We start from the raw sequence: 72,089 nt of genomic DNA, 5'->3' as shown, positions 1-72,089 counted from the left end.
TTACAATAGACAACACATGTAATTTGCGCTCTGTAGGTGTATATGGTAAAGCAAATATGTCATTCCTTGCAAGACTTAAGGTCTATAAAACCACTTCAAATGAGATAATTGGAAAAATTGATCGCCGCATTGTATGCCAGAGCAATGTCGTATTTCTTATGTTTAAAGCTCCTCTATTGTTGTTAGCCGGAACATGCTATACATTGCAACTTTTTATGGAAGGGAAAGAATGCGTACAAGGTAGTGTAGGAGCAGCAATTAGACAATGCAGCAATGTAGATGGGGATCAGAATGTAATTACATTCAAGGAACCTGTTAGTGGTAACACAACTGTGAATGGTGGTCAGTTTCCTGTACTTGTATTTTCTAAGAATTAGATTTTCAATAGTGAATTATTAAAGGTATAGAACCACTAATTCAGGCCCGGTCGGAAAGGGGGTATATTTGTATTTGTGGTTTCAAAACTTTAAAGAAAGCTTTGGGATCACTGTAGAACCCTTGTTGAAAGATTTATTTAAATTATAAAGAAGTATATGTAATTTTGATAGAAGGGCACATTTGACCTGTTGTTCAAATCAGAAGTTCCTGTTTTTGTACTATCAAACTTCAGGGAAGCAGTACACTCCAATATGCAATTAAAGGTATTTTGATTTTTGCAGGATAAGGTACAGTTTTGACATGAAATAACTGCCACTTTATTTGAATTTAAGACAAAGAAGCCATTAAAATGCTTGAAATTGAAGAATTTAACATAGAAAGCAATGGGGCTATGAATTAGTGGTTTTATACCTTAAGGCAGTATAGATTTTTTGCCACCATATTTTAATTAAAACAGGCAAAATAAGATATTTCTGTAGAACTATTATGTTTCCATTTATCTAACCGTTTGTGTATGCTATTTTTTCATTGATAGACTTGTTCATACGCAATGGTTAGTAATTGCGGGATAACGATCATACAAATAATAAATCTTTCGACTGGTGTGGGTTCTTTTCATAAAAAGATCCCCAGATTTTTTTACTCTTCTAAAATGAAAAGGAATTGTGTATTTAAATATACAATTCCTTGTAAAAAGATAAATAATTTGTTTGTGAATAAAAAAGATTATCATTATAATCAAAATATTATTGATATAACTGGAGACGGTTCTTGCATTGATTAACATCCAAAAAGTTTCTATAATTATGTATTTGCTTATAATCGGGGACTATAATCACAGGCACTTGTCTCAAAAAAATATTCCTATATACCTATAACAGTCCCAGTTGTACGTAGTTGAGTGTTTGTGCAGAGAGAACATATTTTAATACATATGCTTCTTCCATAAGCTGAATGGTGCAAGTAAGCCGGACATTACATCTAAAGTTTTGTAAATACATGTACATAGTTTAATATTCTACAGGTAAAATATAAATGTAAAATGACACGATTCGCTGTACGTTTGATTACAGATATGTTTACAGTCATGGAACTGGTAATCAGACATTAAGTTCATATCTTTTGCCCATAAACTTTAATGCATGAGTAGACGTCTATGCGTGAATGTATTGCTTATTAAAAGACCAAACACTTTATTGGACGTTTTTGTATCTATTTGTTTTAGAAATCAAATGTTAACTAAAAAAGTAAAGAATCTTCCTTAATAGTCATGTTAGTATGGATGGAATATTTGCGAAAGAACGTTGACAACAATAAATCGGATATGCACTGAAACTTACAACATTTTTAAAATGTAATAGCTTCACATCAATTTTGAGCACGCATTATGTTAAACTTTTTGAATAAAAATTGAATGTGAGGATGAAGTGTTTATTGAAGTTATAATTTTAAAAGAAACTAAAACACACCCGTGATATCGCAGGTCTGTGAATTAATTAAAGTATATAACTATGCGCAAGCCTTATTTTAGTATTAGTATTGTCATGATATCTGATATTATCATGCCGATTATAAGATCAGGCCACAGTTTTCTCTGCTTTCAAATCTTTCTGTTTGAACCCGTCGAACTGGAACTTATCAATTATTGGTAATATTAATTATTTGGGAAAAAAAGGTCCTGGAATGAAGTATTTTTTAATCAACAGCATTGTAATATATTAGTTATGAATAAAGATGAATTCTTTGATTCGCTATTTTATGTCATGCATGCCCACAAACAAATTGAAAACTGTACCTATACGCCTTATTTTTAGTCCAGATTTGTTATCTTAGAAAGTTTTACTGATTAAAATACTACAAAAAGTAACAATTTGACAATTTAGAAGTGTCAACCTTGTGATTATGACCCGTATATATAGCATATTAGTACTGAATACACCGTTTGGTGGTGCGCCTGTCAGATGCGGAACGTACAGATAAGGTAATAGGTAACAGGTGAATATACTATTGGGATCGGTATCGGACTCGACCCGGAACTTCTTTTAATTATTGGCAATATTAATTACGTGGAAAACAAAAGGGCCTGGAGTGGTGTAATTTTTAATCTTCACCTTTGTACTATATTAGTTAAATATAAAGTTGAATTCTTTGATTCGTCGTTTTTACGTGATGACTGCTGACAACTTGGACCTCGTAATTTTAGTATTATAGATGTTTTACATGACATACACATTTGGAATGTCACAACAGAGACATATAATGTATGTCTCTGGTCACAAGTATGTTTTGTTTTGCCATTTGACAGTCAATAAAATGGAAAATCAATCGTTTGAAATGAAAAAGGCAATAACTTTGTACGTAAAACTGAAAGAAAAATGAGCTCATAGAAATAATTTCAACAAATTTCATGAGAATTGATTAAATATTCCCTTTTTGTTGTAAATTTCAGTGATGTAGAATTATGGTGTAACATTGAAATATATGAATCTAGCACATCAGTTATTCCTGTTAATATTGGCTATGTATATAATATTGGCTATGTATTTAATTGTGTCAATTCAATTTTTAGATTTTCCCTACTTTGACCAGGGTTTTAAAGGATTCATTAATGTTCAAAAATACCAAGGTGGTACAATGTTCAAATATATCAAGGTTATCAAAATATTCACAGATACCGGTGACCTTAACAAACTGGAATAGCTGCTGCAATCTATTTGAAAGTTGTATGAATTGATAAATGTGTACCCCAAACATGGCTAAAGTTGGAGAAATATTGAGTACACATTTATCAATTCATACAACATTCAGAAAGATTGCAGCAGCTATTTCAATTTGTTAAGGTACCGGTGTCCGAGAAAAAAAATGACGAGATTAAAGTTGGTTAAAGAATGTCCCTTATATCTCACAAAGATTAATTGAATAATAACACATACTTTAAACAGTTATAAGCCAAAAAACTGCATTTTACCCCTATGTTCTATTTGTAGCCATGGTGGCCATCTTGGTTGGTTTGGCGGGTCACGCCACACATTTTTTGGGATACGATTGCTGTCAAGCAATCTGTAGACTTTTACCGTTGACCCTATGATACACTCCCTCACGTCATTCGTTTTATTCTAAACATTCAGCAACATCTCAGATTCTTATGATTGTCTTGCTTTAAAAGGTAAAAACAAGCAAAACAATTGAACATAAACAACTTTCCTGTTAATGTTTTACTCATAATCTTCATGTGTGATATTTTCCGTGACTTATATGCGTGTTTGTAACAATACGGAAAATCAGAATTAAACAGTATTTATATTTTATTAAATAAGTGTTTTTATAAATTTAGAAACACGTCAGAGGGAATTCCTAAATTTTGATAACTTGCGAGAGTTCTCTGAAAGCCGATCGATAATTCTATTTCTGTCACAAGAACTGAAGAGGAGTATTTCTATATTTTACCGTTATGAAACTGATATTTCATACTGTACTCTCATAAAGAAATGCAGAACCATTCATCATATCATTTAATAAACGTTCTTGTTCCAAATCGCAAGTCGCGGATTGTGTATGTATTAATGCCCATGCGTGGTCTCACCAGAGACATATCTAATACACATATATATATATATAATGTATATATGTCTCTAGTCTCACTAATTAGAGACAAAAAGAATTGTAGAGACAAAAAGCGTCAAGAAGCGACAAGAAGAATAATATTAGCAACAAGAAACTATTTGGCGACAAGAAAACATTTTTTTATTTATATTACTTATTCGAAATAAATATTAAAAAAATATGCAAAAGAAAACAATTTCAACGACAGGAAATAAAATTGAGAATGGAAATGGGGAATGTGTCAAAGAGACAACAACCCGACCAAAATAAAAAAAAACACAACAGCAGAAGGTCACCAACAGGTCTTCAATGTAGCGAGAAATTCCCGCACCCGGAGGCGTCCTTCAGCTGGCCCCTAAACAAATATATACTAGTTCAGTGATAATGAACGCCATACTAATTTCCAAATTGTACACAAGAAACTAAAATTTAAATAATACAAGACTAACAAAGGCCAGAGGCTCCTGACTTGGGACAGGCGCAAAAATGCGGCGGGGTTAAACATGTTTGTGAGATCTCAACCCTCCCCCTATACCTCTAACCAGTGTAGAAAAGTAAAAGCATAACAATACGCACATTAAAATTCAGTTCAAGAGAAGTCCGAGTCTGATGTCAGAAGATGTAACCAAAGAAAATAAACAAAATGACAATAATACATAAATAACAACAGACTACTAGCAGTTAACTGACATGCCAGCTCCAGACTTCAATTAAACTGACTGAAAGATTATGATTTCATCATATGAACATCAGGCACAATCCTTCCCGTAAGGGGTTTAGTATCATACCATCATAACATATATGAGAAGAACATAACCCGTGTCATGCCAACAACTGTTTTTAGAATAAATGTGTTTAGTTCCGACGCAAAGACCTTATCAGTGACTCAATATTAACGCCAAAATATGCAATCTTTAATGACTTGACAACAGTATCGTAATTATATCCCTTCTTAATAAGTCTATTCAAAGGTTTTGTAAGTTTATGAGGTGAATACTGACACCTTTGTGCTTTATAAAGAATATTTCCATAAAAAATTGGATGTGAAATACCTGAACGTATAAAAAGTCTGCATGTTGAGCTATATTTACGAATGATGTCTTTATACCGATGATAAAATTTAGTAAATGTTTTGACTAGTTTGTGATATCGAAAACCCTGGTGTAATAATTTTTCAGTAATACATAAATTTCTCTCGTTAAAATCTAAAACATTGTTACATACACGAGCGAATCGTACAAGTTGAGATATATAAACACCGTAAGATGGTGACAAGGGAACGTCACCATCTAAAAACGGATAATTAACGATAGGAAATGAAAAATCATCCCTTTTATCATAAATTTTAGTATTCAGCTTTCCGTTAGTGATATAGATATCAAGATCGAGGAAAGGGCAGTGGTCATTGTTAGTATTAGCTTTATTTAAAGTGAGTTCACCAGGATAAATTTCATTAATATACATACTGAAGTCGTCATTATTGAGAGCCAAGTTAATTTTGATAGGGGAAAAAATGAAATTCAGTTGCTACATTTATTTACATGATATTTTATAAGGTATCACAGGAAGTATTACCTTTACCCTGTCGTTTTATGGTATAACTTTTACTTGTGTTTTAGAACAATAATATATTTTGTCTTTTTTTTTTGTTTTTAAAACTATTTTTGTACAATATATACTTAACTTGCAAAATGCATTATTTGTGCATAATTTTCCAGAAAATACATACACAAATTGTGAAATACAAATTAAGAACTGAAATCAAACAAGAGGAAAACATAATTAAAATGTGAATATTTTTCATCATTTTTATAGTGTATTGTCTCATTTATCATGTTTATGCATATAGATTGAAGATTAAAGGAAACTGATGACAATCTTGAGTTTTCAACAGGTGTTCACTATTCGGTACAATAATTGTATATTCTGGTAATTGATGAAGGTGTTAATGGATGTTATTGTAGCAATAAAACAAAGGACACGCACCTAGTGAATCTCATTTGTTGCTCTTAATTGTGTATTACCTTAGAGTGAAGCCACAGCTAATGTTGGTCCTATCAGGAAAAAATAATTGTACAGTTAGGAAGGAAATAATATGTCATGTTTTTGTTTTATTAAATCCTTCAAAAGGAAGGTGACAAATCTTTGTTTTTATTTTCATTTTATAGCGTTTACATTTCCTTTGCTCTTACACATGTTTAATTTCTTCATCTATCAATATGATAATAAAAAGTACACAATCTCTTCCTCGATTTTTTTTTTATTTCTTCATCTTTCAATGTAATCCTAAAAAAATATTTTGATGTATGTGATGACAAAATGTATTCTTGTCGGTAAATAGCTTCTTGTTGCTTTTTGTCACTTATATTATTTTTCTTTTTGTCGCTTCTTGACGCTTTTTGTCGCTAATTAGTGAGACCCCACATGCGTGTAGTTTTCCTGATTTCAAGGGGTATCAGATTGAGTGTTTCCCCGCTTCATTGATTAATTTGAAACTCATGAGATTCTTTCTATGTCCTTCTGCGTATGGAGGGCTATTGTTGTTGCATAATTTTAAATCATATGCATAATTTAAATTAAAATAAATGTTTCATCGTAAAAATTACCTATAACACCCCTTCAGCAGAAATGGAAGCTTCCATATTATCGTTTGGAGTTGTCTCCCTTTTCGAAGTATTCGTCAAGAAGAATTAACTCGTAAATGCCGTATTATATTAAGAACGATCTCAATGTAAACAGAGGAGTGTGTACGGAAGGGAGTCATGCCCTCTGACCCAAAGGAACTTCAATAATTAAAGAGTAAGAAATGGGGTTCCTCCTAAACTGGTCCGCCGTTCTATATATAGCTTCGCACCGAAGGTCACTGTAGCGATAAGTGAACACAACAGGGGTCCAGTTTAGGGTTCCTCCTAGAATTACGGTGATAAGATATGGAAGCAAGTTAACTCGTACCACGGCATTGGAACCAAAAAAGTTAACTTGTTCTACTGGGAAGTCGTACCATTCAGAAAAATATATTAAAAAATATGATGTTTTATGGGTTTCTGTTTGTAAACTTAATAGAAATAAAGTTGAATTACTTGAATTTTACACAGGAGTTAAATGAAAACTTAGACAAAAATAAAGAATGTTTTAAAGCATTAATGTTTTAACTGATCTTTCAAAATAGAACATAGGCGGATCCAGCCCCCCCCCCCTTTTCGTGGAAAAAATTTGGTTGATTATAAAGGGAATCATTGAAGCATGACTGGAGCGGGCCCCCTCTTAGGTTAGTCAGCAGGCTCCCTCTTAGGAAAAGTTCTGGATCTGCCACTGTAGAACTTAATCCAGAGGAAAGTTAAAACATTGCTTTAACTGTACCTTATTAAAATTGAACATGTTGAATATATATATATCCAGTTTAAGTTAATTAAAGCTGTAATCCATGATCACAAATTGAATGCTATGTTTACAATTGTTGAAAGCCATGTGCTTTTTTTGCGGGGGAAAATGCGGACCCCCTTAACAGGAATCACTTACATTTCATTGTTACATTTATTTATAGACAGTAAAAATAATTTTGGCAATCATTTGGACTAACTGCTAAGACTGAATCATTCATGAAAAATTTTCTTCGGGTGAAACTGTTTATACTTTAATTATCTACATCTGCCACAATATTTTCTATCCAATATACAAGGAACATTAGCTACAAATTGGTCATTGTACTTTCAAGTTATACACATTTTACAGACTTAAGAGGTATTGGGTGAAAGTAACATCATGTATATTCATCATTTAACATCATTTGAATGCATTTAAATAAGTTGGTACGAGTGAGCAATGGTACGAGTTTGCATTGGTACAAGGTTTTTTTAGTGGTACGAGTTTACAATGGTACAGGATAACTATAATTTGATAAAACACAATAAGTACATGGCTCATACACTTGTAACGGGGATTCGCTATTCTTTAAGTTGAATGACTATTTAGATTGTTACATTTTGCATGTGCAGTTGAATTAGTTTAGAGAATAATACTATCCAGCTGTACCAGGGTTACCAGCCAAAAATGCTTGAAACTCACGCATGTTCATGCTTTTTTGCGGCAGTATTCTTGGATCTATTTTTTTCCTCTAGGATCTATTTTTTTTCCTCTTTGATCTTTTCAATTTTGGCCAAATCTCCTGCATTTGTTTAATGAAAATTTGGCAGAACTGCTATACATGTGTCAATGAAAACTATGGCAATCGTAATCCTCAGAGCATTCTGCTCTTTGATTAAACTAGATACCCCAATGATGATTGTGGCAAAGTTTGGTTTAATTTGGCCCTGTAGTTACAGAGGAGAAGATTTTTGTAAAAGTTAACGACGACAGACGCCAAGTGATGAGAATTGCTTACGTATATAGTGTAAGCGGGTTAGGGGAATCTGACAAAACAGTAAGCAAGATCCAGGATTGGAACCCACCGATGAGACCCCCTTCAACAGTCTATAACCAACTTAACTAGAGCCTCTAAAGAGCCTATGTCGCTCAACTTGGTATATGTGAATATTAAACAAAGGACGCAGATGGATTCACAACAAATTGTTAAAAATTGACTCTAAAGGACAATAACTTAGACCATTTTGGTCATGTTGACTTATTCTTAGGTCTTATTTTGCTGACTATTATTGCTGTTTACAGTTTACCTCTATCTATAATAATATTTAAGATAATAACCAAAAACAGCAAAATTTCCCTAAAATTATCAATTCAGGGGCAGCAACGTGAACCCAACAATGGGTTGTTGGATTCACCTGAAAATTTCAGGACAGATAGATCTTGACCTGATAAACAATTTAACACCTTGTCAGACTCCCTCTAAATGCTTTGGTTTTTGAGTTATAAGCCAAAAACTGCCTTTTACCCGGGTCCCCTATGTTATATTTTTGGCAATGGCGGCCATCTTGGTTGGTTGGCCGGGTCACGCCACACTTTTTAAATTAGATATCCCAATGATGATTATAGCAAAGTTTGGTTTAATTTGGCCCCGTAGTTTCAGAGGAATTTAAAAGATTTTTGTAAAAGTTAACGACGAAGGATGCCGGACGCCAAGTGATGAGAAAAGCTCACTTGGACTTTTAGGCCAGGTGAGCTAAAAACAGGTATGAAATATACTCATTTTTGGTGGATTTGAAAAAATGTCTGTATACAAATGATATAGGCCCATATCATTTCAAAGATGATTCATTTCACATTTTGCACATGCTTAACAAGACAGTCTAGCACACTTCATCATAAGTCTACAAACCTGACGATAATTCGGTTGACATTAAGCTTTCACATTCTGCAAGAAAAACATTTAAATAAATATTAAGTTAAGTGAGTGGTCCTAAACAGTCCAGTAAATTTGCCAACCTAATTACTGTATTTGATCATATGAACATTTAAATAATACAAATTTATTTACACAATAACTATGATACAGTTAGGCCACACAAATTAAATTTCTTATTGTAAAGATTTTTGAAATTCAAAAATTGGGGCGAGCCATTTGAAATTTTTTATAAAAAAATATTTAATTTGCTAATTTTTAAGGCAAAGCTGGAACCCATTGGTGGCCTTTGGCTGTCATGCTGTTGTCTATTCTGTGGTAGGGTTGTTGTCTCTTTGCCACATACATTCCTCATTTCCATTCTCAATTTTATATGGTAATATTTAAATTTTATTTATCACTTGTATTTTGATTTTTTTTTTAATTTATGAAGTACTTTTTCCCTGTTCACCAAGAAATAATTGAATAATAAGATGTGGTATATGTATGTGTGCCATTGAGAAAATTACCCATCCAAGTCATAGTCAAGTAAGGAACAACCCCTTATTTTTTATTGTTATAAATAGCCTTTGAAGAGGGGTCAATTTAAGTTTTGGTAAAAAAACGCTTTTAAGTACTAACATGACTGAAGGGATCATCAGATACTATATATATCTGGTATCAAATGGTCTACTTTTCAAAGAATTTTATAATATTCCTGGACTTTAACATGTATAATTTTCTTTTATATTATTCAAAATAAGTGGACTCCTCTTTTAAAAAGTTATCCCCCTTATAAGTTTTTCTATTATCTTTTCTACAACAGTAAAATGGCCCTTTCATGATGAAGGGTTGTTCCAAACCTGATAATAACAAATACAGGTGATAGACATATTACATGTATGGCATGTTTTACAAGGCTTTGACCAAGACCAGACAGCAAGCTATAAGGGACTCCAAAATTACTAGTGTAAACAATTCAGAAAGAAATTGTATATAGTACATATGCAGCAGGTATGGATAATTTTTTTCAGCCACATATATAGAGGATCCAAGGACCCTGTCTCACTCAGCTGATGTTGTTATTTACAATTGATGCATAAAATAATGGATAGTTTTGCAAAATAGTGTCAGAGATATAAATTGAAACTGCATTTTCCCCTTAAGTTCTGTTGTAAGCCATGTCTGCCATGTTGTTTAACATTATTTAAATTTAAAAAGCTTTGGCTGAATGGTTCATGAGTACATGCAACAAAATCAATGGAAATACAATTTTTCACTATCACAAGAACCATAACTCCTGATCAGAAAAAGTGAAAATCACAATTATGAAGATTGACCTCAATTTTGTCATCAGTAACAAGATATTTAAATTGGAAAAGCTTTGGTTGAACGGTTCATGAGTGATTACACAGACACGACTGGAAACACCATTTAACCATTTTTCAAGAACCATAACTCCTGAACAGGAAAAGTCAAAATTGCCATTATTGATCTTGACCCCATTTTGTTGTCAGTGACAACATATTATAATTTTTAAAAAAATACACAGACAACATTTGGCTGTCGTTTACCAGACCCACTGCCTGCCATTCCTCTCCAGTAAACAATTACAAAAAAATGTAAAATTTGACAATAACTCCTTATTACATGTATTAGGTCAATTGAACATATTTGTCATGTAGATCTTATTTTGCTGAACATTATTGCTGTTTACAGTGTTTCTCTATCTATGTCATAATGATGTCTATATTCAAGATAAATTTCCTTAAACATGATAAAATTATTAATTCATGGTCAGCAAACAAGAAACAAATTGTTTGATTCGTATCAAAATTTTAAGATAGAGAGTTTCATTTTCACCTACTGTCAAATTTGCTCAAAATGCTGAACTTTCAGAGATATAAGCCAAAAAACTACTTCGTTGAGTACAGGTCGATACACCTGCATTGCTGCAATATTGCTGAAAAGAACTTTAAAGGTATGTCTGAAAACTGGAAAATCCCATTTTTTTTAATGTCTATGGTAATTAATTTACATACAAATGTCGTTTTCATGTGTTCAAATAAACCTATTAAAGCCAGGTGAGCAATTCAGGTTCTTCAGAACATTTAGTTTTGTTTTGTAATGAAAGATTTCAGAAACGCTGAATGTTTTGTTCATGTAATATGTTAACATGTACATATTCGTGATATTCTATCTGTCCAATTAAAAAAAAACCAATTTCATCATGTGATTTTAACATGTATACAGGAATAATAAATGTTGAATTATGACTTTGTGAATCGACATGCACTTATTAAACACATGTGTATACATGGTATATATCTCTTACCTGATGATGTGGGGGCCGATGATGTGACAGACTTGCCACAATTTGTGCAAAAGTGTGCACTTTTGGCAAGATTTTCCCCGCAGTGTTGGCAGTACATTGTAACTGAAACATAAATTAAAACATACAATCTGATGTACAGTAGTTGTCGTTTGTTTATGTAATATATACGTGTTTCTCGTTTTGTTTATATAGATTAGACCGTTGGTTTTCCCGTTTGAATGGTTTTACACTAGTAATGTTGGGGCCCTTTATAGCTTGTTGTTCGGTGTGAGTCAATGCTCCATGTTGAAGGCCGTACTTTAACCTATAATGGTTTACTTTTTAAATTGTTACTTGGATGGAGAGTTGTCTCATCGGCACTCACACCACATCTTCCTCTATCTATACAATTGTATGACAATGTCATGGTTAAATTAATTTTTTTAAGTTGTAACATGTAATTGTTAAATGTGTTACCTTCGTTAAATAAAGAATTTTATTAATTATTATTAAAGTCAAGGAACATATGCGCATATTAAAATCTTTAGACCAGAACAAAATTCTAATCATAACTTGATCTGTAACTTGTCCCATTCCAATCAAAGGCATGGACATTTGAAAGGGGCTAAGTGATTTCATTGTAAAAACTCAGGCCCCCCTTTTGAGAAAAAAATTAGTTTATCATATAGGGAATCACTGAAGCATTACGCATGCCGGCAACCTTGATGAAAATTTCTAGATTTGCCCCTGGGGACATAGAGTTGGTGACCCCCCTTTTGAGAATGGCTGGATCCGCCCGGGAAAATGCTGTGGCCATGAAACTTAATTATGTTTACAAAATTGTAAGAGATAGCCGGACAAACAAAATTATGCATCTTAATTAGATCATCTTACCACAGGAGTTTGAAATCCTATCAATAAGGGGGTAACATATACCCTTATTGAAAGGATTTCTTACGGACGAACAGACGAACGGACAGTATATATACACCCAACCTCTATTTTGTTACGGGGGCTTAAAAATATCAATTCGCTTACGCACACACTTACAAAATATGTACATGCATACTTACGATCACTTACTATATAGTCTGCACGTGCTTGCGTGTGTAAGTTTTCCAGTTGTAAAAAAACACCTACATATCTCAAAGTTTCTTGATATAATGAGCCAAAATATGCAAATCTAGAGAGCTTCGAATGTATTTCTCTGTTCCGCGCACGTTCCGCGTCTGCATTTTATGATAATAATCGTCGGTGAATTTTAAAAGCCGAAGATTATAAAAAGCCGTAGATTTTTAAAGAGCCGAAGATTTTGAAAAGCCGAAGATTTTGAAAAGCCGAATATATTGAAAAGCCGAAGATTTTGAAAAGCCGAAGATATTGAAGAGCCGAAGATTTTGAAAAGCCGAAGATATTGAAAAGCCGAAGATTTTGAAAAGCCGAAGATATTGAAAAGCCGAAGATTTTGAAAAGCCGAAGATATTGAAAAGCCGAAGATTTTGAAAAGCCGAAGATTTTGAAATGCCGAATATATTGAAAAGCCGAAAATTTTGAAAAGCCGAAGATATTGAAAAGCCGAAGATTTTGAAAAGCCGAAGATATTGAAAAGCCGAAGATTTTGAAAAGCCGAAAATATTGAAAAGCCGTAGATTTTGAAAAGCCGACGATTTTAAAAGCCGACGATTTTGAAAAGCCGTAGATTTTGAAAAGCCGAAAATTTTGAAAAGCCGTAGATTTTGAAAAGCCGAAGATTTTGAAAAGCCGAAGATTTTGAATAGCCGAAGATTGTAAAATTTATAATAATCGGCGGGATTGTCAAAGACGAAGATTTATTTGTATCAGGCCATGTATTTCTAAGGGGGAAAAAAAATAATAATAATAATAATCGGAGGGTTCACTGGGGCTTTCCATATTAAAGTAATAAAATAATTTACTTATATTTTTTTTAATTTCTTTCATATTTATTTTGTTAAAAAAAAACAGAATTCATACAGATGCAAAAATAACTTATTACCTGTTCTAATAGAAAAAAAAACCACTGGTAAATTAACAGTTGATTGAAAAATGTTTGTACAATCTAATCCTTTGTTTGCACAAGTTTTCCTCCTATTCCCACATGAAATTTTACCTTGTCTTACCAGATTAATAAAAGTGGGAATAGAGGGAATGAACCTTGTTACATAACTTGCTTCATTGAACTATAAGACTTTTTGTTGCATTACATTTGTGACTTTCTGTCAGCTAAAAATAATAATTCTCATTCAAAAAATAATCCAGGCAAGTAAGACACTTTTAGTTAGGACGTGTTTTATAATTCATTGATGATTGCCCAACGTCCACTCGCAAGTATTTCATAGATATAAGAAGATGTGGTATGAGTGCCAATGAGACAACTCTCTATGCAAGTTACAATTTGTAAAAGTAAACTATTATAGGTAAAAGTTTAGGACAAGAAACGTCTTGTGATACTTTAATTTATTTTATTTCACAGAAGTTTTTACGTTAATGTTATTTGATGGAATGAAAGAATATAAAGGTTTTAAACTTAGTTCGAATATGAAGATCGATTTTAATCGGGAATCTTCACTGTGTATGTTATCAGATGAAAACATTTTTTGTCTATGGTCGGGTTGTTGTCTCTTTGATACATTCCCCATTTCCATTCTCAGTTTTATTTATAATTCGGATTTCAACTAAAATATTACTGATACCATGCAAAAGAAATTAAAAAAAAATCTCTAATAATAAACCAATGCTTTTTACATTTCAACAGTATATTAAATTGGATTATGAAGTTGGCAGGTATATAATCAAAACAGTCCGTTTCATTAAACCTCTAATTCTATATCTACTCTCGACATCAGATTTTAGCACCTGTACGTGAATACATACGCAAGTAAAGGTGACTTAATTGCAATAAAAACATATTCTTAAATAAACTGCAGGTACATGTATTCATTTCATTGAGACATAGAAATGACAATTAACGATATTAGTCTGTAATGTGTTGACAGCAATAGATATCTTAATTGACAAATTAAAGGACAAATGAAGCCACGCCCTATTTAATCTCCCAGGGTATAGCGGTGGCAATACTCATGGTCAGGTATATTTATACACCATTTATCAGATAGAAACCATAAAGCACAAGACAGTAGTCGGCACGCGTCTGACAAAAGTACAAGAGTCAATTGGTTTCATTTTCTGTCTTTATATAGTTTAAAATATTGAACGAGGGTTTCATTTTCAAATTTTAACTTCATAAAAACAGCTGACAGAATAAAGCAAGACACAATGAATAGCAAAGAATTACAGGCCCTAAAAAGAAAGGTAAAATACTATTTATGATTATCAATATTAACGTTTTTATCATAAAAACAATTAAATTCATATACTTCACATTTTATTTTTTTATTTTATTCATAAATTTTGATTTCATTTTTTTTTATTATATAAAACTTATCTGTATTATATAAAATTTATTTACTATATAGAATATTAATTATTTATTATATTTTGATGTATCGAATTCTAGTATCTTCTTTTTATTTCTTTTGGAGAGGTTGGTAGAGCGAAGAAGTTGATCTCATTATAAAAAGATATGTTCAACTGTCAGACGAATGTGAAAAAAATCCATATTTTGTAATATCCATTGGACAGCAAATGATATGTTAATGTATATAGTTTAATCAGTTATAAATCTAGAATATGAAAAATTTGAAATAACTTATATATAAAATATTTATTTATGTTACTTTTATATATTTATTTCAGGCCAGCAAACCTTTGACAGAGAAACGTCGGCGTGAGAGAATTAATAACAGACTTTCCGACCTGAAGACATTAGTATTACGTGGTACTAACAAGGAGGTAAGGAACTCAGTAATAGCAACAATCTATTAAAATAGTCGATTTCTACCAAGGATTACTATACATATCATTCATGATTGGTTATGACATTCATAGTTTTGGTAAAAAATATGTAATTAAATGTCAAAATTATTCATCGTAGTTTATTTAAACCTATTATTTAAGTTCATTAAAAATGTTTTTTGTATACCTGTTACATATCATATAGTAGTAAATATACTCTCTGATTCTCGCATAAGTTTTTATTTAATATATTGTAAGTGTCTTTCTTTTCGAAACTATCATTACTAGTTTACTAAAATTAAAAAAAAACAAAAAAAAAACACTTTTTTTTTGTTTCTGCGAGTTTTGAAAATGCGAATAAATAATATTTTGATACATTTCAATTGGTTGTCAAAGATAATTAATCTGTTTGTACATCATTATCGGTGACACGAGCTGTCGTCTGCCTGAGGATTATTTCGAGTATATCACAAGTAAATAATACGGTATATGATATACAGTGCCATGTTTACCTGTAAGATATTGACTTAGCCGACTGACACTCACACTTTCGCCAGACTTAAGTCTGATTTCATTGATAAAGTCATTAATACTTATGTGATTTAATTTTATTTTGTAATTGAGATGTCTGTGACGGTTATAAATACGCTTTACCACAAATCTGTACAAAAAGTGAAATTTTCTTCAGAAAGTCCTGGTTAAATATAAAAAGAAAATGTGGTATGATTGCCAATAAGACAACTATCCACAAAAGACCAAAATGACACACACATTAACAGCTATAGGTCACCATATGGCCTTCAACAATGATCAAAGCCCATACCGCATAGTTATAAAAGGCCCCAATAAGTCAATGTAAAACAATTCAAACGAGAAAAAAACGGCCTTATTTATGTAAAAACATGAAAAAAGATTTTTGACCTGTAAACTTATATAAGTGCATGCTGACAGAATATGCTGTACATCAAGTAAGGAACATATATAAATATACTGTTTCCAGATCAAATATGCAACTACTTCCAAGCTCTGAAGACAGCCCCTCCCCCTAAAAAGTGTTTTTTTAAATGATAATGGATCATTCAATTTTACAGCAATTCAGCTTTTTTCACTTGTAAGAAATATGCTAACATATTTGAATCAAAAACAAGAAAAAAGATAGGACTTCAGTTTTAAAAATATGACTTTAATCAATTGTATGAAGACTTAATACTAAATATTATTATTTTTATTATTTCAGGACAATGTCAAGTTAGAGAAAGCCGATATAATGGAAATGACTGTTAGGTACATTGAAGATATTCAGCAAAAACAAACATCAGAAGGTATGTAGATTGATTATATATTCATTTGTCTGAGTATGCAATTGAACAAAATAATGATGGATATAAATTTTATAGTTTATCAGACTTTAATAATTGATTGAGATATAGATGCTTCAAATCCAAAGTCAAAATATTTCATAAAATTGAGAATGGAAATGGGGAATGTGTCAAAGAGATAACAACCCGACCATAGAAAAAACAACAGCAGAAGGTCACCAACAGGTCTTCAATGTAGCGAGAAATTCCCGCACCCGGAGGCATCCTTCAGCTGGCCCCTAAACAAATATATACTAATTCAGTGATAATGAACGCCATACTAATTTCCAAATTCTACACAAGAAACAAAAATTAAAATAATACAAGACTAACAAAGGCCAGAGGCTTCTGACTTGGGAAAGGCGAAAAATGCGGCAGGGTTAAACATGTTTGTGAGATCTCAACCCTCCCCCTATATACCTCTAGCCTATGTAGAAAAGTAAACGCATAACAATACGCACATAAAAATTCAGTTCAAAAGAAGTCCGAGTCTGTATATTCAAGAACCTTTGTAATAAGGGTGCAGTGTTTTTCAGAATTCTCTATCTTGTGTCAAAGTTAACAAAACCATAAGTTTCAGTATAAACACAAATATCAAATAATCCGAATAGGAAATTTGTGAAACAATTCAATGCTGCTCCGTATTGAAAACCTTACTTTGACCTACTAGTATAATGGTTTACTTATAATAAATTGTAGTTGTCTCATTGGCACTCCTTCCACATCTTCTTATATCTTTTGCAAGCTATCAAGACAAATATACCACTAACATCTTTTATCACTCAAATGGAAAAATACACAATTACAAGACTTTGCAAATATTAAACCACTATTCTGCTATACATGTAATTATAATTGGCAATGTTCTTTTTTATAGGTCGTAACAGAACACAGCTGGTAATGAACAGCTTTATAAGGGGTTATGCCACTTGTATCAACGATGTATCTACTAGTCTGTCTGCCAATCACATCACCAATGACGTCAGATCTTCAGTAACCAATCACCTAGCAACAAGTTATAGCACCATGACAACAGGACTACAGACACACGAGCCACATGCCTCCATTTATAGTTCTGACCGATTAGCCACAAGCACACCTTACAGTAATTCACCATCCAAAGAAATCCACCCATACCAGTTATCACCAATAATTGACACAAATTCACAGTACTCCTCATCATGTGACACCTTAAGCTGCAATGATTGGTCCTCTACATATTCAGCCTCACCTTCAGTTTCACCAACCTTGCATTCACCTTCAGATTCAGGAGTTGATGGTTCAACTGGTGACAACTCTGTTTGGCGACCATGGTAACAACAGCCATTTTGTACAAGACATATTTGTAATTAGACTTTTTTTTAAACAAATTGGTGCATGATGATTTATTTGTATAGTGCTATATTATAAATGTTAAACATAATAAACTAATAATAATGTATGTTAACTTATCTGCCTTTTCATTCATTATGAAAAAATAAAATAGTAAGTTAAGAATCATGATAGTTATTAGTTATTTCTTGTCAGTCAAAATCAGTACCTCAACAAGGTCATACTTCTATGGTGCACAGAGAGTAACTTGAATAACCAGTCCTAGACACAATAGCCTAGCTAGCTTAAACAGTAACAAATGTAACCTTGAATACCTGATTGTTTGCATAAAAAGGCACATGTAACATGTATATTTATAACAACACACACTCCATAACCGTAGCCGAACCCCCCTTGGAAACAAATAAGCACTGTTAAAGTCAATGTTCTGTTCGAATTGTGACTTTAAAAGTCGAGTTTGTGAGTCCAAAGAACCCCCCCCCCCCACCCCCACCCCTTGGAAATTCCTTGCTGTGGGCCTGCACTCTTCTACTTTGTGGACCATTTAGTTTCTGTTGATAGTTCAAGAAATAAAGCTTTACTTCATGTTTCACATAAACTTAAATGATCCAAGGAAATGAGGTCAAGGTAAAATATACTAAACCAGAAATACATGTACACCTTACAATCATTTCATACACCAATATAGTTGAGCTATTGGTTATAGTTTCTAAGAATGAACTTAGCCAGGTAAATATAACATTGGGCAATGAACCATGAAAATGAGGTCAGGGCCATTTGAACTATGTCAGTCAGACATGTACACCTTGTAGTCAATCTATGCATTAAATATCGTTGACCTATAGCTTATAGTATATAAGAAACACACTAAACCATGAAAACATAACATTGACTGATGAACCATAAAATGAGACAAAGGTGAGATGAAAAATGCCAGGCTGACATACACATACCTGCCAGCTTTTCAAAATGCCCATGGGGGTTTTGCATACAAGATGGCTGTCATAGTCTTAAAAAACCTCCAAGGGGGCCTTAAAATACATTTTAATGTTGTTTTTTTGCTTCTTCGTTCGTTTATAAATCTACTGTCATTGTAAATTTAATTGTTTTGTTTAAATTGTGGACAAAATTGCTCTTTCAAAATTTCAATTTGGGAGCGTCCATGGGGGAAATCCCCGCAAATAGTGACAGTTTGCAGGTATGCATACATATATATTCAGTGGTCTCAATTTGTTTGTGTGGTGTTTCTCATGGTTAATGTATATCAGACTCTTGGTTTTTCTGATTAATTGGTTTTACACTAGTAATATTTGGGGCCCTTTATTATAGCTTGCTGTTTGGTGTGGGCCAATTTCTGTGTTGAAGACCTTTCTTTGACCTATAATTGTTAGCTTTTTACACATTGTGACTGGGAGGTTGAGTCTTTGTATTGGCACTCATACCACATCTTCTAACTTGAATGGATAGCATCTTTGAGTACTAGTAGGTCTATTTACACAAACTGCTGCATTCTACAAACTTTGTCAACAGGGTTTGATATATGTACATTTAGGGAGCTACCATTTGATTTTTATGGGGGGGGCTAGGATGAAATTTGAAAAAAATAGGTAGGACAGGAGTTTTGAGTTAAAAAAAAGGCAGGATGAGACACTTGCAAAAAAAAAAGTCAGGACGACAATTTATGTAAAAAAAAGTCAGGATAAACTAAAAAAAAAAAGGCAGGACTGAACTGAGTGAAAAATAAAAAGGCAGGACAGAGATTACAACTAAAAAAAAAGGCAGGACAAAATTTTTCATCCTAGCCTCCCCATAAAAATCAAATGGTAGCTCCCTAAATGACCTCTGTTTTGTGGTGTAATCTCAGTTTGTTCAACATCATCAACCAGAACTACTGTATATTTGTGTGCAGTAATAACTTAAGTCAATTATAAACTTTCAAACAGGTTTTTAATGTAAAAGTCTATTGCTTGAAAGCAATAATGTAAGTTACAATTTACAAAATAAAATCATTAAAACTGACGTTTAAAATAAATCAGTGTTGTTACTGAAATTCCATTGGTTACAAAATTGACATGTGACATCTTAGTGATGAAAATATAAACTACATTGTAGTATTATTTACACATATATTCATGCACAAACCAATAAGTTATACACATGATGTCTTTATCTAAGCATGGAAGTTGTTTAAATCTACTTTAAAAAAGCATTTTAACACAACTGTATTTAAGAAGTAAAACTTAAAACTTCAATATTGTTAGAAAAACATGAAGTGGTAAAAAAACAAGTCAAAGAATGACTTTGAAAGAAATCTTAACTGAGATTTAAAAGCCCAAGTTAAGGTGGTACCTAACACTACAGGGATAACTCTGTAAAGTCAGCTAAACATTTTAATTGCGTTGTGTTGTAAAATGAATATTAAGCTTCTCTATGATCAAAATTGGTGTTTGTCAAACTGCTATGTAACCAGTGTAATTGTTCTGACAAAACGGTTGGTTCAAAATTTTTATATTTTTGTAATAGGGTCAAAGTAAGTACTTTGACAAAATTTTATGAAAATTAAAAGAGCCAAATTCATTTTAGTGCAAGTGTTGGGTACCACCTTCAGTTATGTAAATGGGTCACTTCAATAAAAGACAGAAGTAACTCTGCATGTGGTTACTGACAGGTTAACTCAGTGTAAGTAATCAATTTGTATGTGTTGCAATACATATAGATTGTATTGAGAAGATGATTTTACTGACTTCATTAAATTGCCATTTCCACCTGGTTTTAATTCTAAATATGAAAAAAAAGGAATAAAAGGTGCAATAATCAAATCATAAAGGTGTTACTCACCAAAATTAAAAAAATAAATATGAAGTTTGAATTAGCAGGTCTCGTTCTCTTTTAATATACAGTAGAGGGATTTTATAATTATCAAAATCACTTTGTCTTCACAAAATATACAAGAAACTAAAAGATACTCAGAGACATGTGAGGGAAAGATGAGGGTCATTATTTTATTTCATATACGTAAGAATTCTTTCAATTTCAATAAGAATTCTGGTTTTTATCATCAAATCATGCTGTCTAAAATTACATAACTAGTCATCAATTTTATGGAGAGGAACACAGTGCTCTTTTATATCTCAGCAATTTCTCCTCATTTTGTATCATTAATAGTATTAGTTAGTTGTAAAATTCAAAATAGGACATAGCTGACTTCGTCCATTTGTTTTAAATGATTTAATGAAGGAATCAGTGGTCTATAATCGTGTTAATATTAACAGAACTTCAGCAGTGGATGAATTTTATTCATCAATGTTTACAACAAGGACATGTTGACAATATAGAATTAACTAAAGTAAGTGTTGTCAAGTACTGGGGCTCTTTTAACAACACTCTTAGGACATTAAATTATCGTTAGTAATACAGAAGTGTTCATAATTACATTATTTTTACATAAAGATTTTTTTGTGAAATTAGTCACAGAATTATTAATTCTAACTGCAATCGTTGCATTTAGTTTTCCTCTGTACATAATGTTAGTACATGCTATTAAAAAATTAGCACTTCTTGAAATACATAACTAATTATATGTTTTATTGTAAAATTTAAATTGTTTCTGGTGTTATTTTGACATCTAAACCATTTTCAACACTAAAAAACTGTTAAAATCAATGTATCTTTTGTGAAACTTTTGCAGAAAAAAAAATGGTATTCAATATCTTAATTACATTTTTACAAAAATCCAAAAAAAATTGTAGATTAAGAGGATTTTGAAACTTTAAAGTATCTTATAATTTTTACTTTAAATTTCAACCTTATTGAAAGTCAATTTTAGAGAATGTATTTTACTTGACCTTTTGAAGGTTGCTCACAACAAGATTGCTTGATGTTATTTTTTTTCAATACCATTATAATTCTGTTTTCAGCTATATACAATGTAGATAAAATTACACAAATATCATACACAAAAATAAAACCTGCGTAAATTTTATACAAATTTATATATAGAAAGATTTGAAGGAAAACTTTGAATACACTATGTACATTAAAATGCCTTCAATAAAACTGATATGAAAAATGTCTTCTGCTGAAAAACATACCAAAGATTAGACAAATAAAGAGAACTTGGTTCTCTAGCAAAATGTTGTTTGGAAAATAGTTGAAAAGGGAGAGAAAAAACAGACAGAAAAGTTTGTAAAAGATTTAAAAACATTCCATTCATCTGACGATAATTTAATCTCTTTCTATTACATTCCACTAAAATTAGCTGCTAATCTAGATTTTCGTTTATTTGGTGTCTGTTGTTTTGGCGGAGTCTTCTTTGATCTACTTCCACTTTCATGTACAGTTTTCTGTTCACTGCTTTCAGGTATATGTGATTGCTTTTCTCCTTTAGAAATCTGAGGTGGACTTGTTTCCGGTACAGATTTTGGGGGTGTTGACATATTGTTATTAACATTGTCATCTTTATGTTTTTTCTTCTGTGGAGTCTTCTGTTGTTTTGTTACCTAAAAATAACAAGAAACAAACAAATTTTATTAACCATTCATTTTCTGTAATCAACAAATCAAGTTACAATTGAAGACAACAAGGAGATAACTGTATCAGACGTCATCAATTGATAATTTGATGGTCAAAAATTAAGTTTACTGGTGACACATAAGCAGAGCCAGTAAACGGGTATTTGTGACCATCAAATAACCAATTGATGCCCATGGAGTTTTAAATACTTTTCAAAACATCAATTTACATCAATTGTAAATTGATGCCATGAAAACTGGAGACGTTATCCAATCAAAAAAATAAACTTTACAAATACTGTAAACCAACTTATTTCGCAGAATACTTTGTTTCGCATTTAGCTTTTTCTATTCCACCTTGCAGCAATTTAATTTCTCAATATTCATAATTATTTTATGTAATTCAATTAGAAATTATCCAAGTTATACAAATTGGCAATGATTTATTTTTGCGTTATTTTTTTGTACTTGTGAAAGACGCCAAAATTAGTTGGTTTACAGAAGTGTTGCATTAGAATTAAACCTTTAACTTGCTGTTGCTTTTTCATAATGGAAAAATACATTGATTGAAAAACATTAAACACTGTATATAACCAAATAGAAATCCAGACTTTTCTGTTGGTTAAATGTGTAGGCATCAGTAACAATATCAAACTGTGGATTCATTATCATTCATGGTGTTTAAATTTTTCTGGTTTTAATAGGATATGATTGAACCATGTATTCAAGTATCTAACAGAGTACAAATTTCCTATGAAATTTCATTGTCCACAGTATGTGTGAGGGAAAATAATAAATCATATAAAACAGTTCAAGAATTTTTTATGTCATGTTGCAATGTAAGAGTAGGGGTAAGAGTTCTACCTGTAGTGGTATAAATGGGTTAGCTTGAGACGATTGTTTGTTCGGTGACTGTTCCTCACTTGGCTGACATACAACTGAAGACGGTAGAGAATCACTATGTTGTCTTGTTCTACCATGTTCCTGTTGCTGCTGCCAACTATAAATCCCCTGGTTACCTCCCCTACCACCATGGTAATTCTGGTGTTGCCCCTGACCCCTGACATTCATCTGACCTACAGAATAAATTATCTTATCATGACAAAGTTCTATGGTATCAAAAAAAACATATATAATTCGCCATTTCTGAATCTAAAGTATTCTGGTAATACTTGAAGAAATTCAACCAATTGGAGAACATTATTTTCATTTTGGTGTACCAACAATTAGATTACCCATAGTCCTTAAGATTCTGAAAGGTGAATTACCTACATATGGTTCATCATTTTAATATCTCTTAAAATGAAGGTCCTTGTGTCCCTTTTTCAATCCTATACAAGATTTTAACAATGACAAAATTTATTTCATCATACCTGCCAACGTCACTATTTATGGGGATTTCCCCCATGGAGGCTCCCAAATTAAAAAAATTTAAAAGCAATTATGTCCAAAATTTCAACAAAACAATTAATTTTACAATGAATTGAGGCTTATAACAGTATGAAGAAGCCAATAAACAACAATACACTGTATTTGAAGCCCTCCTTGGAGGTTTTTTTATGAGCATGGCAACCATCTTGCACGCAAAACCCCCATGGGCATTTTGAAAACTTGGCAGGTATGTTTCATCCATTTCTTAAAGTAATTGTAGACATACATTAATAATTTCAATGTCTATACAACAGCTCAGAGAGAAGATTAATTTGATCATTTCTTGGTCAATGACCTTAGTCAATACCAAGTCAGGCATTAGTACATTATCATCATAGCTGTAGGCAATACTTATCAATCCAAGGGGAGGTAAGAAGGGGAAGATTAATTTGATCATGTCTTGGTCAATGACCTTAGTCAATACCAAGTCAGGCATTAGTACATAATCATCATAGCTGTAGGCAATACTTATCAAGGGGAGGTAATAAGGGGAAAAAATGCAATAACCTTTGTTTAAATTAAATCAATTTTCAGCAGCTTTCAACTATACATGTTGACCAGGAGATTTTAAGGACTCTTCCCTTTACCTTTATTTTATCTACTGTGAAAGTACTTTAATTCGTGGGTATCAATTTTAATGGTTTGAGCAATATTTACATGTTCGTGGGTTTTTAAATTCGTGAATTTTAGATTACTAAAACAAAATAAAAAAAATTAAAGGCTTAAGAAACAAGGGTTAGAAATAGTCTGGATTAAAGGAAATTGCAAAGTAAACATGGACCCGTGTAAATCGTAGTGACAACACTAATTAACCCAAAATAAAGTGATCAACAGATTAAGTAAAATTGAGAATGGAAATGGGGAATGTGTCAAAGAGACAACAACCCGACCAAATAAGGACCATCAAGGTGTTAATTAGGCCATAAACATGTTACCTAAAGAAATCAAACAAATGCTATATACATATCTTGAATTGTCAAATAATTCTTTTCAAAATCAAGCCCAGCATGAAACTATGAGGATATAAAATGAACACTTTATCATACTAGCATATCAACATGATCAATGCCGGAAATCTGACTTTCATAGAAAAAAATATTTTTATGAGAATTAAAAGATTAAAAGTTGTACAGTTTAGGTTATTAAAGATTAAATGGGTATAATCATGCATGCAGTTGAAGTTCTGTGACTGTTATTAAAGTATTCTCAGATTCGAGATTATGCAATATATTCTCTAGATCATATGAGTAGTCAAACCGACTGATGGGGATCTTTCCATGTCTTCATTTGGACAATGGTTGTTTTATTTTGTTAGACACTAAAATTCATGGATAAAGTCATCCACGAAAACCATGAAAATTGGTACCCCACGAATAAAAGTACTTTCACAGTATACAATTTTCATTTTAAAAAAAAACGTGACAATTTTATTTTTTTTAATTCTCAAATAGAAACGGTGACAATCATGGCATGAACTTTTATCTTCAAAATTAAGTTCATTTTCACCAATCAAGGAGAACTGAAGCTTCCATACAGAAAGTATTTGTTTCATAAATTTGAAAGTTAGACTAAAATGGAAAATGATGAAAGGATGCAAAATAAAGGCAATGATTCAGGCTGTTGCCTTTAATGCAATGTCTACAGCTCAGAGAGAAGATTAATTTGATCATGTCTTGGTCAATGATCTTAGTCAATACCAAGTCAGGCATTATTACATTATCATCATAGCTGTAGGCAATACTTATCAAGGGGAGGTTATAAGGTTCAGTTTTTGTTAGGTTGAATTGGTCATCTACATGAAATGTATTCTAGAATACAAACCAGCAGGCTGGACAGGTCTGAATGCTGATGGGAACGGCTGTTGTGGTTGATGAGATCTAGGAGATTGTGGCATCCTATGTGGCATCATCCCAGGTGGTGGTATTCTCTGATGCATCATCATTAGTGGGTGGCATTGAGTGGACGGTTGGAAAGTTGCTCCCTTGAGAAAGATAAATGAATAAGAATCATAATATTTTCTGCTTAATTTTTTTCTATAAAGATAAAATACTGTGGACTCTTTATTATTCATGGATTTCTTAGGTAAAGATGAACCATGAATTTAAATGTTGAACAAAGTACAAATTTTCTCTAGGCTAATGTAAATTGTCTGTAAAATCAAATATCACCAAGTTTTCCACAATCCACATGAAATCAATACCCACTGTACACTTCACATTATCATACAAGTATACCCCTCCCCCTCTGTATCTGAAGGTCATACTTACTAACTGATGTAGAGCTATACTAGCAGCACTCTCAGCAGCAGCCTCCTGGGTTGGGGTGGTAGCTCCCTGGAACCGGGCACCATTACTTAAATTAATCACACAAGTATACCCTCCACTCTGTATCTGTAAAAAGTAAAATTATAGACATGGTCAATGTACATATCACTTGCTTTATAGAAAAGATAATTAGATGTGCAATTAGCCAATGAGAACTTTAATGTAGAAGATGTCAAATTATCAAGCACCTTATCTCAGCTGACCATTAATTTGTCTCTTTTTGTCATTATGTTAATTCTATAAACATTAGTAATGGGTAATGTATTTGAAGTTAATTTGAACATCAACAAGAATGTGTCCTCAGTACATTGATGCCCCACTTGCACTATCATTTTTTATGTTCAGTGGACCGTGAAATTGGGGTCATTGGCAATCATACCAGATCTTCTTTTTTTGTTCCAGTGTTTATCAATGGTTGACAACTGCCATGATGGTTTTCCATTTACTAAATATTAGCAGGCTGTTAGTTTTGTTTCTCTATTTGTTTCACATTTTGTTATCACATACTCTTGTTTAACTTACTATACAGTTTGGGTTTTGATCATCTTTGAAGGCTTTAAGGTTAATTGTAGTTATTTGGTTTCTGGTTGATTGTCAATTTATTGACCAACATAACACATAGATACAAGAAGATGTAGTATGAGTGCCAATGAGACAACTCTCTCATCCAAGTCACAATTTGTAAAAGTAAACAATTATAGGTCAAAGTACCATCTTCAACGCTACTTATTATTTATTTATGAATTTTCAACCTTGGTTTCAACTTCAAAACAAAAATTTAATAGTATAGCGGATCATTTCCTTTCACCTTTAATGGTGAATAATTTTTTTCATCAATTATAAAAGAAAATCCTCTCACCGTTCTGTTGAATTCATACTTGGGATCTGATACGCCAATTGATTTACAGAAACCTAAAAGCTGCATTACAGGGTTCCTAAAATACAAATAAAACATAAATTAATAAACATGAAAATTCAAATACACCACTTTTATTATTCTGGTATTTTATTACAATTGTATTACAATTGACATCAATTTTTAGTTCATAAATCACTTTGGATGATTTTATAAATTTTTTCTATGCTGATTTCATTTATATTTTATATCATAACTTGATTGAATGATTAATAGTGTTTAAAAAAGACAACATTCAGTTTTAACTCTTTTGGCCATAAGCACATGTACCTACAATTAAAATCTGTAATATATGAATACGGGGTATTTGTTAATGAGACAAAAACTCAGCACCAAAAAATAAAGGTCACCTTCATTTATATTCAATTTTCTTTATACATGTATGACTATAGAAATCAGTAAAATGGATCTCCCTTCTGAAAATGAGCAACATATGAGAGTAATTTATATGATAGTTGTGTGCACCTATAGAATTTCAAATTCGTACCTAGATACATTCATATTGGGATTACTTTGATGCATTCCACCAGATTTTGGTCGACCTTGATTACCAGACTGCCGCCCTCCATTGTTGTATTGATTCGGTTGATTTTGGTTATGACTGGTTTTAGGTGGATATTGCTGGTCCTGAGCCTGGTGAAACTGGTTAGAACTAGGTGATTGTACTGTTTCACTTGAACTCTTCTGTTTTACACCTAAAAAACATGAAAGAACAAATACATGATTGAAATCATTACACATATCTAATGAGTATAATATTCAGAATTTAAGGACGAATAATCCACAAGTTTTTACTATTAAAATTTGATTGCCAGGTAAGAGTGGGGATCATGCAATATGTAATTTGGCAGTAAAATGTAAAGATTGATATTGAAATGGCAAAACATGTTAACTATGTACAACATCAAAAGTAACTGCAACAAATCAGAAACTTAATCAATTAAATTATACAAATAATCCTGTCAAACTGTAGCAGTGGAGTTGTGTTCATAGGTGTCAATGAGTTAGAATAGTGAAAACAAGTAAACTGTGAGCTACTGCTCACTGATGATACCCCCGCCGCAAGTGGATAATATTAATAGTGTAAAAATATGCAAGTGTTCGGTAAACAGGAAGTTGTCGAGTGATGAATCTGAAAAAGCATCACACGGTATAGCTGACTTATATAAATCCTGAAACCAAATTTCAGAAATTCTTGTATTGTAGTTCCTGAGAAAAATGTGACGAAAATTTTCAACTTGGCTATCATGTGTAAAATCGTACAAGTGTTCGGTAAACAGGAAGTTGTCAAGTGATCAATCTGAAAACGCATCACACGGTATAGCTGACTTAGATAAACCCTGAAACCAAATTTCAGAAATTCTTGTATTGTAGTTCCTGAGAAAAATGTGACGAAAGTTTCATAGGACGGACTGACTGACGGACTGACGGACGGATGGACTGACCGACAGACAGAGGTAAAACAGTATGCCCCCCCTTTTTTAAAGCGGGGGTATAATAAAACCAAAGTCCCATAACTCTGGTAAAATCGGTGGAATCAAAATGACAGTACAACAGGGTCAACAATACATACAGTTGTCTAACAATGCATTAAATACAGGAAATATTTCTATGTGTTGTCAATAAAATCATAATTTATGAAAATCTATGTTTTAATTCTTACCGTCAAACAGTTCTTGTATAGAGACCTGTCTCCCATAGGAGGGAACCTCTTTAGTAGGAGGTAACTTTTCACTCTCCTCTGAGGCAATATTTAACATTTGTTTTAAAGCAGCACTTCCATCCTAAAAACAGATTTCATCTTTTGTCATTCAAATGTCAACTCATTATATAAGAAATTTAAAAACAACAGACAATCTTTATCAGATTTTAGTGAATTAGCTTGTCCTTTCAGCTAGCTTCAATGTTTGTTCAATAATGTTTCAACCACTTTTGTATAATGTTTAAAACATGAAAGTAATAACAAACATGACATATATACCATTGATAGAGCTAGACAGGAACTTGATATTCAGTGGTTATATTGGTAATGTGGCTCATATATGTTTCTTGTTTCTCGTTTTTTTTTAAATAGATTGACTGTTCCCTGTCCCTGTTTTAAACCAATTAACCTTTGGAACCTTTAAAGCTTGCTGTTCAATGTGAGCTCAGGCTCCGTGTTGAAGGCCGTACCTTGACCTAAATTGGTTTACTTTTACAAATTGTGACTTGGATGAAGAGTTGTCTCATTGGCACTCATACCACATCCTCTTATATCTATGACTTAATCATTTGCATTTCATAGTTGTATTTCAGGCATGGATTTAAATTATTCTAATACATTTAAAGTTTCAATTTTATACCTCTTTGTCTTGATCTGATTTCTTTAAAGAACAAACAAGAACTCCATCCTCCATTTTACTATCCTGGAACATACTTAAGTCTTTTAATTTAGATGTTAGTTCTGCAGCGTTGGACTTGCTAGCTTCATCAAATAAACTCTGAACATTGAAGGAAGTGGGTGCTATTTTAGGAGATAATGCTGGGTCATCTGGGAGTTTATTCAAAGCCATAGCTGCCTGGTTCAGTGAAGTATTTTCTGATGGTGAATCTTTCTGTAATTCTTTCCACATATCAGCAAACTCTGAGTTATTGCTGTCTTGAAACATCTAAATATAACAATAAAATAAACAATATAAAATGGAAGCCACTATTCTAAATTTTTTCAAAATAATATACTGGTTTTTATATGATCTGAACAGAAATACAACATGATAGATTTTATAAGATCAAGATAATATAAATAAACAGGTTAAAAATTAGATATCACACAATATGAGCACTTAACATTTTGTTTAAACTGGTTGCAGGTTTTTTTGTGTATATATATAAAACATACAGGGCTTTTGATAGCTGACTGTGCGGTTTGTGCTTTGCTCATTGTTGAAGGCCGTATGATGACCTGTAATTGTTAATCTCTGTGTCATTTGGTCTCTTGTGGAGAGTTGTCTCATTGTCAATCATACCACATCTTCTTTTTTTATATATACATTAGTCTTAAAATATAAAATGTGTTTGTACAAGGCTTAGAAATAGGTAAAATGAAAGGCAAATAAAATACTTTAAGTAAAAACCATAAATTCACAATATGAAGCAGACAAAGTAAAAAATTTCTTAAATATGTTTCTTTATTGACGTCTTATATAAAATTCTACGGAAACACATGGGGACATACAGTCCGTGAATAAATATCATTTATGAATGTATAGTCAATGCAATTTGACTGAACAAACAGAACAGTTATCATTTCTATTTTACCTTAGCTGCCATTGTCCTTGAAGAATCTTGTTGTTGACCTTGTGTGGTCTTCTGTGGTCTTCCTGGTGAAGGAATTTTAGGTGTTACAAACTGTAAAGGAGCATCTTTCTGACTTTCATCAAAGCTTTCTTGTCTAATATCCATTTTAGGTCTATTAGATTCATTAAATGTCACATTGGCACTGTCTGTTGTAGATTTAGCTGGGTGTTGATTCTGCCAGCCATGTCTAGGGTATGAATTATCATTCACATGACCATTATTGAGTTGTCTACCCTGATTTCTATTGTTATAGTCTTGATTTCCTCCAGAGTAGCCTCCCCTGCTATTGTTCCTAGAATTCCCAGAATTATAATCACCGTAGTTACCACTTTTGTAATTATTACTATTGTCATTTCTCCATGCGTTTTTATTGAAGTTTTCTGCTGCTTTCTGTCTGTTAGTGTTACCATGGTATTTTCTATCACCATGTGATATATTTACTACAGCAGTTTTAGGAACTCTATATCCTTTATTACCAGTACATCTGAAATTAAATATAAGTACCAGTAAGTATGAATAATGTCAATGCAACAATAGAACGAAGCTATTGAAATTTTTCCTCTTCCGTTGCCCTTTCCTCCATAGTGACGCCTTTTGACGCCACCCCCTTTACTCCATAATGACGCCTTTTGACGCCTGTGTAGTAACTCAGTTGAAATGCTTTGACTACAAAGCGTCTGGAGAAGACTAACTAAAATTGGTATCCAATATGAAAAGGAATATCATAAGAATATCCGACTTAAATTTATTTGATACAATATTTGTTTTTCATAATGCATTAATACTTGAAAGGATATTATCAGAATTTTATTGAAAAATCCTATGCGAATCAAGTATGCAAAAAAAAAAAATCAATGGAGGAAAGGGTTAAAAACTATGAAAAAATTACATGGATTTCATAGGATTTTGAAGTATGGCTTTTTAAACAATATGTAATAAAAATTTGTAAGGGTTCCGCGGAACCCAGTGTCTCGCCTACTTTTGCTGTAAATCGCAGGCTCAACATAAAGGAGGAAAAAAAATCATTAAAAATATTCCTTTTGATTGTAAGAAGCATCTGTCCAAGTTTGGTAAAAATGTAGGATAGTTAATGAATCTAATTAATGTTTTGAAAACTTAAACTGCAGACTGTATGTTATGTTAACTGGAAGAAAATGTAAGTCCCTTTAAAAGTAAAATACAGAAAAAATGGAAATATCTTTTAACAAAATTTACTTCTGGATACTATCTTATGATCATAAATAAGCTTCTGTCCAAGTTTGGTACAAACCCAGCTAGTTTAAGAAAGTTATTAAATTTTTAAAAACTTTAACCACAGAGTAAATGTGATGTTTCTCTGTAGAAAAACTAAGTCCATTTAAAAGTAAAATACGGAAATAATGGATTTATTTTTTTACAAAATTTACTTCTGGATACTATCTTATGATCATAAACAAGCTTTTGTCCAAGTTTGGTTCAAACAAAGGATAGTTTAAGAAAGTTATTAAAATTCTAAAAACTTTAACCACAGAGTGAATGTAATGTTTCCCCGCAGAAAAAACTAAGTCCATTTATAAGTAAAATACGGAAAAAATGGAATTTTATTTTTACAACTTTTCTTCTGGATACTATCTTATGATCATACACAAGCTTCTGTCCAAGTTTGGTAGAAATCCAGTGTAGTTTAAGAAAGTTATTAAAATTTCAAAAACTTTAACCACAGAGTGAATATTTGTGGACGCCGCCGCCGCCGACGCCGACGGAAAGTAGGATCGCTTAGTCTCGCTTTTTCGACTTAAGTCGAAGGCTCGACAAAAATGTGAAAAGAAAAGTAGGGGTTAGAGGGCAATTTTTTTAATGTTGATACATGGATAAAACCAGAGGATTCCGAAAATCTAAAGAGAAGAGTCCTGAGCAAACATCATTAGGTCTTTCCACTTTTCGTGTGTAACCGAACATTTATTCTTATAGGAGTTATCTCCCCGCGTCCCTTTTTTCTTGTTATCGCTATATCTCTAAAACCGTAAAAGATTTTAACAAACTGTTTTCACCAACTGTTCGTCTACTCTTAAGAATGATTTGTTAAATTTTGACTAGAGTGATCGGAAGACATCTTATGGGAGTTATTTCCCTTTGAAAATTTAAGATAGACAATATGTTGGATAAATCATACGGTATAAGTCCTAGAGGCCTACAGTCTTTTAATATGAAGTCCTTTGTCAATTTAAAGGAAATTGAGGTCAAGGTCAAAGGTCAAGGTCATGTTATAAATTTTGAATTTTGCTTGTTATCGTTATTCAAAAGAAACTGTTACAGTTAATGATATGATATGTTTGCAAAATTACTGTTTACAATAAGGCGCAACTTCAACCTATTTCAGTCGAAGAGTTTTGGTTAACCCTTATAGGAGTTTTCTCCCCTAATGTATTTGAAATCATCATTTCTCCACAACCATACAAGTGATTGACCTTGGGCATTCATATTTGAGTTCACTGACCTATGACCTTGAATTTGAGGTCAAGGTTGAAGGTCAAGGTCATATTCTAAATTTTGGAATTTGCTTGTAATCTATATTCAAAAGTAACTGTTACATTTAATGATATGTGTGCCAAATTACTGTTTACAATAGGGGGCAACTTCAACCCATTAAGGTCGAAGTGTTTTGGTCAACCCTTATAGGAGTTTTCTCCCTTTTTGTATTTGAAATCGGTATTTCTCCACAACCATACAAGTGATTAACCTGGGGTCTTTTGATTTGAGGTCACTGACCTATGACCTTGAAATTGAGGTCAAGGTCAAAGGTCAAGGTCATGTTATACATTTTGACCTTTGCTTTAAATTCTTTCTTTTTCATTAAGAAACAATTGAGTCTTCTGGATATACGTATTAATCTTATTTTTTTTATATCAGTTTGAGGTACCAAATTACATCAACAAGGAGTTTTCTAACATCTTTTTATAAATTTCATTCTTATTATCCAGGTGGAAAGACCAAAGTTAGAGTGACTGACACTTTCACTATCTTTCCATAGAAACTTTATTTGTTCCTCAGCATAGTTCTTTTTACACAAATAACATACTTTGAAGACAAAGTATTGATTTGTATGCAAGTACCTTATAATAATTCCTCCTATAAAAGCTTCATCAAATACAACTTCAAACATCGTGTCTGCTTCCTTCTCTGCCTTGTGGATACCGACGATAGTTCCTCGTAAACCAAAGGGTACTGTATATCCCTGTCTGACACTGACCACTCGGTCAAATAACATAAATGTTACTGTCTGATCTGGTACTATACTACTCTCATTTGGGATCGGCTGAAAAATGGACAAAAACATTGAAATGGATAAGAAATGCATACTATACAAAGTTTTGATCATTTGTTAATTTGAGTATTGCAATGTTAAAGAATAGTTGTTTCATTGGTAATTAAAACACATCTTAGACTGTAAAATAAAACATGCATGAAATCCAAGTTAAGCACTTCTAATTTTGCCTCTATAAATGATGATAACAATTTTCAAATTGCCTTTACATGGATATCTTGTAAACAGCTCTAATTTATGTAGCAAAAGCATATTCCTGTGATCAATGTAGCAAAAAGAATAAAAAAAAATACAATTGTATGTCATGCTCATATCAGTATAACTTAGTATAATTTTTCTTTTGAGCTACTGGGTTACTGTATCATTGACATATATGTCATGTCTTCTTTTTTTACTGCAATTGTGGAAACATTATAAAATTTAGCAATAAACAAACAAATCCATTTCATTTGGTCTCAAGAGGATAGTTGTCTCATTGGCATCTCCTTATTTCTATAAATGTACAGACCCAGTATCCAATAATCTATAAACACAAAGTAAAACTTACTCTAAACAGAAGATGTGGTTTCACTTGCATTTTCACTCTCTTTTGTTTCTTTCTATTCTCCTCCTGTAACCAATAATAATAAAGGGTCTTTAAAAAGCATATATTTTTTTTAACGGTTTACAATTATTGCTGTAAAATTGATGGGTCATCCTTGGGTTAAGGTATTAGTGGTACCTATGTAACAACCATAGATATATTTTAAGGTTGTATAATGTATTTGTATATATTGCCTTTACTTAATAAACTTTATTATTATTAGGTGACAAAATAAAAAAATAACCCGGAAAGCTCGGACAAAACGGAGACATGTCTACTCACCCAGACCCACTGATGACATGTCATGACACCAAGAGACATTGAAGACATGTTAACCTTACCAGACACATTCAAGACATGTACAGTGACTTATAGTTGTTAATTTTGGTGTCATTTGGTCTCTTGTTGGAGAGTTGTCTCATTGGCAATCATACCACATCTTCTTTTTTAAATGTAATCCAATCTAGACACATTATTTTGACTCAAGAGGAAATCAGTCTTTTGCTTTTCCCCCCTAATTGCTGTTATTGAGAGGGAAAATACAAATTTTACATTTTACATTACAATCGAACTCTTGTAGACTGTATTTATCTGTTAATTATAACCACAGTAAGTGATTTTTCTTAAGTTTTAAAGGGAAGTAACTACAGCTTTTAGTATCAATACTGGACTTTTTAAACTAGAGGCTCTAAAGAGCCTGTGTCCCTCATCTGCATTTACTGAGTAATGAGTGTGGCCAAGTTTGGTAGATTTGGCCTTGTAGTTTCAGAGAAGAAGATTTTTGTAAAAATTAACAGTCGACAATGACGGAAAACGGAAGACAGACAACAGATGCCAAGTGATGAGGTCAGGTGAGCTAAACATCAAAACATATTTCATTAAATTTCTGTATAATAGTTTATCAAACAGATCTTTTACACTTCAACAAGTTATTCTTACCATGACTCTATTCACTTCCTTTTCTATAGCTTGAATGATTCCCTCATCTAGAATGTCTGCTCCTGTTTTCATAGTTTTTATACTGCTACATGGTAAAGTCTTAAGGTATGTGGTGACATCCTTTAGTGTAACACTGAAATAAAATAAATAGGTAAAGGTCAGGTCAAAGAGGTCATAGTTTTTATACTGCTACAGGGTAAAGTCTTAAGGTATGTGGTGACATCCTTTAGTGTAACACTGAAATAAAATAAATTGGTAAACATAAGTCCAAGAGTTCACATTAACTGACTACGATTGCGAGTTTTCCTATGAAGGTCGTTATTTGACAAAGTTATTACACCTTCCTCCACCAATAAAATTTGTAAGCCATTATGTATATAGCTAAGTGTTGATAGAGATGTTGAAATATATACCAACAATGAATTTATAAAATTTCCTAAAATAACAGAGTACATTAGACCTTAATTTTTTTTATTGATACATTGTATTTTCATGTTTTTTTTTTACAAACATGGTAAGATAGTTTTCAAATATCAATAAATTGTTAACAGGACTTTTAAATACACTGCAATTGAAGGTTTCTTTTCTCATCCACAGCAGATATCAAAATATTGTGGGGGTATTATTCCACATCTCCCATAAAAATACTTAAACAGATGGATTTCTCTCGTTTGAAGGTTTACAAAAGTAGACACCTTTGCTACATGGTCCGAGACCACAATTGTCGTCCCTTGATTTTCGTTGTTCACGAATATAGTCCCTAGTGTTAACAGTGGGTTACTTGCCATTAATTTTTATACCCCTTCCAAATTTATTTCTCCATGTTTAATGCCTCAAATTGTAAGTAGGGAGATTTTTTTAATTTTCATTTATGTCTTAAAAGAAATGCACTACGAATTAATTGTGTTCTCTGACCACATGGGTGTCATGCAGCATAACACAAAAAGCAACATATAACTTTTCACATACCCATTTTTACTAAAAATATCTGCTTCATAAAAGTTATCTGTTTTATTATCCTGTTGACCTATAATGGTGTCCCAAAGGTCAGGAAATCTGGAAAATAAATTGTATATCAAGTATAAATAATACACAATTACAAATACTAATGGAGATATTTCCCTTCAGAACAATAAGGCTTTCTTTTAAAAAAAAAACCCAGACGACACCAAGTTTGAATGAAATTGTGCTTCATAGCATAAATAATGATCTGTGCCAGGTTATAATTTACCACGATTAAATTTCAATTTACTGTTTGTTGGAACATTTATTTCATTTGAGAATAGTTGTGTGTTCTTGTCCTGTTTAACCATAGTTTTGTTTTTTCAATGTCAAATATTGACATCTTATTATTTAAACAAACATCGTTTCAGAATTTGATAATTTTTTCTTGGATTTTACTTTTGTGGTTATGACAAAATTGCAAAAATATCTCCCCTCATGTTTATTGGATAATAAAGGAAGAGAAACCACCAGAGATAAAATGTTATTTAAAAATAATGACAAAAATATTTTATGAATAATATACATCCTTGAAAGAATTAGAAATTACAATCATTTAAGATTTCAAATTATAAATAACTTCATGTCTTTATTTAATCACAAGTTTCTATCTATTTTCTATATCTGTCTACATTCAACCTTCATGTTGCTTAGGCTTTAGTTTTCTATTCGTGTCTTGTGTACTATTAATTGTTTGTCAGTCTTTTTCTTCCATGGCATTGTCAGTTTATTTTTCGATCTAGGAGTTTGAATGTCCCTCTGGTATCTTTCACCCTTCTTTTCAAAGAAAATGATATTTTAATTGTCTCAAGAGACCAGTCTTTGACCGACCCCGAAGCATTAAGTTGAAAAATTTGCATCAGAAAGGCAATTAGTGTTTCAGGAGGATTAGTTTTTATATTCAGGAGGAAAGTAACCAGAGGACTGTGAAAATTTGATAAAGTTAGTAAAATTTGCATGAATGGACAAATATATACATTGTACCTATAAAAATATCAATATAAGTAATATTCAAAATTGCCTTCTTTAGGTAATTTCAAAAGTTTAACCAATGCCACGACTAAAGAATGAAGAAAATCAAGTTGAAATCAAAAGACAGTAAACATGTACCTTTGAAATCTACTGAGCTACTGCTCACTGATGATACGGACTGACAGACAGATGTAAAACAGTATACCCCCCTTTTTTAAAGCGGGGGTATAATAATAGTATTATAATAATAATCCAATTCCTACTTTCTAAGATATTCTCCTATTGTTTCCATGGCTTTCTCTGAATAAGTCCAGCCATTAGGGGCCAGTCTCGTGTATCCAGGGACCTCTTCATTCCTCTTGGTAAACTTTAAGTTCAGTCCTATATTTACACTGTCCCCTCTCGTATCCTTAGATTCCTCTCGTGATCCTTTCTTTATGAATATGGAACCAGTTATTCTAGACAGGAAGTGGGAATTAATTCCTAGTCTCTGTGCTAAATTGTATCCTGGGAAATAACGCTGTTGAAAGTTCTGTGGAAATATAATGGACTTTTTTATGTAACCATATTACATCTTCCCTTTGTTAGTCGCAAATTGACAGTACTAAAATATGTCTATAAGTAGTCAGCTATAAATCAAGTTGTTTTGGCTTTTAGTTCCTATAAATTATTAGGTATTGTGGAAACAGTAAAAAAAAAACAACAGTGCACTGGAAACAAATGTCTTTTTACAAATATTTAAATTTTTTACCAATCAAAAAATAAAATTCTTCTAGAATATTTGATAAATAATAATAATAATAAATTCTTTATCTAAAGAGGGTAAACTCAGTGAGTTACAATAAACTAATCTTCACTGAGGCCCTCAAATGTCTATAGTATTATCAAAATATTAAGAATCAAAAATTTAACCAACCATTATATAGATATAAGAAGATGTGGTATGAGGTGAGTCACAATTTGTAAAAGTAAACCTTTATAGGTCAAAGTATGGTCTTCAACACAGAGCCTTGGCTCACACTGAACAGAAAAGGCAATATACATCCGTAAGTACATAACATACCTCTGGATGGGCCTCTATCCTGTTGTAATCAGGTTCATCTGGTATAGAGACATGTATTCTTACACGAGGACTTTCACCTTCATCTACTTCTAATACCTAAAGGGTGTAAATAATAAAGTACTGTTACCCTGGAAATTTAATTGCACAAGTTATTTCCCGTTATTCCACACAAACAGTAGATAATGTCAATAATAGTATAGCTTATTTTATGGTTTACTATAATAAAATTGAGAATGGAAATGGGGAATGTGTCAAAGAGACAACAACCCGACCAAAATAAAAAAACACAAGTACTTATGTAATTGTGCATGGTGTACTTGTTTTCCCAATTTTATAAAAAGAAACAGATTTGCTTTAATATTGCTGTTTAATCAGAAACAGGTGGCCCTTAGTTTCTTTGCATTTACTTTATAAAAGTCCAAGGACTACCACTTTTACACTTGAAATTGATTGGTCAAACAACTCAAAAGATTTCATATGGGAACTTAGTATGAACAGTTGCTTTTATCCCATGGAACAGAAAATCAAAAATGATAACAATGGGTGTAGTATTTTTGAAAGCTTTAAGGAATGTTCAATATAAAAATTACAGGATAGGGATAAAAGATGTTTGGTGAACTCAACTCTTGCTGGATAAAGCCCCAACATTCAAATCAACTACCCCAACCCTTAAGATTGGTAAGTTAATTTTTATGCACATTGAAATTAGTGTTACTTCATATTCATACCTCTCCTTGACAACCATAGTGTGGTGATCCCATCATAAACACTGATTGTTTAGTCGGGAACAACTCTGATAAAGTACTATAGGCTTGGTATGTCGGATCGTGTACAGCTATATCCTGAAAAACAAAGCAAAATTATTTAATGATACGTTTTTTGTCAAATGAATAAAAATGTCAATGTAAATTTGCAATGTGTTGAAAACAGAGCTTTAAATAAAATTTCATTTTCTGCATCTTTCACACAAAGAAAAGCCTTTTTGCTTATTTTTTCTGCATTTTATCTCTGCCACATATTGATAATGGTTTCTACTATAAATTACATGGAGTTTAACACTTTCAATGATGTTATAAGATATATCTTACCTTGCATGTAGCTTGTAAAACAAAGGGAATTGGTAAAAAAGCAAACTGTTTCTCTAAAATTATGGTACCATGTGCTCCACAAACATACCTGTTAACATATAAATAAGGTTATTATCAATAGAAAATAAGGTACATCATATCTATTGTTACAACATTTTCCTGGTAAATTACAGTCTCCTTGACCTAATTTTGATTGAATGAAATATCTCCATAGGTATTTGTAATTGTGTATTATTTATACTTGATATACAATTTATTTTCACGATTTCCTGACCTTTGGGACACCATTATAGGTCAATTTTGATCAATGACAGCATCTCTCTACAGAACTTCAGAAGAGCATCTCTCTACAGAACTTCAGAAGAGCATCTCTCTACAGAACTTCAGAAGAAATTTTTACATTTGACAGTTCCATATGTTAACTTAACAGTGAGGAGATCTCTAGATATCTGTTTAACTATATCCATATGGTTGATAAGGTGAGTACTTTTGGCCTTATACTTAAAATTATACATATTAGTGGTCTTTCATTTTTTAACTTGATTTTCATTAAAGAAAGCACATTTTTACATGAAAATATCACAAATAACTGTATAAAACTTGAGACTTAAAAAAAACTTAATGTCAACAAACGCTCTCAAGTTATTACAGTTACTTTCATAAAACTTACTTCTTGCCATTAACAGGTAATGCTTTAAATAGAAAGCATGTTCGTTATTACAGTTACTTTATAAAACTTACTTTTTGCCATTAACAGGTAAAGCTTTGACTAGAAAGAAGGTTGGACCGACATCTACACCTTGTCTGTCATGGTATCTGATAATAAAAACAATGAAAATGTAACTATGGTCACCATAAGATAATGGACATTTCAAATCAAACATGTAGTTTCAAGAAAAATACACATATTTGTTTAGGGGCCAGCTGAAGAACGCCTCCGGGTGCGGGAATTTCTCGCTACATTGAAGACCTGTTGATGACCTTCTGCTGTAGTTTTTTTTCTTTGGTTGGGTTGTTGTCTCTTTGACACATTCCCCATTTCCATTCTCAATTTTATTACAGTATGACTGCTACAAATTCATAATTTGTTGATACTAAAGATAGACCAATGCATAATACAAAATGCAAATTATGACTATAAATATATTAACAGTACATTTAAACTCTTTTTAAACATCTGCAAGAAAGTATTCAAATGGGAACTATCTCTTTAATATAAATTCAAATTGAACAGCAAAATCATGTTTCTTTCAAGTCACATAGTTATCAAAGGCAACTGGCATATAATTTCAAACTCCAGACTCGCATTTCGTCTACATAAGACACATAAGTGACGCTCAGATCAATATAGTTAGAAAGGCCAAATAAGAATAAAGTTGAAGAGCATTGAGGACCCAAAATTCATAAAAGTTGTACCAAATACTGCTTATTAAATATCTGCCTGGGGTAAGGAAATCCTTAGTATTTTGAATGATATATACTTTTGCATACTGTATAAAATATGAACTTGAAAATTCTCATCTGCCACTAACCTCATTGTTATACTGTCAACTTCTCTATGCCATAAACCTCTTTCTTCCTCATTCAGTGTATGTTTCATCATCTTAGGTGTGCCCTTTACTTTCTTTGTTCCATCATCAGTCGATACAAATCTAGGAAAAACATTTACTTTATTTATATATGCAACTATGTCGTATTTTTTTACATCTCACTTTTCTGTAATTAATAGCCTTAGTTTCAAAGTAAGCAATTGTTTACAAATACTGAAATCAAAGGACATAATGAATATCATATTCCTATAAGTAACAAATATCCTGTTGCTATGAGACTTCAACATCTAAGAATGTTTAAGCCAACTTTGTCAAAAATATTTATGTAATATTATATAAAATAGATGAACTAGTTTTAGGTAATGTAGGGAACCAGATAGTGTATTCGATATATATATATACTACAACAACTAGCAAATGCCCTAACGTCTTTAACAGGAAATAAGTTTTTTTTTTATTATTTATTTTTTAGTGTTGAATGCAAACTTCATTACCCATGGCAACCAAGGTAGAATCAAATGATGGTTTTGACCTTCTGATAGAAAACTGATGTTCCTTTTCAATTAAGATCGAAATAAAACAAACCCCACCTAAAGCCTCAGAGTTAGTCTTGACAAATAAGTAACTTAATAGGAAAACTACCTATAAATGCTTGACCAGTAAAACCCTCTACAAATAATACTTAACCTGCAATGTATATAAGATGATGTGTAACCAGATGCTTCGCAGGGCGTAGCTTTATACGACCGCACAGGTTGAACCCTGAACGGTTGGGGCAAGTATGGACACAACATTCAAGCTGGATTCAGCTCTAAATTTGGATTGTGATTAAATAGTTGACACAGCATAGGTTTCTGACACAGAATGAATGTGTTCTAATGAACTTATTTTTTTTGTTTTCTCTTAGAGCAATTCACTATGATGTTGAATATTAATCCTCTCAAAAAAGTTTGAAGAAATTTTCTTTTTATTTATGAAATTTCAAATGGGAAAAATTGAACCCAATTTTTTAATCACATCCCCTTTTCCCTTATTCCAAAACTAATCTCAATTAAAATATTCTATTGGAGTTTGCAACAATAAATACTCATTTAAATACATCATAAAATATTAAGATGTAAAAAAACTGCGTGTTATCACTGAATGGTAAAGATTATTTAAATTTATCAGTTGGTAGTAAAAAGTGAATATACATTGTATATTGTATATAACAAAGATTTAAGTTGATTCTGGACAAAGAAAGATAACTCCAATTAAAAAAAATCTTGCTATTGCACAATAATGTGCAATAAGATATTTCTTTTTTAATATTCTGGACAAAGAAAGATAACTCTAATTAAAACAAAATTTGCTATTTCACAATATTGTGAAATTAGATATTTCTTGCCATTTTAGATCCTGATTTGGACCAACTTGAAAACTGGGTCCATAATCAACCAGATGCTCCGCAGGGCGTAGCTTTATACGACCGCAGAGGTTGAACCCTGAACGGTTGGGGCAAGTATGGACACAACATTCAAGCTGGATTCCGCTCTAAATTTGGATTGTGATTAAATAGTTGACACAGCATAGGTTTCTGACACAGAATGAATGTATTCAAATGAACTTAAAATTTTTGTTCTCTTAGAGCAATTCACTATGCTGTTGAATATTAATCCTCTCAAAAAAATGTTTGAAGAAATTTTCTTTTTATTTATGAAATTTTAAAATGAGAAAAATTGAACCCAATTTTTTATTCACATCCCCCTTTCCCTTATTCCAAAACTAATTTCAATTTAAATATTCTAATGAAGTTTGCAACAATTACTACTCATTTAAATACATCATAAAATATTAAGATGTAAAAAAACTGCTTGTTATCACTGAATGGTAAAGATTATTTAAATTTATCAGTTGGTAGAAAAAGTGAATATACATTGTATATTGTATATAACAAAGATTTAAGATGATTCTGGACAAAGAAAGATAACTCCAATTTAAAAAAATTCTTGCAGATATTTCTTGCTTACTATACTGGACAAAGAAAGATAACTCTTAATTAAAAAAAAATTTGCTATTTCACAATATTGTGAAATTAGATATTTCTTGCCATTGCACAATACCGTGCAATTGAAAAGACTTGCTATTGCACAATACTTAATATAATAATTTTAGATCCTGATTTGGACCAACTTGAAAACTGGGCCCATAATCAAAAATCTAAGTACATGTTTAGATTCAGCATATCAAAGAGACCCAAGAATTTAATTTTTGTTAAAATCAAACTTAGTTTAATTTTGGACCCTTTGCACTTTAATTTAAACCAATTTTAAAACTGGACCAAAAATTAAAAATCTACATACACAGTTAGATTTGGCATATCAAAGAACCCCAATTATTCAATTTTTGATGAAATCAAACAATGTTTAATTTTGGACCTTGATTTGGGCCAACTTGAAAACTGGGCCAAAAATCAAAAATCTAAGTACATTTTTAGATTCAGCATATCAAAGAACCCCAAGGTTTCAATTTTTGTTAAAATCAAACTTAGTTTAATTTTGGACCCTTTGCACTTTAATTTAAACCAATTTTAAAACTGGACCAAAAATTAAAAATCTACATACACAGTTAGATTTGGCATATCAAAGAACCCCAATTATTCAATTTTTGATGAAATCAAACAATGTTTAATTTTGGACCTTGATTTGGGCCAACTTGAAAACTGGGCCAAAAATCAAAAATCTAAGTACATTTTTAGATTCAGCATATCAAAGAACCCCAAGGTTTCAATTTTTGTTAAAATCAAACTAAGTTTAATTTTGGACCCTTTGGACCTTAATGTAGACCAATTGGAAAACGGGACCAAAAATTAAGAATCTACATACACAGTTAGATTCGGCATATTAAAGAACCCCAATTATTCAATTTTGATGAAATCAAACAAAGTTTAATTTTGGACCCTTTGGGCCCCTTATTCTGTTGGGACCAAAACTCCCAAAATCAATATCAACCTTCCTTTTATAGACATAAACCTTGTGTTTCAATTTCATAGATTTCTATTTACTTATACTAACGCTATGGTGCGAAAACCAAGAAAAATGCTTATTTGGGTACCTTTTTGGCCCCTAATTCCTAAACTGTTGGGACCGAAACTCCCAAAATCAATACCAACCTTCCTTTTGTGGTCATAAACATTGTGTTTAAATTTCATTGATTTCTATTTACTTTAACTAAAGTTATTGTGCGAAAACCAAGAATAATGCTTATTTGGGCCCTTTTTTGGCCCCTAATTCCTAAACTTTTGAAACCAAAACTCCCAAAATCAATCCCAACCTTTCTTTTGTGGTCATAAACTTCATAGATTTCTATAAACTTAAACTAAAGTTATAGTGCGAAAACCAAGAAAATGCTTATTTGGGCCCTTTTTGGCCCCTAATTCCTAAAATGTTGGGACCAAAACTCCCAAAATCAATACCAGCCTTCCTTTTATGGTCATAAACCTTGTGTTAAAATTTCATAGATTTCTATTCACTTTTACTAAAGTTAGAGTGCGAAAACTAAAAGTATTCGGACGACGACAACGCCAACGTGATAGCAATATACGACGAAAATTTTTTCAAAATTTGCGGTCGTATAAAAAGTATAATACTATAACTAACCTGTTTTCATCGTCTGAGACAGAAATAACTTTAGCTTGATATAAATGAGGCCAGCCAACATGTACAAGTTCATCTATGTAATCTTTTGCCACATCTTCTAATACCTGTCAATGATAATGATTACAGTGTAAACTCTACATCCAAGTAAAGAACCATAAGGGCTTTTTGTTTTTTTCAAAGCCGTATAAAATACAATTATTTTGACACATGTTTAAAGGTTTTCCATCTCAATTTTAATTCTTATTCAAGATGTTTCTTGTTATTTGACTTTCTTTAAACTCTTTCGAAAATATCAAATAGAATTTTATTTAAAGATTCTTTAAACTCTTTAAGAAAATATTAAAAAGAATTTTATCTGAAGATTAATCAACATTTTTGTTATTTGACTTTCTTTTAGCTCTTTAAGGAAACTTTTATAAACAAAAATATTTACAAATATTCAACATTGAAATAGAGAAAAAATCATGTTAAAATACAAAATATATATCATGCAAGTCATTCCAGTCAAATTTATGTTTGAATGTTAGACATGCAACAAAATACATGAAGTGGAATAACTAAAGAGTTATCTCCTATTGGTGGAACATTTTGCCATACTAGACAAAATATGCCCCAATACATTCTGAGGTCTTCTACAAGGAACACTTGTCTATTTCCTTCACCAAGTGATTATGATTTAATGAATAACTAGGCATAACAAAACATACATGCAAGGACATTCATCTTGCTCACCATAAAGGTTTCCAAACAATAATGTAAATTTTCCAAATTCAGTGATTTTTGGGATTTTTTCTTCGAATTTACAAAACAGCAATGTTTATTTGTTTTATATGTTGAAAAGCTAGCAATTTCTGTTCTATCTTTATTACTATAACATTTAAGTCTGTATGTAATATTGTTCTGGCAAAAAATATATCTTTGATACCTAATTTTGTTTGACAATTGAAGCAGGTATAACATTTTTTATTCAATAAATTTAATTTTGACAAGATGATGTCTGTACAACAAAGACACAACGTATGATGGATGATATAATGACTTGCCCTGGGGCTTACACGGTCCTCGTCAGAGCCAAGAATCTGTAACATCATGTTCTCTCCCTTACTACACATCTGGAACACTTTCACGTTACATTTCTTCAAAAAAGCCTGAAAATAGATGAAAAGAAAAAAAAATTGTTGAGAAATTTCTTATTTCAAGGATTGCAAAAGTAAACATATGTTCCTCTAGATCTGTGTTTTTCTATGCGCTAGTATAACACTTTGAAACAACACTAGTGTCTTGTCTACCACAGAAGTTGGTATATCAAACAATTGTTTACACTTTCAATTCAATCAAAGTCCATCTTAGAAGTTGTTTGAGTGCTTGTCTATCAATGATGACCATATGATGTTGAAAATATTATTAAATAACTGTGTTGCTAGGTTGCTGTCGCATAACCATTTACCCTATCTCTTTATCTTTTATTTAAATCATATTTTATTCATACTGACCGTGCAAGGGCTGTATAGTCAGTCAAGGTCGTTAAAAAAATCCATTTGTTGTATCTTTTATTAGTCTTTATGACTTTTCAAATTCATTCTATCTGTTCTTATTGAAACATCTGATGAAGTTTTAATTTATTTTGCATTAAATCTATTCCTCTGACATTGACTTAAAGTATGAGAAATATGTTTCATAGTAGGAAACCCTGCAGGCCCGTAGCCAGGAATTTCCAAAGGGGGGTTCGTTGGGCTCACAAACTCGACTTTAAAATTCGCAATTCGAACAGAACATTGACTTTAACAGTGCTTATTTCTTTTCAAGGGGGGTTCGTCCGAACCCCCCCTGGTTACGGGTATACCCTGGGTAATATACATCTGACCTATACAGTATGAGGAATATGTTTCATAGTAGGAAATCCTGGTTAATCTACATCTGACTAGTATACATATTTGTTTAGGGGCCAGCTGGAGGACTCCTCTGGATGTGTGAGTTTCTCACTGCATTGAAGACCAATTGGTGGCCTTCAGCTATTGTCTGCTCTTTGACATATTCCCCATTTCCATTCTCAATTTTATCTTAACATAGTATGAGAAATATTTTTTATAGTAGGGAATTCTAGGTAATATACATCTGACTTTGACTTACAGTATGAGGAATATGTTTCATAGTAGGGAATCCTGGGTAATATACATCTAATTTGCATTCAGGTAAAAGTCCTTTAATCAGCATTCCCTTCTCCACATAGAAATCTTCCATATAAACTTCTGTTATACTGAAAGGGAATAGAATAATCATGTAAAAATCGCATCAACTTTCACTCTACATTATTCTTTGTCATACAACCTATTTTAGCTATGTTCATAGTCATAGGGTCATTATATTTCATGTTAACTATCACTTTTTTAATTATTAGGCTGTACTTTTCTGTATTTTTATTCCATGAAAACCTTATATGAAAATTCCTAAATTCAGGCACTACTTTAGTACAGGTGAGTAAAAGTACTGGTTACCGTCACCTATAAAATGGCTTGTACATACTGTGGATTCATAAATACTTGTTGGATACAAATTATCATGGATTACTTGGGTACTGGGAAACCACGAATTTTGAATATTCAACAAACTACAATTTTCTAAAGGAATGTATGTAGACTTGGTTAAAACCACTAAATTAGATATTCACGGATTTGCAAGTTTTCCTCAAACCACGAAAAATTGGTATCCACAGTTGTATATAAAATACCACATTATCAAAGATTGTGTATTAAACAGATACATCATGTTAAGGAGGGGTATTTGCAAAAAAAACAGTAGTGAGAATGTTAAATTTCGAGAGCCGTAAATACCCCTCAAGAACATGATATATCTGTTTAATTACACCAAATGTTAATTTTTAAAAACGCATTGATGATCATGACGTTACAAGCATCCAGTCATATAGAGTATTTTTTGGCAAATACCACGGCAGCGAACAGATTCAATTGGTGAAATCAAATAACTCTGGAGACTTGTACAGATTAATTCAGCAGTCATCTAAAAACAACAAAATATATTATTTTTTATAAGAATCCTGGACTACTTACTGAGCAAAGTTGACTCCTAAGTCAGGGAACACCCCAGGCATTGAGGACTGGTATGGGCCTTGGTCTTCAATTGTATATTCATATAAAATACAGGGTCCATGTTTATTTCTGGCCTTTTCCCGATCTGTTAATCTGTTTTCAACATCTTTCATAGCTCTAATCAATCTAACCTATGAAGTTAGAGCAGTAAATTAGAAATTCCACATCAATTTCAGTACATAAACCAAAGCAATAAAAACTAATGCTGGCAAATTTTCTTCCTGCCCCAATAATGTGCTTTAAATGTAATGTATTCTATCTAAATATATCTATTAAAACAATTGTTTGATATTGATCAAAATATTGCTAAGTAAAAAAATATTGTTTCAGGTTAATTTGCCTTCAATTCACATGAATTCAACCTCACAAATATTTGTTTTAGTTTCTAACATCTCTATAAGATTTCTTGGTAAAATAGAAATGGTAAATTGCACAAAATAATTTTCATAAGTTGTATGGTTTTGTTTGTAATAGCAGTAATTCACACGCAAAGATATTTTAACATGTATTAATCTTGTTGATGAAGTCAAATAAGAAATGAAAAATATCAAAATTATGACGCCTTTCCATGGATAATAAATATTTTGAAAAACATTTATCAAAAAAATATGCACAAATTATGACTTATATGAAGAGTTGTCTCATTGGCACTTATACCACATCTCTTATATCAAGATTATCATGTGCACATAACCATCTTTCCATCAGAAGATTTCAACATAATTAGTACATATATATATTAGTGAGTGATTGATCTGGTATCCTTTACCTCTTCTATGAAAGGGATTAACACAACTGCCTCCCATTCTTGTTGTTTGTCATTTAAATCTGTTTGAAAATTGACAGGATAGAAGTCAATAATGGGTGAATCTTCATTTAACATCAGAGGCTGAAAATTAAAAGATAAATGTAAGTATTTTTGTTTTATATTCGTCTAGTCCATGGGCATACTTTGTAAAAACTTTGTTAACTGTTTATTAAAACTATACATTTAATTTTTTTTTTACTAGATGGGTTATCGGTTCAAACACATAAAACAAGAGGCTGTCACAACGACAGCAAACCGGATTTATTAACATTTAACATATTAAAATTTTAAAAGCTTTGGTTGAACGGTTCATGAGTAAATGCACGGACAACATTTGGTTGCCGCCAGCCTGCCCGACTGCCCGCCGTACATCCTCCCTTACCTGATATGCTGCAGGAAGCAGATCTTTACTGGCAGCAGGAAGTACAGCCATTAACTGTTGGAATGGAAAAAATGGTCTCCCAAGGTCAAAATCAATCACAAGGTCACTAAAGTTAGTGATATCACTTATGTAAGGTGCATAATGATGAGGATAAAACCTGAAATCAAAATAAATACAAAAATAAGTTTGCCAATGAAAACTTTTCACCAGGGACAAAATGATGTAACCCTGTGGTGTTCAATAATGAGTAAAACCCATACAACAAAGCACACTATTAAAGCTGTTCTATAAGCTTAAATCAAATTAAATATTATTTCAGTATAAATCATACAAACTATTAATAAACTTTAAAAAAAAATCAAGATCAAAGTCTAAGGTGAGAACAATGCACAATTTCATCTTTTTTTCTACAACTTACACAAACTAAAGTCTGGAAAGTGTCACATGAAAATGTCTCATTCCATTCTGATTTAATGAATGAAATCCTCCAAATAACAGATGTATTTTCTAACTCTGATTTCATTTTCAATGCGTTAAAATCAAATCAAACTTTCTTGAAATATTTGACAAGGGACAAATATAACCATATCAGGCTGAATAGGTTAAAGAGTGTCCATTCTTGGTGAACGTACACTTTGAAGCCACTGCTTTTTAAGGTCAAAATAATCTATACATACCAACTCCATGATGGTACACCTTCATAATAATACATTAAAATCCATTGTATAGCTCTGACATAGCCTTCAGCTTGGTCTTTTAAAACCTCTCTGAAAAAAAATGATTACTAAATGTTATACACTTGTCTTCTTATTTCAATAAGCATTAAAAGTGAATAATATGTACTGTGGATTTCATTATTTTGGCAAAGTCAGCATAAATTCCTTTAGAAAAAATTGTAATTCATTGAACATTTAAATGTGTGTTGTCATTATACTAGCCGTTTTGGGTCCTGAAGTTTTGACAATGTACTTAATATAATTTAATGTTAATAAGAGCAATTTCATAAAAAGTGTCACTAAATTTAAAATTCAAAATTCTTTATGTAAAACAATAGTGCACCTTAATTTAAATGTGTTGGTGGTACTCCTATGATTAATAAATGTTCTGCCCCAAGAAGACACATAGCCCTGATGCGAAGATAAGTAAAATGTGTATTGAACCAATATGAATGTCTGAAATTTTCTACATGAATTTCCTGAAATGTTTTAAGTTTTGATTTGTAGAACATCTTACTTTATATCATATGCAGCTGTTAGTATGAACATCTTGAAAAATATCATTCTTTTTTTTATTGATGAAAAACTTACGGAGTAACAGTTTCAAATTCCATTTTTGTTTGATAATAATTTCTTTTATGCAATAAAAATTCTTCATCAAATGTGTCTACATTTTCTTCATCTTCTTCTGCTGTATTCGTCTGTTCTTCTACAATAATGATAAAAATATCCCATTAAAACTTGTCTATTTTCTTCATGAAGAGAAAATATTTCTTGTATCGATATCACAATGACCAGCATAATAAAAAGATTTGGAATTGATTATTGATACTACAAATACCTTATTGTTGGATTGACATACCATACAATGTGATACCTAATTGTGACATTTTCATTGGCTTTTCTGTAAGAATTTCTACATTGTAGGCTAATTAAATCTATACCCAGTACAATATTTTCCTGTGAATTTAAAAAATTGATGTAAAAACTGAATTCTTTTCTTTATCATATAGGTGTAATACCACCATTGATTTCCCCCTATTAGTCTTTGTTAAATTTGCACTTTTCAAAAAATTGTGAAGAATTTATCTTTGTTTCAAATAAAGAAATACTTGGCATTAGTAAAGTTTTATCCTGTCCAGTTCTATAGAAAAAGTTTCACATAACATTTCATTGCATATAAGAAAATAACCATCATTGGAAGTTAACCAATCAAATGTCTCCCCTTATTCTATCTGTGTACAAGGTTTAGTCACCATGTAACCTCAAGATTACAAAATTTTCTATAGAAATCACAAATAAAAAATAATGGTGTTTTGAAATACCCAAGACATATGTTTATGACACAGAAATAGTTTTACTGCAATAAAATGTAGGATTAATTACCTACAACGGTCAAATTCAAGGGAATATTTTTTTAGACCTACTTTCGTATGCAACCGGATGTGACGTACCATGATTTGGTGGTATTACACCTATAGATTCCTATATAGTTTTATAACAGCAAGGTGTTTAATTTTGTATTTACCTGAGTGTGCACCTGGTCCAGCACCAAATAAAGCCTCATCTCCAACTTCTTCTTTACCTATTGCTGAAAACTGATTATGTACAGGAACTGATGGCTAAAAATAAAAATATAGATAATTATAATATAATTTGCATATTAAGGAAAACTTAAATATGATTGGCCGAGAAGGCTTCATTTGTGAATAATTACCTTGTTTACTGTCAGATAGAACTGTACTACTTTTTGTTACCAATGTTAACATGATGGGGGCAATAACACTAACCAGCTTGACCTTACAAATTTATTTATTTCTTTTTATAATGGCCGTTTGCTCTGCTTTTTATGCATTTTTTAATATATCTGCCATTAAATGCTAGTGCTTATATTTATTTATTTATTGTTTTTATGCTTTTAGTCTGTTATATTTTATGATCTCAAGTGACTTGCTGATTCCCCTGTTTCAATGCACTTAGAGGCGCTTGCCATACGAACTTTGACTCTGGAGGCTCACAAATCAAATAGAGTTGCTTTCATTATATTGCATGTTTTTTTAGTTTTATTTGGTAGTACCGTATAGCGGGTTATTTTGGCGGGTGTAAAATTTCGCGATATTCATTGAACAAGGTATACGAAATATTTTGGCGGTTATTATTTTGGCGGATTAAAAACTTGTATTCATACCTTTGTAAGTACACCTTTAATTTGGCGGAACTTATTTTGGCGATTTTGTTCTATCCGCGAAAATAAGCGAAAATTTGCACCCCGCGAAAATAACCCGCTATACGGTATTTGCATGATGCTGCATGATTTTTATGTGATAGTCGATTAAAGAGCTCACCAGAGCTCATGTTTTCTCTGTTATTATGTATATATATGCAGACTCTAAATAAAATTTACTTACTTACTTACTTACTTACAAAATATCTATTTAAATTTGTATTCATTGTAAAATGAGAAAATAAAATGGAAGACATTTATTTGAAAGAAAAAAATATAATTTAGAAAGTTTATTTTTTTAGAGAAAAAATGCCACACTTCCAAAATAAATGTGATGAATTAAAAAAAAATGGCTATGAATTTCTTTTCTTTCTAAATCTGACCTTGAGTCTGACTGGTGTACTCTCTGTATGATTTTGTTGTCTTTTGCCTTCCAACCATTTTAAGTCTGTATACATATCTGTAAACTTTTCAATATCAAACTGCAAGATAAATCAAAATATGATTATAAATACTATTATTACTCATTTATTAGTAGTAATAAACTGTTATCACAGAGATATGTCTCGCCTTTTTGTAATTTTGGCAATGAATTGTGCCAATTAATGCTAATACAATTGCAAACCAAATATCAATGACCTACCACAAGTGGATCCCCATAAATTGACCTAATCACAAACTAATACATGTAATGTAAGCAAACCAATCAAAGTCAATAGACCATGACTGAGGGGGCGGAGCCAAATAATCTCCATGACAACGAGATGTGACAATGCTAATACATCTGCATACCAATAATCATTGATGTACCACAAGTGGATCTCCATAAACTGACCTAATCACAAAGTAATACATGTAAAGTAAGCAAACCATTCAAAGTCAATAGACCATGACTGAGGGGGCAGAACCACAAAATCTCCATGGCAAGGAGATGTGGCAATGGTAATACATCTGCATACCAATTATCATTGACATACCACTAGTGGATCCCCATAAAACTGAGCTAATCACAAACTCACTGTGCTTAAACGGCCGTGGGTAACTTAAGTTACCCACAGCCCAATATGGCGGACTCTAAATTTGTTGAGATGATAGTTGATACGAAATCTACTTTTGGCAGCGTTTTTCATGATCTATTTAAATATTGATAGGATTTTTGAATAAAGAAATCACTTACCATCACTACATTTTCAATTTTGACTTCACTTTAGCGCAAGGCCAATATTTAAAAAGTGCATAAGATGTCCGTAACTTATAAGTCAAAAATAATCAGAGTGTCCGTAACTTTATTTTCGGATGTGGGTAACTTTTTTTTTCAAAATTGTAAGATTAACAATTTCAACACTTAAAGGACAATAAACACTATCAAACCCCTTAATTATTACATAGATTTATACAATAACGATATGCTTCAAACTAAACAAGAGAAAACAGCAAACCAGAGTGTCACGGATTTTCCGTTAAATTTTTAAAAAATGTTCCCGGGATAAAGCGGGACCTGACGGTACGGCGAAATTAATCCAACATTCCTCTAGCCTAATAGATTGTTCATTGATGAGTCCTTGGCCTGTGTAGCCGCGGAAAAAAATTGATATCCTTTCCTTTAAATGACGTTGTTGATTGTGAGAAAAAAATGCCAATATCTACGGAGAAGATGGAAGGCTATATTGTTGATCAGGGGTCAGTTTATTATAGCAATAAAGGTAGATTTAAAATAGTCTAAAAGTTTCATTGACCTCAGGGATTCAATAAGATCGGGTAGCAAATCATACATATCTTCTTTAGAGGTTTGGGCTGATTCATCTATGTATTTCTGCTAAGGATTGACCTCCGAACTTGTTCTCTTAAGGTGATTTTCATATGTTCACTATTAATGTAATTTCTACAGATGGAAATGGTGAGATCCGTACAATTTTCTACATAAGAAAATACCTGTACCATCAGGAAAATCGCAGTTGTTATCCATTTGGTTGAGCTTTGGATTTTTCCATTTGATAAGGGACTTTCCTTTTTGAATTTTCTTCAGAGTTCAGTATTTTTGTAATTTTACTTTTTAATGTCTGTACCAAGGCAGGAATATGACCGTTGTTTTCCATTCATTTGGAGTGTTAAATTGAACTTTTGGCTTTGCCATTCCATAAACATGATAAAGAACTTCCAGTTTGAATATTCGTAGGAGTTCGGTATTTTTGTTATTTATCGTTTCTTTTTTTAAATAGTTACATCCATGAATAAAGATTTTTTGAAAGTTACTGACATCATGCTGAAGTTACGGACATCCCTATTGGTATAAGGAAAAAAGTTACGGACAAGTTGTTTTGAAGTTACGGACATCATCAGTGATTTGGCAAATCGTGCTGTAATCGTTTATTTTGAAGTAACAAGCCACGTTTTACATTGCAGAGTTTCCCTAAAAGATTTAATTAACTTTTTAATTACCGAACATTTCTTTTGTATTTATGGTATTGTAATTATATAGGAGCAAACTTCCTAACCGAAGCCAGGCGGCTCCATCTTGGGCTGTGGGTAACTGGTAACTTAAGTTACCCACGGCCGTTTAAGCACAGTGAAACTAATACATTGTTGACGCCGTTGACGTCGCCGGAAACAGCATACCTATGTCTCGCTTTTTGACTCCGTCAAGGCGAGACAAAAACAATATTTCTTTTATTGAGAAATCTAAAGAAACAAGAATGTGTCCATAGTATATGGATGCCCCACTTGCACTATCATTTTCTATGTTCAGTGAAATGTGAGATTTGGGTCAAAGCTCTTATTTGGATATTAGAAAGATCTTATCATACTGTACTAAGTTTCAAAAACTCTAACTCTAACCTGATGTGGGACAGACAAACAAACGTACAAATGAACAAACAAACAACAAACAGATGCAGATAGCAAAAACCAAAATGCCCCTAGGTGGGGCATGAAAACTACATTTAGACTGTGAAAGCAGCTTGTTCACTCTAATCTATACATGTTTTTTACATTATTTATAACCAAATTACACAACATTACCAGTCTTCTGTCCAACTCCAAGGGCTGTCATTCTTTCAAAAGTAAGTTCACACAGAACAAGATATGAACATATTTCATTGTAATACACACAATTGTACACTTTTGAACCATCTGCTTAAGCTTTATATTTACAGCCAAAACATAAAGAAAAAACTTTAATACCCTCCCAAATACATTTAAATGGAAAAGCCCAACAAAATCCTAAAAGGAAAATTTTGCATAACACAACCTCATAACAAAACATAAAGATCTAAAAGCTAATGCACAATTCCATTTAACCATAAACCAACAATCAACAAAATAAAACAAGTGAAGCTGCAAGCTACTGCTCACTGATGATACCCCCTACGCAAGGGACTAATTTTAATAGTGTAAAAATATGTAAGTGTTTGTTAAACAGGAAGTTGTCGAGTGATGAATCTGAAAACAAATCACACGGTAAAGCAGACTTACATTTAATAACCCTGAAATTAAATTTCAGAAATTCTTGTTTTGTAGTTCCTGAGAAAAATGTGAAGAAAATTTTCAACTTGGCTATCAGACAAAAATTTCAACTTGGCTATTAGTTGTAAAATAATACAAGTGTTGGATAAACAGGAAGTTGTTGAGTGATGAATCTGAAAATGCATGGGATGGATGGACTCACAGACTGACGGATGGGTGCATGGACAGACAGAGCGGGGGTATAATAATAACAGTGAAAACACTAGCAATGCTCCAGACAAGAAACAACACACTAATCTGTCAGACAAAAAACTGAAATAACAGCTACTGTGTGAATTACCTTTTTCAATTCTTCCATGTACTTTGCAAATCTTGGTACATTCAAATGTCCACCTTCATTTAAATACCCTGAAAAAAATGGTCAATCATTTATTTTTTGTACATTTTTCGGAATTATAACTGCAGCCCACACCCATCCCCTTTCTAAGTAGTCCAACTTTATAACACTGTAACATATATTTGTGAAATTGACAAGAACAAAAAAGATTTACATACAAAAAAATACAAAAATAATAACATAGTAATCACTGTACATCATAGTAAATACAAGTTTGTGTGATTAGTTACTGATTACATATGGTTTGTGTGATAACACATGGTTTGTGTGATTAAATATGGTTTTTGTGATTATACACGATTTGAGTGATTACACATGGTTTGTGTGATTATATGTGTTTTTTTGTGATTTTACATGATTTGTGTGATTATATGTGGTTTTTGTGATTATATGTGGTTTTTGTGATTACACATGGTTTGTGTGATTATATGTGGTTTTTGTGATTATATGTGGTTTTTGTGATTACACATGGTTTGTGTGATTATATGTGTTTTTTTGTGATTATACATGATTAATGTGATTATATGTGGTTTTTGTGATTATACATGATTTGTGTGATTATATGTGTTTTTTTGTGATTATACATGATTTGTGTGATTACACATGGTTTGTGTGATTATATGTGGTTTGTGTGATTACATGTGGTTTGTGTGATAGCACATGGTTTGTGTTATTACACATTGTTTGTGTGATTATATGTGGTTTTTTGTGATTATACATGATTTGTGTGATTACACATGGTTTGTGTGATTATATGTGGTTTGTGTGATTATATGTGGTTTGTGTGATTATATGTGGTTTGTGTGATAGCACATGGTTTGTGTTATTACACATTGTTTGTGTGATTATATGTGGTTTGTGTGATAGCACATGGTTTGTGTTATTACACAATGTTTGTGTGATAATATATGGTTTGTCTGATTATACATGGTTTGTGTGATTATATTTGGTTTGTGTGATTATATGTGGTTTGTGTGATAGCACATGGTTTGTGTGATAGCACATGGTTTTTGTGATTATACATGGGTTGTGTGATTATATGTGGTTTGTGTGATAGCACATGGTTTGTGTTATTACACATTGTTTGTGTGATTACCCTGAGTGTTTCGATTACACATATTTTTTGTAATTGCACCTGGATATCAAATATATTTTTCATATCTATGAATCAATCCTTACAATATCTCACTGTAATTAAATTACTATTACACCCAAAGCTAAAATTAAAATCTCCCATTAAAGCAAAATCTTTTGATACCTCCACATTCTGGTAGGATGTTCATGTAAGTTTTCCACAGTAAGGGGAGAGCATCATGTCTGATATGTAGATGTGGAAGATTTGGGATAAAATCGTTGCCGACTAGAAATCCCATCAGTACCCAATCATCTATAATAGCCTCTACGTCATAACCAAATGGTAACTTCCCCTGAAATGTCAATCAAAATATGTTACAAAAATTATTCAATAACTGATAAACTGAACAAATTACAAAATAAACGAAAGCTACAATCAGTATACATAAACAAAATGGTTGGTTAATCTGTATGCATTCAAAAGTATCTTTATTAATATTGTGCTCAAGAGTCTCATTTCATTGACAATTTTAAATAGCATTATCTATTAACATGAAAAGTACTTAACTGTCTTTATAAAATGAATATATGATTTGCAGCAAATTATTTTTCCTTTTATGCCAAACAAAAGTAATTTTACATATATCTGGTGTTTCTCTCATGTGGAAATCGTTTCTCTTGGTGTTTTATTTTTTGTTTCATTGCTGTATTGTGCTGTTGCCATTGCTATATACTCAATATTCATAAAATAGTTGTTAAGTCTTTAAAATCGAAGTCTAAACAATTTCTAACCAATTAATAACATTTCAAGTTTGATCTAAATTACATATAAACAACAACAAACCTTAAAAGTCCTTAAATTCAAAGTCTAAATATTCTCTAAACAACTACAAACCTTTAAGTCCTTAAGTTCAAAGTCTAAATATTCTCTAAACAACTACAAACCTTTAAGTCCTTAAATTCAAAGTCTAAATATTCTCTAAATAAGGATAGATGCAATAAATGAAATGTTGTTTCTTCTGGTGTTGCTGGTCTGAAATAAAAATAAAAGTTAAACAAGGTTGAACATATAGCTACTCACTGTATTGGTACTTCTGTGTAAAATATCACTACATAAAAATTTAATGTTTACATTTTGTTATACACATAACTGAACTATCATGAAAAACTTCCATTAGACAAGATGGACTGGTTGTGTAAATGTTGGAGATTATTAACATACCTGTCAACCTGTGACGATGAAAATGCAGGTCATGACCTGCATTGAAGAATCAAATCTCAGGTCATAACGCGTACGAACTTTTTCGAGCTGAATTTCAGTATTAATGGTACATTTTCTTATTATGTATATGGAAAATACCAAAACATCAATGCATGTTCACTTGGTTAAGTCATTTTATTCTAATTAATTATTATTTCATTGCACTTTTAAAGATTTTAATAAATTTGTGTAATACAGTTGTATGTTCTTTACTTTTTGCAATTATCAGATACTAGAATTTTTTTTCAATTGTAATTTAAAATGTTTGAGACTATTGGCTCACACTGAAAATCTGAACAAAGTAGGAAATTAGACTAAGATAAAATATAGTTATACAGTTAAAGCAGTATAAATGTAAAAAATAATTTTCAACTTTTTTTTTTTTTAAATTGTATAAAAGTATTAAAATAATGAAAAGTTATTTTTCAAAATGTATTTGAATTCTAATTTTTTTATCATTTTATCTTTTTCACCCATAAAACGTAAATATAAGGAATAATTTTGAATGGTGACAAATTAGGGGAAGTAACTCTAACTCTATTTGTAAACAAATGTAGAGCAGTTTATTTACGACCTAAAGCTAAGGTAATTGGTGTTAATTAACAGTGTGTTTGACACCAAAGCTGTCAAGTAAAGCCATGCACTTAATGGGTCACTTAAATTGACAGTTTACATAGCTAGATGAACTTCCTGTTCATGGAAGAATTACGAATTTGCCGGTATTTCAAAAGAATATTACTTATTAAATCAATCGCAAGGCTAAGAAATACGGGTGAAATCGGGTCATTTTTGGAATTCCCGGGTGATTTCAATGACCCGGCGGGTGTCCCGGGTGATCCCTCAGAATTGTGAAAATCTCGGGTCACACCCGCAGAAAACGGGTCAGTTGACTGGTATGTATTAATGATATATAAAAAATAACCATTCTTTATTAGCATATTTGCATTTAATTTGGTGTAGTTAAAGTACATTAATATGAGGCCCACAGGTGTTGACTCAAAACATTTTTTCTGGTGATAAAAGTTTATTTACATCCAAGCAGGAGAAGTGTCAAATAAGGTTCATTTTTAAAGCCCAATAAACTCTTCTGTATTTCTTTTTGTACTAAGATGTGAAGTTGTCTTTAAAATGTTTAAAATCCTGTCTTATTCTTGGCGCTGCTTTCTTAAATTTCATACTTAAAATCCATTAAAAAATACTTTTTCAGTTAGTCAAATACAATTTGGTATTTTCTGATATGAGTAACACATTTTCTGTCACAAAAACATATAAAGTTCATTTTTTCTGATTTTAGTTACCAATCATATTTTACAATATGTAAATTTGACCTTATTTGCTATACATGCTATTTAAATGTTGCTACCAATATAAAGTTTACTTCCTCTGAGTTTAATAACCAATCAATCATCAGTTACTATATAATGTTTACCTTTTATTATCTTTCTTGCCACCAAATCTAACTTCTTCTCGTAACAATGAAAAGTGCGGTTCATGAGTGGACAGACCTAACATCATCTGTAAACCATAGTAAACAGAGAAAATGTCAGAAAACTCTAATAATGGCACTAACAATTTTTTATTATATAGCTATCATTAAAAGTACAGGTTCAATTTGAACAGCATAAACACAATTCTATTTCAGACATAAGTTCTCTTAATTCATAATTTTTTGTTGGATACCAATTTTCATGGATTTTGTGGGTACAGGTGAACCAACAATTCAAATGTTCAACAAACTACAAATTCTCTACAGGCTTTGTATGCAGAGATCTGCAAAACATGAAATCAAATATTCATGAAAATGCAAGTTTTCCACAATCCACAAAAATAAATGAATTCTCTTATTCCTTTATCAGTTGACAGTTGTTGATGTTATTTGACAGATAGTCGAATACATCCTTTGTTCATTTTACTTCAAGATATCCTTACCAAATCAGCATCCAATCCATATAGACAATGTCTTGTGTTGTGATCATAACCTGGCTGAGTTCTATCATGTCGGATAAAATCCATGATCTTATGTTCTCCTTCTCCAGGGGTCTATAAAAGTAATAAACTATCAGAGGTCAACAATAACAAGGACTAGATGATAAGAATACCTAATCTTTACTGAACTATAAGGAAAAAGTATCATTTAATAGACAAGATGGACAAGTTTTGGAAATGTTGCAGATTATTGATGATGTATATAAAAGTAAATATTCTTTATTTGCAGCATACCCTTAGCCAGGGGGTTTCAGACGAACCAAATAAGCACTGTTAAAGTCAAAGTTCAAATTGTGACTGTTTAAGTCAGTTCACGAGTCCAAATAACCCCCCTTGCAAAATTCCTGGCTAAGGGCCTGTGCACCTTTGCAATTAATTTGGTGTGATTAAAATACACTAGTTTTCCTTATTAAATGCTTTCAATCAATTTGATAAAATTAGTGACTAATTCACAAATGTAGGACACCTACCATTAGCAAAATCCATGTGCCAAATTGGGTGTGTTGAAGTTGAAATGTTATGTGTATCTCAACAGTCATGGGACTTACTTAAACAAGTGATTTTCTGAATCACTGATTCAAGTAACATTATTTCCATAAAGGTTGGAAGTTAGAGTTTTCTTTCTTTAATACAGTAGATTCCACTTAATTGCATACCGCTTAATAGCATAATTCGGTTAATTGCATACTTTTCTCCTGCACAAAACCATTTCCCATTCATCTAATGTTAAATTGTACGGTTATATGCATAGCCCCACAAGTGGCATTTCGGTTAATTGCATAGAAAATAATCGCCAGCTAGATATCCTTAGTTAAAACTGACGAGATTTTTGACCGGAAACCGCAATTTGGTAAGTATATTTTTCTTGAATGCATCATATTTTTTTATATTATTTCACATTTACTTCTGTGTTATTTAAATAAAGTTTTAAAACAGTTTCTTTCGTGTTTATATGAATATAAAAAGGCCTCGTTGTGTACACAGGTAAAGTTTCCCATATTCTATTTTAAGCCTCGAGGTCATAAAAATGTCAATCAGCTGATTGTTGTAAAAACACAACCATTCTATGATCTTCTATCTCAAAAGGTGTTAATTATTGATTGCATTTCAAACATTGTTCATAGATTACATTTTTGGTGTATTTTTAAAACAATAACGCCTGCTAATGATCGATCATTATCCCAATGTGCAATCTCGTAATTTGGCAAGAGGTGATCTACATTCGATAAGTTAAATATTACAGGGCATTTATATATGGTTGAAGAATTTCAACATCAATCTTTCATTTTAAATATTTTTTGAAAAGAACATTAACTAAAATTATTATTTTGTCTCACTTTTAACACTCGTGTCCAGCAAATAACCCGTGCAGGGCCCCATTACCTGTTAACTGCTTTGCATATCCAAAACTAACGAGGTTAAAGTAATAGTGTTACATCACTGTGCAATCGGTAAATACTGCATACTAAAGGCAGTTCATTACACATTTATTGTATCAAATGATTATAAACTGTGTAGCATTGTTCAACAGTTTGTTTTAATCAAAGCGTAACAATATAATTTGTACATCCGGGTCATAGAAACAAATCTATTTTTAGAACAATTTTATTTTCGTATCTCAGGTAAAGGAAAAGTCGGTACATAAATAAACTAAAACTAAATGTGTTTATAAACTTTATTGAAAGAATAAACAATGAAATAAAATGCATGACACTAGACAAATAACTTTTATTAGAATAAATAATAATTCAATATGTTGTAAGTGGATTATGGACGTTCATCTTTCTTCAGGATTTCCTTTACTGATCTGCACTATCGATGTTATTTGACTCCGTATTTTGGCATTTCGGATATAAGCATACTCCGCTTTATTGCATAATTTCGTCTGACAAATAGGCTATGCAAATAACCGGAATGTACTGTAATCACCTATTTAAGTAGTACAAATTAATCACTAGAAGAAGTTATTTAATATTAGTGTAGCTTTAAATATAGAATACTAATGATCCAGGGACTAATTTTGTTTCTAAACTTATCAGAACCAACATCTGTGTTGTCTAGGATGACCAGGTCATTTCAGGTGATGACCTTGTACTGAATCTAGGATAATGACATAAAAATCACTTGTTTAAGTATCAGACCTCAATTTCCTTCCCTAACATCACTTCTTTAAGTATCATTCTTTTAATAACCCCCACTAATTTCAACACCCCCCGAACAGTGAAATTTTTACTGCGACAGTAGAATTTTATTACATAATCTGAAAGATGAAACATTGAACTTCACAGGAAAAATACTCCCACTGCTGTGAAAAATCTTTTAAGAAAGTGGCAGTTCATTATGTAAAGCCATTATTATAGCATTTTTTCAACTAAAATAGAATTTTCAGGTAAATGATAGCATCAAAGGCATCAACCTTGCTACTTTAAAGAAACAAAAAGTTCATATTTTTGAATTTTACTAATTAAAAGATGTTATTTAAACCTATGTGTTTGAAATTTTAAAAAAAATACAAAATCCCAATTTGTGACAAAACCTCGAATTTGCTACTCAAATAAGTGATTTGAAAATCACTTATTCCAGTAAGTCCCCTGACTGCTCAATATGCTCTTCCATTCAGACCTCAAACTTATCATTAAGCTTATTCCCAATTTATGATTTGTATTCCTTACCTCATGACCTGATAGATAAACTCTGACTCCATGCCATAATGGATCTGTTGATACTTTTTGTGCCGCAAAATATTTCAAATGTTCATGGAGTGTCACCATAAATTCAGTTCCTACAACATTTTAAAATGTTTACATTCATAGCAACTTTACTGAATGTTTAATGCTTTTAAAAATAAATTAAAAAATATACATAATACAATTTTAAAACACCATTGTTGAACATTTAAATGACAATTGACTGGAACTTTAGAATAAAACTATTCAAAAGTTGCAGGCTTGTCAGGTTTTTTTCATTTTGAATTTGTCTAACTATTTTCATTTTTTTTTCATTTGACAATCTATTGGGTTATTTATCTTTTCCCCTTTCTTCTGGTTATTAAACTGATGAGGACAGTTAATATGTTATTCTGAGTAAAAATTAATTTTAAAGGCCCCTATGGCTATGTTTTTGATGTATCAAAAGGCTTACGTATGTTTAATGGGTGTTTACTACATGTGTCTGCATAACATATGATAGTTAACTATCATCTTATTATCAGCTTTATACCTGGTGTAATACAGTTAGAATCAAATCTTTTCTCTGTGGGTAAAACTTCCCCCGATTCTCTAGCCCTCTTTTCACATTCTTCTGCTTCCCTTGCAGATCTGTAAACATAAATAAATTATGGTGTTCAGCCAAAAATTAATGTTTTCAAATAACTGTGAGGTCATACATGTATATAATGTCCATCATATTCTAGACTAAATATACCCCTCAGAAATCTTTACCTGTTAATTATGGAAAGTTTTAAAAAAGTTCTTCAGATATTTCTTATCACAACAAACATTATGTCAAAGTTATTGATGCATTAAAAAAAGTTAACCCTATCTGTAAGAAGCCATTGGTGGTAACACAACTGACCAAATATTTGAATCAGTTTGCAAAGAAAACTGCTCAAACTGGTGCTAACAGCAATCTTAAACTTTAAGAGAAGTGAGATTTTTTTTTGCTCTGTGTTGACCTCACTATGACTTTGAGATGAAGTACAGCAATAAAAGTGCTGTTCTTTAGTTTTTGTGGTTTTTTTTGCTCTACATGTACTGATTTTGTGTCATGGATGGATACCCCATAGCCTATGTTTTTCTATTAAGTCCAATAAGATTAAATGTGTACATCTACCCAACATTCTAACCTGAATCTTCTTCCTCGTTGTTGGTTCATCTTTGCCCTTGGAGCTACTCCATCAATAGCCATGAAGAATACTTTCTTTGGTTTTATTATACGAAACAAAAACTGAAAACAGGAAAACATATGATTATAAGAATGTACCAAATGTGAAAATGTTTATGCTTATATACATTTCATAAACTTCTGTGGCCTCTTGATTTTCTCAAATTTCTGGGAACAATATATATATAAATACAAAACTTAAAAGATTTAACCCTGTATTTCATGTTTATTCAAATTATACATGAATGATGAGTGACTCAAGTGAGTCAAGCATTGTAACTTTAAAAAGCATTTGCTTTATTGAATAAAGGAATGTGGATCATTATTTAAGATTCAAAATTTCCAGTTCTGTCTCTATGTTTGCTATCAGGGTCTCATCTGATTTACATTTACACAATATTTCTCATGAATTATTTCCAGTTAACTTTTTTAGGGCATAGACAGATCCTTCAACAGCAAATTAGATGTCTTATAGACCATCTTGTTCATTTACATGTACAACTTTTATATGTTGCACCAATGTATATAGATATGACTATTGTTCATTGGTTGTTGAATTTTGTATGTTGCTCTATATAGCTACCGGTATTTGGATATTTTTTTCTTGTACATGTACATGAATTGCTTTCTCATTGACCAAACAACTTTTTTATTTATACAGTTACCATAATAATCAGGAAAGTAAATTACCTCAATATAATGGCAGATGTCAGCCAATATCTTATACAGTTACCATAATACTCAGGAAAGTAAATTACCTCAATATAATGGCAGATGTCAGCCAATATCTTATACAGTTACCATAATAATCAGGAAAGTAAATTACCTCAATATAATGGCAGATGTCAGCCAATATCTTCTCTAGTGTGATACGGAAATGTGGATTATTATCATCAGGATGAGAACATGTGTGGATGATTCCATTCATATCAAGGTATAAATTGTCAAATTCTGGTATCTAAAAACAGAAAATGTAACATGTGTGGATTATTCCATTCATACCCAGGTATATAAATTGTCAAATTCTGGTATCTTAAAACAGAAAATGCAACATGTGTGGATGATTCCATTTGTATCCAGAAATAAATTGATATAGAGCTCTCCCAATCACATATTAATTAATTGTCCTTTACTTCTATTATTGTTTATGTAAAAAGATATCACTTTTATTATCTAAGGTAGTAGAAACAAAGCACACTGTATTACATGTACATTTGTTAAATAGAATTATCTATCACCTGTTCTGTTTTTTTTACATTTCAATTTTATCTAAATTAAAGCAAAAAATATCCAGTTGTTCCTCACCCCATATCCTACCAAATAGTCAACTGGTCAGCTCATGATTATAAGTGTTTAAAAAAAAAGAAGTTTGTAATTATTCTTCTATTTACACAAGCATGACAAGTAAGAGAAAGTATTTTGCCATACTTTTATAAGCTTGGTGAGCTCAATCAGGTGAAACCTACATGTACATGTAACCTGAACTCATATTCAATACACTAGATTCCAATCTTTATCTTTCCTTCAAAGTGGTTGGTAGTAGGTGATGTTATCTTACATCATTTGAGTGTTTGCTTGGCATAAAATTTGACTTAAGTCAGTATGTTTATAAGTTAAATATGGATAACGAGGTACAAATTTCTTTCAATATACTAGCTTTTAATCCTAAACAAAAGCTTCTGTTGTGGGTTTCATAATGGGGTCCAATTGTGATGTGGGATTGCTATTTTTTTGTTAGTGTGACATGTCATGCATGTGAAAGTCAAAATATTGTGCCATGAAAAGGGGAAATGAAGTCTAGCCAGACACGGGAAATTACAAAAGAAAAACCAGAATTGCTTATGTACTCAGTGTAAGCGGGATATTGGAATCTGACAAAACAGTAAGTGCGATGCGGGATTCAGGATCAGAACCCCCCAATGAGACCCTCTCTGTCAGGGTTAGGTACACTGTCACTACTACAAATCCAGAAACGTTTTAATATTAAAAACTTTAACCACAGAGTGAATGTAATGTTCCTGGCTGATTTATTAGTAAAACATGGAAAAAGTGGATTTTTTGTATTATATAGGGACAATGTCCCCAATAACCATGATAACAGTAGAATTTATTTTTTTATGACATGTTTTGAAATCCCGCATCTGCGCAGAAATCTACAATGCACTTCCTTTTTCGGGTCTCGTTTGTATGAAATTTTGAGTAAAATATATATTTATCAGTCTAGTACATGTAGTATAAAATAGGAAGGAACGCAATACAAATTTCAATTTTAATAATTCCTTGATATGAAAAAAAGTTACCTGATGATAGCGTTTCTTTGTTTACATTGCATGTGACCATGGTGATGTCATAACTTATTTAACGTCACAACTAAAATCCCTAACAACAAAACCAATATCTGAAACATTACGGTAGTACCGTTTTTTTTTTTTTATAAACAAATATTTAAGTTACAAAAAAAAATTCATACAGACTTCGTCCCCATTTACAGGTAATGCCTGCCTCATATTATAATTTACTTGTGGTTACTACATCAGTACATGTATCTTATGATCATAACCAAGCTGCTGTCCAAGTAAGCAGGTCCGAGACCACAATTGTCGTCCCTTGATTTTCGTTGTTCACGAATATAGTCCCTAGTGTTAACAGTGGGTTACTTGCCAATAATTTTTATATCCCTTCCAAATTTATTTCTCCGAGTTTAATGCCTCAAATTGTAAGTAGGGGGGTGAAATTACACTGTAAAAAAATTTGGGTCCAGAATTTTACAGGAAAGTAGTGATTTGGTCCAGCTGAAAAAGGTTAAAAATTAGCACTTCGGAAGCTGTCAAAAGATTTCAACACACCCTAAACACAAAATTGTCCATATTTTGAGTTAGAGGCGATGAAGTTTTCTATAATTTTGATATAATTTGTCCCAAAAGTAGTACAACACACTGTAAAAGTTTCATTGGGAAAGCGCAGGTGGGATTTTTTTTATTTTCATTTATGTTCTAAAAGAAATGCACTACGAATTAATTGTGTTCTCGGACCAGCAAGTTTGGTAGAAATCCAGAATAATTAAGATTGTAATTAAAAATTTTAAAACTATTAACCACACAGTGATTTAATGGTTTCTGGCAGAAAGTCCACTTATAAGTAAAATACTGAAAAAATGGGACTTCATTTAAAACAAAATTTACTTCTGGATACCAGGGCTCGACATTACAGTTTGTCCGATTGTCCGGGACAAGTGGACATAGACGTCGGGCAAGTAGTTTCATCATACTACTTGTCCGATGGGACAAGTGAAAAATCGAGGTCAGATGTAAAATAGATCAAATTCACTTGAAGACTTGTAAATTCCCAAAAATATGAACGATTCCTTTATTGATCATACAAAATGAAATAAATATTCATTGATTGAACCAGAGACATATAATACTTGTATTAGATGTCTCTGATTGAACGTATTTGAACATGCTGGCAGCCATTGACAAGGGGAATATAAGTAAGGGGGAAAAAAAACAATGTTGATATTTCTTCTTAGTATAAGCCTCTTTGGATTAGGAGCACCTCCATATGGAGTTTTTCCTTTAACTTTAAAATTTTAAATTAAAGTATGTTTCATTTTTTGTTGATTTTGCTTTTATGCATAACAATACATTAAAAAAGGTTTTATTTAATAAGCATGATAAGATCAATATATTAAAATAATAAGTTAAGATGTAAAACTTTAATAAAATTTAAAAAGGCAGATTTTTAGTGTCAATGTTTTATGTACTTTATGATCATATATCAATATACAATGTATATAAAAATAAAAATAAATTGTAAAAGCTTGTTTTGACACCATCAATATATTTAAAAGGTTTAATCATATACAAAGTGGCCAGGTGTATTTTCATCCTTGGTTAATCCAAACCACTACTATAGAATGAATAGGTCCATAACTTAAGAGAACCTAGTGGTTTGGGAAGAGATGATGATTTAATGATCAACACATGGTACTTTGTAGTGACATTGAGTCGGAGAACTCAGTCTTGCAAATACTCTTTCAGTATGAAATCATAAAATGAATTTTTATGTGGTATTCATATAACATAACAAATGCTCCCTTTACCGATGATTAGGTACAATCAAAGAGCAAATTGTGTAATCATGCAAATATCATTAATATGCAAGATTTTCAATTATGAATTCGGACAAGTGAGTTATGAGTTCGTACAAGATGATTTTCTTGCAACTTAAGTTGGAAAAAATGATAATGTAGAGGCCTGGATACTACATGTATCACATGTATCATGACTATCTAATGTTCATAAACAAGCTTCTGTTCAAGTTTGGTAGAAATCCACGATAGTTAGAGAAAGTTATTAAAATTTCAAAACTTTAACCAAAGAGTGAATATTTGTGGACAAATATGCCTCCGCCACCAACGACAGAATGTAGGATCGCTATATGTCTTGTTTTTTCAACAAAAGTCAAGGCTGAACAAAAAGCAGTCGCAATGGCTTTATCAATTCATAGATGCATGGATCCAGTTAATCCATTAAATGTTTAAAAGCCATTGTATTATAAAAGAGTACTTCTGCTAATGGAAATGATATGGACCAAAGGTATGAACTGAAAGTAAAATTGAAAATGTTTGTTTAGTGTATCAAAAATTAGAAAAGTTCTTTGTCAAATTTATGAGTATAAATATGGCACATGTGTTCGCAATTTCTTTATGATATTTTCTCAGAGACTGACAAATAAATCATGTTCTGATAAATTATGCAACAGTTGTGAAATGTTCTGTGACTGGCCTATATGTACAACATACTGTGGTGCAATCAGGCTGGATACTAAGTGGCATTACCTGTAGTTCTTTCACTGTTTCACTTAAACATGGATATCGTTCACTTATCCACCGATAAAATTTAGGGACGCCCATTTTGGACGGTTATATTGGAGCTATCAATGTAAAAGTCTTTCTCAACTGTTCAACTTTCAACTGACAAAATGCCGAAACCGGAAGTTCTTGATTCAATTTTTTATAAAACTCAAAACCAAATTTTACGTCATATTCCGGAAAAACCTTCACAAATTTTTGGTTTATAATTAAAAAATCTTCATTTGATAATCTGCACAATCGTGTCATTGATTATATTTACGAATAAAAACATGATTATGTAGTATTTTTTTTATTGTATTTATCTCAGTTAATCAAAAATTTGTATAGTGAGACAATACTATGATCATACTATACACTGCTAAGTCTACACAAATCCTTGAATCAGTAAAGTTTTTAATTATTACAATGTTACTAAATATTAATATACACGTGACAATATTATGGCTCATGCAGGATTTTATTATTTCTTAAAAAGCTAAAAAAAAACAGTTACTTTCTACAAGTTTGGTTTAATTTAAACATTTACAAACACCCAGACAAGTGTAATGTTCTCTCTGTAACAACTAAACGTCAACCTTTACAGCACATTTCAGTCAGTATGTAGCTAATGATAATATCTTTGGTTAGCTTGCTTGTTAGCTGAACCGTGAAGTCATTATTAGGTAAGGTAAACTTCCCTCCTTTAATAGTAGACTAGCCAAACAGATAAGAAATCTATCTCTCTGTAGGACTAAGCTACTTTAAAAGGAGGGAAGTTTACCTTACCTAACAATGACTTCACGGATCAGCTAACAAGCAAGCTAACCAAAGATATTACCATTAGCTACATACTGACTGAAATGTGCTGTAAAACATAATTACACTCTCCACAATCATATACTAGAAACTGTTACATCTGCTAAATACTTAGGCATCACATTACAATCAAACCTTAAATGGGACAGACACATAGATGACAATATATCGAAGGCCAACACAACTCTCGGCTTCCTTCGAAGAAACTGCCTGATAACATCAAATCAAAACATCAAGAGCCAGGCATACCAATCACTTGTCCGTCCCAAACTTGAATATTCTTGCTCAGTTTGGGACCCCCACACTTCAGAATCTATTTCAAAGATAGAGATGGTCCAAAGGCGAGCTGCTCGGTATGCCTGCAACAGGTATCATAATACTAGTAGTGTATCAAACATGCTGAACACACTAAACTGGCCAATTTTAACACAACGCAGACTTCGTGCACGATTGGTTATGATGTACAAGATCACACATCAACTTGTGGCTATACCATATAGCACAATTCTCATTCCATCAGACTCAAGAACCAGAAAACATCATTCTCACACCTTCTGACACATTTATACATCAAAAGACTCGTACAGATTTTCATTTTCCCCATACACAATAACTCAATGGAATCTTTTACCAACCTCAGTAGTCAAATACACAGACAGTCGACTCTTTCAGAGATCAGCTAACATATGCTGTTCTCTCCACTTTAATTTAAAAAACTTCATCTCATGTACATAGTTTTAATCACTACATCTGTTCTTTGCACCGTTTGTAAATAACTAAAATATAAACTTAATTTTAATAAATAGGCCACGTATGCACCAGTTATCAATCATCTTTATTCAGATGGAAAACTGGAAAACCTAAAGAAGAGAAGAGAAGAAGAAGAATGTGTCCATAGTACACGGATGCCCCAATCGCACTATCATTTTCTATGTTCAGTGGACCGTGAAATTGTGATAAAAACTCCAAATTGGCAAGGATAATCATAAGTATCATAAGGAACATGTATACTAAGTTTTAAGTTGATAGGACTTCAACTTCATCAAAAACTACCTTGATAAAAAAAAACTTAAACCTGAAGCGAAACAGACCGAACGGACGAACGGACGGGCGCACAGATTAGAAAATAGGACTTCAACTTTACAAAAACTACCTTGACCAATTTTTTTTACAAGAAGCTGGACAGACACACGGACGAACAGACGGACGAACGGATGCACAGACCAGAAAACATAATGTCCATAAATGGGGCATAATAAATTGTGTTTAATCTTCTATTTGTTCTGACACTCACTGACAACTCCTAATATTCATATTACGCCAAGGATTTCTACAGTAACTAAGATCTGTCTGTATCTGTATTTCCCACTTGTGAAATAAGGATGGGTACGTCACAGATTCCTTTCGGCTATTGTGTGACGGGTTGGTCTGCGCACAATTAGTCGCGCTTGCTGAGGAGTACTGATTTAAACTCCTCGGTAGTATTGGCGCACACTACTGAGTCTTCCAGATGGTTCCAGTTTATTGCAGTGCGCACAAAAATAGAGTTCTTGAATTGTTCTGTCTTACTGGTTGGAACTATGACCGCACGTTTGTTGTTACGGACTTGGTGGTCTATAATGTTTTTGTTACAAAGTTATTATACGTTGTTGCTTTGATTTGTCTCTTTGGTCTATGAAATTTGATTAAATCGTCGGGAGGAAGCGCTGGTATCTTCCCCTTAGCCACTTTGAAAAAGAAGATCAGTCGTTGTTGTTGGCGTCTTGATTGTAATGACGGGAGCTGAAGTTCTTTTAGCATTTTTATCATACATCCTTCCTCTCTTGATTTGTAGTCTTTGGTAATGAATCTAGCACCTCTCTTTTGTATGGATTCTAGTTTGTCAATGTCTTTTTGGGTATATGGGTCCCACATAATTGATCCATACTCCATAATTGATCGTATAAGAGCTATATGTGCTGTTTTACGGCATTCCACAGGACAGTGTTGTAGGTTCCTTCTAAGGAAGCCTAGGGTAGAACTGGCTTTGTTACATGTATTTGTTATTTGTTCTTTCCATTTAAGATCTTCTTGTATTTGGAGTCCTAGGTGTGGGTTGGATGACACTTGTTCAAGCGTGTGGTTGTTAAGGTTGTAAAATCGCTGACTTTTACTTTTCAGGCTAAGCATATAACATTTTTTGGCGTTGAAGCGCATACCCCAGTCGTCGGCCCATTTTTCTAGTGATTTGAGATCCTCTTGTAGTTTGTTATGGTCATTTTGGTTTTTGATTTCCCGGTACAGCAAACAGTTGTCTGCAAATAGTCGGATATAAATCCTTGCAGGCAAC

The 72,089-nt window shown here is 32.0% G+C and overlaps 2 protein-coding genes and 2 non-coding genes across 7 annotated transcripts; 1 reads left to right on the top strand and 3 right to left on the bottom strand.

Moving 5' to 3' along the window:
• The first annotated feature begins 14,707 nt into the window (after nucleotides 1–14,707).
• LOC134700617 (transcription factor HES-4-like) lies at nucleotides 14,708–18,195 on the top strand. Its single transcript, XM_063561987.1, has 4 exons — nucleotides 14,708–14,900; nucleotides 15,345–15,440; nucleotides 16,681–16,765; nucleotides 17,679–18,195. The coding sequence occupies exons 1-4, from the start codon at nucleotides 14,865–14,867 to the stop codon at nucleotides 18,116–18,118; spliced, it is 657 nt and encodes a 218-aa protein (XP_063418057.1). The 5' UTR covers nucleotides 14,708–14,864; the 3' UTR covers nucleotides 18,119–18,195.
• Nucleotides 18,196–20,064: 1,869 nt separating this feature from the next.
• Nucleotides 20,065–69,086, bottom strand: LOC134700613 (5'-3' exoribonuclease 1-like). Of its 4 annotated transcripts, none has more exons than XM_063561983.1 (39): nucleotides 68,930–69,086; nucleotides 64,916–65,047; nucleotides 64,052–64,152; nucleotides 63,427–63,524; nucleotides 62,880–62,989; nucleotides 60,151–60,261; nucleotides 59,651–59,736; nucleotides 57,906–57,993; nucleotides 57,145–57,313; nucleotides 55,830–55,897; nucleotides 52,411–52,509; nucleotides 51,332–51,425; nucleotides 50,395–50,512; nucleotides 49,765–49,854; nucleotides 49,088–49,244; nucleotides 48,667–48,786; nucleotides 47,859–48,028; nucleotides 46,921–47,047; nucleotides 45,834–45,938; nucleotides 44,791–44,894; nucleotides 41,135–41,254; nucleotides 40,344–40,418; nucleotides 39,603–39,690; nucleotides 39,243–39,356; nucleotides 38,515–38,610; nucleotides 37,715–37,983; nucleotides 36,447–36,533; nucleotides 35,478–35,610; nucleotides 34,503–34,565; nucleotides 33,744–33,946; nucleotides 30,613–31,135; nucleotides 29,658–29,963; nucleotides 28,979–29,099; nucleotides 27,803–28,010; nucleotides 27,259–27,334; nucleotides 26,343–26,465; nucleotides 25,897–26,056; nucleotides 23,509–23,720; nucleotides 20,065–22,632 (listed from the first exon to the last, which is right to left on the bottom strand). In XM_063561983.1, the coding sequence occupies exons 1-39, from the start codon at nucleotides 69,002–69,004 to the stop codon at nucleotides 22,372–22,374; spliced, it is 5,460 nt and encodes a 1,819-aa protein (XP_063418053.1). In that variant the 5' UTR covers nucleotides 69,005–69,086; the 3' UTR covers nucleotides 20,065–22,371. The 4 variants fall into 4 exon arrangements, with proteins under 4 accessions (XP_063418053.1, XP_063418054.1, XP_063418055.1 ...); XM_063561984.1 differs by having other exon boundaries at nucleotides 45,846–45,938; XM_063561985.1 differs by lacking the exons at nucleotides 64,916–65,047; nucleotides 68,930–69,086 and adding an exon at nucleotides 64,780–64,856.
• LOC134700628 (Z30 small nucleolar RNA) lies at nucleotides 24,327–24,415 on the bottom strand. Its single transcript, XR_010103951.1, has one exon. It is a non-coding gene; the product is annotated as a Z30 small nucleolar RNA (small nucleolar RNA).
• Nucleotides 25,717–25,805, bottom strand: LOC134700629 (Z30 small nucleolar RNA). Its single transcript, XR_010103952.1, has one exon. It is a non-coding gene; the product is annotated as a Z30 small nucleolar RNA (small nucleolar RNA).
• Nucleotides 69,087–72,089: the final 3,003 nt, after the last annotated feature.

Source organism: Mytilus trossulus, unplaced genomic scaffold (genome assembly GCF_036588685.1).
Source record: "Mytilus trossulus isolate FHL-02 unplaced genomic scaffold, PNRI_Mtr1.1.1.hap1 h1tg000164l___fragment_2___debris__unscaffolded, whole genome shotgun sequence".
NCBI classification, from domain to species: Eukaryota; Metazoa; Mollusca; class Bivalvia; order Mytilida; family Mytilidae; genus Mytilus; species Mytilus trossulus.
This window is presented reverse-complemented; position numbering and strand designations above follow the sequence as displayed.

What these genes read in the sequence shown, in the direction of transcription:
- LOC134700617 (XM_063561987.1), top strand. Translation starts at nt 14,865, where the DNA reads ATGAATAGCAAAGAATTACAGGCCCTAAAAAGAAAG. An exon ending in TACAGGCCCTAAAAAGAAAG is followed by an intron (nt 14,901 to 15,344) that starts GTAAAATACTAT and finishes TATTTATTTCAG; the next exon opens with GCCAGCAAACCTTTGACAGA. An exon ending in GCAAAAACAAACATCAGAAG is followed by an intron (nt 16,766 to 17,678) that starts GTATGTAGATTG and finishes TCTTTTTTATAG; the next exon opens with GTCGTAACAGAACACAGCTG.
- LOC134700613 (XM_063561983.1), bottom strand. Translation starts at nt 69,004, where the DNA reads ATGGGCGTCCCTAAATTTTATCGGTGGATAAGTGAACGATATCCATGT. An exon ending in ACATCTGCCATTATATTGAG is followed by an intron (nt 64,153 to 64,915) that starts GTAATTTACTTT and finishes TCCTGTTTTCAG; the next exon opens with TTTTTGTTTCGTATAATAAA. An exon ending in CCCAATATGAATGTATCTAG is followed by an intron (nt 27,335 to 27,802) that starts GTACGAATTTGA and finishes TTTGTATTTTAG; the next exon opens with GAACCCTGTAATGCAGCTTT.